At 41.1% G+C, this 60948-nt stretch overlaps 2 protein-coding genes across 4 annotated transcripts in view; one reads left to right on the forward strand and one right to left on the reverse strand.

Annotated features, from left to right (window-relative positions):
- Positions 1-24462, forward strand: part of MICAL1 (microtubule associated monooxygenase, calponin and LIM domain containing 1) — a 52228-nt gene extending 27766 nt beyond the window's left edge. Inside the window, exons 12-24 of the mRNA XM_081946675.1 lie at positions 283-430; positions 2391-2578; positions 3207-3316; positions 3485-3535; positions 5840-6014; positions 7484-7566; positions 12698-13289; positions 16012-16088; positions 19858-19959; positions 20949-21042; positions 21190-21289; positions 22489-22562; positions 24124-24462. Of these exons, the coding sequence (XP_081802801.1) occupies positions 283-430; positions 2391-2578; positions 3207-3316; positions 3485-3535; positions 5840-6014; positions 7484-7566; positions 12698-13289; positions 16012-16088; positions 19858-19959; positions 20949-21042; positions 21190-21289; positions 22489-22562; positions 24124-24278 (1949 nt within the window). The 3' untranslated portion in view covers positions 24279-24462. The remainder of the gene's footprint in view (positions 1-282; positions 431-2390; positions 2579-3206; positions 3317-3484; positions 3536-5839; positions 6015-7483; positions 7567-12697; positions 13290-16011; positions 16089-19857; positions 19960-20948; positions 21043-21189; positions 21290-22488; positions 22563-24123) is intronic.
- A 3835-nt stretch (positions 24463-28297) lies between these two features.
- On the reverse strand, positions 28298-51837 carry SMPD2 (sphingomyelin phosphodiesterase 2). Of its 3 annotated transcripts, none has more exons than XM_081947062.1 (11): positions 51658-51837; positions 47469-47517; positions 43784-43880; positions 43262-43338; positions 38344-38437; positions 38148-38237; positions 36757-36839; positions 33057-33189; positions 32702-32806; positions 30922-31072; positions 28298-29004 (listed from the first exon to the last, which is right to left on the reverse strand). In XM_081947062.1, the coding sequence occupies exons 2-11, from the start codon at positions 47513-47515 to the stop codon at positions 28661-28663; spliced, it is 1221 nt and encodes a 406-aa protein (XP_081803188.1). In that variant the 5' UTR covers positions 47516-47517; positions 51658-51837; the 3' UTR covers positions 28298-28660. The 3 variants fall into 3 exon arrangements, with proteins under 3 accessions (XP_081803188.1, XP_081803189.1, XP_081803190.1); XM_081947063.1 differs by lacking the exon at positions 51658-51837 and adding an exon at positions 51319-51631; XM_081947064.1 differs by lacking the exon at positions 47469-47517.
- Positions 51838-60948: the final 9111 nt, after the last annotated feature.

Genomic DNA, 60948 nt, shown 5'->3' on the forward strand with positions numbered 1-60948 from the left:
CTATTCTATACATTACAATAACAATAGTCATACAGTAACCTACTCAGGGGTATCAGTTACATAAACTTTGTATGATTTCTGCTAGTAACTATAGTGGTTTGCTTTTCAACAGCCACTGACAAAAGAAAAAAAATGTTGGTATACTGAGAAGCCTTTCCTTTATAAATTGGACAAATGAAGGAACGAATAAAGTTTGTGTCTGAAGACATACTGGGAACTGGACACTCTTATAAGTAAATATCAATTCTCTTTTCTCTCTGCAATACCATACTCCTACTCCAGATACCAGCAGAGCCTATGAGGAGCTTCTTAATTGGTGTCAATCAAACACTGCCAGTTACCATGGCATCAAGGTGGAAGACTTCACACACTCCTGGAAAAGTGGATTGGCTCTTTGTGCCCTCATACATCGCTTTCGCCCAGATCTTCTGTGAGTTTCCTTTGTAGGAAAGCTAAAGGGACAGAATAGCTGGTAATATTAGGAAATGCTAAAATGCTAAAATGGAATAAAGCTTTCTTTTAAATACATTCAAACATTGGAGTCAGATGACTTTATACCAGGGGTGTCCAAACTTGGGAACTTTAAGACTTGTGGACTTCAAGTCCCAGAATTCTGGGAGTTGAAGTCCACAAGTCTTAAAGTTCCCAAGTTTGGACACCCCTGCTTTATACACTTAGGTTTAGGTACGTTCATTTTCATTAGCATCTCTCTTTAATTAACTGCCAGAAGCATTTTAGGGACTTTTCTCCCCCACAAATAGATGTTGGACTAAATGATCTATAAGGATCCTTCATAGATTCTATGATTCCAAAACTTGAGTTCTCCAAGCATTAATCTAGTTAAGCATTTGGCCATTACCATAGATACGGTATGTATGAGGTGATGTGTAGTTATGAATGTGACCTCTTGTGGGGTTTCATCTATGATAGTTTTTTTTCATTTATACAATTTATGCTGCAGTCGGCAACTGCTAAATGTGTATGTAAGAATCAGGCTCGGAAGCTCTGTACATGATCCAATGAACTAGTTGCCTTAAATAATCTCCATTCCCTACTGATTTTTCTCAGTTCTGGGAAGTTTAATACGGATCTGTACCAACTTTTTGTTTTTCTTTTACATTGGATTTCTAGGTTCACAATTTCCCATTGCTACTATTCCAATCCAGATTTAGCTATTTTTAGAATATAGAATCATAGGGCTAAAAGGATTCTTGGTGGTCTTGACCTCTGCTCCAGGTCCTGGTCAAATGGTGGTCCAGTCCATTTCTGAAAACCTGAAACAATGGAGCACCCACAACTCCAGGAGGAAGCTCTTACACTGATTGTTTTCACACCATCAGGAAATTTTTCCTTAGTTCTAGGTTGGATCGCTCTTTGAAAAGCTTCTACCCTTTGCTTCTTTTTAATTTGTAAAAGGTTTTCTCCTAAAAGACTTTACAGAACCAAATTCCTTGGGTTATTTTTTTTTTTAGATAGAGATTTAGAGCTCACAAAATTTATCATACATGAGATGACTAGGCCATGTATGGACAAATTTAGACTGTGAGTAACTTTTGCTTTGATAACTAAAAGCTACTATGTCCGAGCTCCTTCCCTAGAATATAATTTATTTCATAAAATACTGCTTATTAAAGTCAAAATGGATACAAAAGTGAACTTAAGTAGAAAATGTGGACATAAACTTTAACATAGGCAATTATTTATTTGTATCGCAAAGATGTTTTTTCTCTCTGAATGTTTCTGTTGCAGGGAGATGATGGGACTAATAACTGCAGAGTCTGAGACTTCAAAGAAAACAGTCCCTTCCCAACCTGTCTGCCAGATCTTGATAGGATGACTACAGCATTTCTATCACCATATTTGGTACCCAAATGACTGTAGCCGTCAACTTTTCCTTTTCATCTGGTCATAATTCTGTTACAGGAAGGAGGGCTGGTTGGTGTTCAGTTACTGAAACTTACATATATAAGGAGAAAGAAAAAGAAAAGCAGTTTCCAAGATTCCTTGCTGGCGTGCGGCCAACTCATCACACAAGATGTTAGGAGCTAGCAATAACTGTAGAAACACTTCTAAAGAAACCTTTACAGGTTTACAACATTTGCACACTTCTTTTTCTAGTTAAAATCATTGGCTGACTTTATTTATAGCGGTATCTTGTGTTGTGTGGGTTAAAACAAAGGTTCACAGAAAGGCACATCTATTTAAAACAAAGTACTTTTTCCACCCAGGTTTATGATACAGGAGGCAATCGGGAATGAATTATGCTTCCTTTTTGTCTCTTCAGTGGAATCCGCAGAAATGGAATATCGGTGGAGAAAACATCCTGATGTTTAAATCATGCTTCACAGCTGGGCTGTGTAGTTGTTGTAATTTGTTTCTTCCAACTGTAGGGACTTCAATTCATTGGGCCCAAATGACCCTATTGGGAACAACCAACTGGCTTTATATGTGGCTGAGCAGGAGCTAGGCATTTCTCCAGTCCTCACAAGCACTGAAATGGCTTCGCTGTCTGATGATGAGCAGCTTGGCTTCATCACTTATTTGAGCCAATTTTATGATGCCTTCAGGACTGCTCCAGGTATGTCCCAAAGAATCTGATTCTGAGTGCAGCCAATGAATATTTAGCATAGGCAATTTGGTAAACTTTTGCAGAGAACTGACCTTTCTCTTAGATAATGGCTTGCAATGTGCACTAGATGGTAATGAACAGGGCTAGATCAAAATAGAAGCTTCCTTCCCCTTCCCCAATGGTCAATCAGATTTTTATGGGGGCATCACATGTTAGACATGTCATTCCCGCCTCCCCGCCTCCCGTGCTATCATAACAGCTATAATTGAAAACTGCATATCCTGATCTTGGAAATAACACCCAACTATCCTAACTGGTAGCCATTGGTGGCCTTATCCTCCATGAATTTGTCTAGTACTTTTTTTAGTTGGTGGCCTTTATCATACTGTGTGGTTGTGAATTCCATAGTAGTTGAGGGACCAGTATTATTGGAAGGTCAGATATATTAACAACAAACGTTTACAGTAGTTCATTCATTGAATCTCTGTTCCTAAGCCTGTTATCTTCATGTTCCCCCTGCAGTAGAAATAGAAACATTCTCATTCAGAGTACTCACTCCACTTTAATAGATTTAATAATGAAACTATATCCCTCAAGCTTGTTTCAGTACCAAAAAGTACCATATTCTCTCTTGTAGAATGGAAGGAAAAAACAGAGAAACCTCTTGTCCCATGTGGCACCAAAAGCGCTATCCTCTTTCTTAGCAAGCTACAGAAGACTTTATCTCTCTCACGTAAACGGAACTTGGTGAGTTTTTCTCAGCAGAGATTGCGAGATTGTAACCAAACTTTCCCAGTTTTTTCTATTCCTGCCACTTCATTAGAGATAAGGAGCATGGGGGTTTAAGTATGTTCTGGAAGAGTCCTGAACCTTCTCTTTTTATTGACATTTCAAAGATACAACTTTTGATTGTAGGAAAAGTCTAGCTGGGATGCAGAATCCAAGAAGTTAAAGCAAGAGACTGCGGTAAGTTCTCCCATCATTGTTTTAGTTTCATTTTTTTAGTATCATCCTTCCTCTTGAAAAGGGATAAGATTAATAGAACATTAAATATTCATTATGTGTCATTATGTAAACTATTTATGTGTATATTTATATCCTGCCACTCATGGGGCTATGCATAGGAGTTCCTCTTCCTCACAGAAATGTTTTTTCCTCACAACAGAAAACTTGTGAGATAATAATTATATTATGTTTGGTTACACAGTAGGCCAGATATTGGCATTTAACATTTTTAGCCCCCTTCCCAAGGCTCTGTAATTATTATATCACACTTTTGTTTTTTACAACTCAAGGAGGTATACATAATGCTCCTGACTCCTATTATCCCCACCACAACACTTCTGTGAGGTGAATTGGGCTGAGAAAGAAGGATTGGTCCCAAATAAGTGAGTCATGGAGTGGGTCTCCATGGTTGAGGGAGGGCCTGAACTTTGGTTTCTCTGGTCCTAGTTTAGAGCCACTATGCCATGCTGATTCTACCTTAAAACCAGTCAGCTAGAATAGGGATGGAGAATCTATGGGCCTGTCATGTCAGTTCACATTATTTCTAGTTGGAATGATCCAGGTTCATGGCATTGACATCCAACATGTTGAACTAAGTTTGTTATTTCATTTGTGATTATTTTTGTGTGAAAGGGATTATGCTGTCAGTTGTGCAATCACCTTTCAACAATCCTTTATAATCAGCTGTAGAATTTACCTTAGGGAAGGATATTGTGATTGCATGTAAATGTTGTTACAATCTATCCTGAAAATCCTTTGATGTTTGGTTTTAAGTAATATATCAGATCTAGAATAGAGACGGAAGGAAGGAAGGAAGGAAGGAAGGAAGGAAGGAAGGAAGGAAGGAAGGAAGGAAGGAAGGAAATAAATGATGGAATAAGTATTCCTAGTAGACAATTTATGAAAAACATGAGTCCTTGTTGTATAAATCATTGTAATAAATGGTATGAGTTTTATGACTTTGAAACACAAAGATGGAAACCCCAGTACACATGATTTATGAACTACAGCTTTTGTGTGACTAATATGTTGAATCCTGCATCCAAATTCTAATCCCAGTGGTTAAGGTCCACCTGTAAACATTGGAATTCAAATGTCATTTGACAAATTCCATCCTCCAGTTTGCTGGCCACTCAACTCTAAATGAATTTTGGCAGGGACAATAAGAGATTCATTTTCAAAACTCAACTGAGATTTGTTCAATTAATTTCCCTCCTCAAAACTATAACAGTAAATTTTTGACTTGTGGGAAATTCTTGTGGCTGAGATGTGCTTGTGTCATTGCACAGAACAGCTGCCAAAATTTTGGATGGTGCCCAAACTATTAGTTTTTCCACCAGAGGTCAAGACACTTGTTTCGCTGTTTAGCAAGAGGCTCTCTGAAACAGCTGTTGAACCAGGTGATGAGGAAGAAGCTGGATTAACCAAACAATGAATGGAGTTGCTATTATATCCCACTAGTATAGTTACATACTATCAGGAAGCTCAACAGCATTGTTCAGGTTCAGACATTTCCAGGAAAGGATTACCTTGATGGATGTTTCACAGGCTCTCTAATGGATCTGTCTCCCTAAGGATTTTGCTGCCTTATTTTGAGCTAAGTTACTGGAGTTTAACATATAACATGAAATATGTCTCTAGAAATCTAGGAAGCTACCCCATAAATCTGACCGTAGGTTCATCTAATCTGGAATTGCTATAGTGACTGATAGTAGCTTTTTAGGATTTTCAGACATTGTTATTTTTTCAATTCTTTCCATAAATGCTAGGAATTAATCATGGGACTTCCTTCAGATTTCACTCATCACATTCAAAATGAGCAAGATTATGGTTAGCCGTCAAATTAAAAAAAAATTCAAAGGACATTTCTCTCTCGTACCCACACTTCTATCAGATACCTTTTATAACTGATATCCTTTACTAAGTGTTTACTTGGAGAACAATTGTACTATGACCTCTGTTCTCTGGATAATAGAACTGGGATTTCTGGGTAGTACACAGTGCAGCTATTGTACTTTCGATATTGTTAGCACCTGAGTTGTTCCCTTTGCAATTCATTGCAATTGCTCATTTTGCACATTGCTCTGGCTTCTACCATCTCTTACACCCAATTGATTGCCAAACCCTCATTCTTTGTTGGTTTCTGACCTGGGTGATCCATGAAACCTGATAGCACAGATCAGCACTGACCCTGATCTGAGGAGGGAGTCTGCTTGAGGTTTAAGATTGCTCAGAATTCATGGAAAACTATTGATCTTCTGATAGACTCCGCCTGTCTCTCTGATGAAAAGCAGTGACGCCTGCTATTTCTGTGGAGATCACGTCTACATCCTGGAGCGTGTCAGTGCTGAAGGGCGCTTCTTCCATCGAGGCTGCTTCAAATGCCATTACTGCAAAATAACATTGCGACTAGGAGATTTTGTCTTCAATGAAGATGATGGTAAGTAGAGAGGACAGCTTAGAGCCAATACCGTATTTTTCGGAGTATAAGACGGACCTTCTTTCCCCCCAAAAGAGGGTGAAAATCTGGGTGTGTCTTATACACTGAATACAGCATTTTTGGCCTCCTGAAACCCAGCCCCCTTTACAAAAATTGACATGCAGAGGGCTTGGGAGGCCTGCAAAGTGCTCCTGGGGGCTGGGAAGGGCAAAACGAGCGAAAAACAGGCTGTCTCCTAAAGGCTATGCATGCCCTTTTGGGGGGCAAAAAACGGGCCAATTTTTGTGAAAAACGTTCCATTTTTTTGCTCGTTTTTGCCCCTTCCCCCATCCCCCATGAGGACTTTGCAGGCCTCTCAAACTCCCTGCATGCCCATTTTTCGCAAAAAAATATGGCGTGCAGAAGGTTGGGGAGGTCTGCAGAGTACAAAAACTTTTTTAAAAAATGTACCTCTTCAAAATCTTGGTGTGTCTTATACTTTGAAAAATATGGTAATTGGCAAGCCTGACAGACACACCCATACAGGGGAAGCAGAAATGGTTTGAGTTGTCTGGATTCTGACTGGTTGTCTGGTTTCCTGTTTTGTTTGTCTCCAGACAGAGTTTGAGCAGAGCTGTACAAGCAAATGTTCAGGGTATTATGCCCAGCAGCCTTAGAAGTGACACCTTGTAATGGGAATGATATTAGGAGAAAGAAGAAATCCCGCTTAGGGAACAATAAGAGAAGAGAGGTTAAGTCCGCAATTCAAAAAGGAATTTCCCTTCCTTCTCAGTCTGTGAAAAAGACCACAGCAAATTTATACTATGTATAAAATTTGCAAGATTATCTTAATCTAGCATTACAATAATGTAGAATTAGCTTAACTGGTTGTATTTCCTGTCTGGTCCATCTGGGAAGGTTGACATCAATCTTGCAAGCCAATTGCATTTTATTCTAAGGCCACAATAACATAACCTTGTTTAAGTCTGATAGTACAAATCTCCCGCCATCTTTTTTATAGCCTGAGAAATAAGGGAGGTTCCTTTTTTGAATTTCTTTGCCCGTTATGCAGCTATGGGCTGTACCTTATTATCCGATTGTTCCCTAGGCAGTATCTCTTTCATCTGCTAAGGTCATTCCCACATACCATTACATCCCCAGAGACTCCCAATAGTTGACTTGGGGGGGAGATATTAAATAATTGATTGAAAAGGGGTACTGTTGATTATGTTTCATGAATGATATATCCAATCAAATCAAAATTAGTCCTTTTCTGATGCCACACATTCTTTGGCGTGTTATCCTTGCTACCCTACTCAAAGGCCAAGTGTGGCCCTCAGGCTGGAAAACACACACCCTTGTTTCTGATTCTGCCATTGCCACATCCTCCTTTTATTTAATCCCGAAGATTAAATCTGCAGCCGCGATAGCATTTCTGGTTGGGCCCAATAAATTGCAGTCACATACTAACCTGCTTGTTTTCTTCCTAGGCAACTTCTATTGCACATTGCATTCCTCGGTCTCATCAGACATGACTACCCCCAGCAAAGCTTCCTTCGAGGAAGCATTTGAGGTAGGTAGGATGGCTGCCTTTTCAGACTCTGGCTGAGTGTTGGAGCAGAGCAAGAACAAGTGGATAATCTTGAAAAGATTGGAGTATGTGAGAAGGATCATTTATGTGGTTTTGAGTTAGGGGTGGCCAATGGTTTGTCCAGATTGCTGACAATGCTGAGGCATGTGGGTTGACAACATAAAGTGCTTTAGAACAATATCTTTAGATAATGGAATGCAATGGAAAATAAGATGTAATATAAGCAGGTGTGCGTATGTCATTTGCATCTTGGGCAACACAAAACTAATTTCTCACCTATTTTGAACAGAATCTCAGTTGGGAGTCACTGACCAGGAAATTGATTATGTGTGTGGGTAGCAAAGTAAAACTGATGATTTGGGGGTGTGGCTATGCAGGAAAAAAAAGGTAATCTGTAAGGAAAAAAATCAAAAATTAGCTGGCATTATAATCCCTTTACAGAACTCTATTATACTTCTGATCATTGTAGCTCTCCCTCCCACCCACCCAAAGAAATGATTGTGTTTGAACACTGCTGTAAGATTTGAATGTTAATTTATTGTGGCAAGCAGTTTACGGCTGATACGGCTTGTTTACCCATGCTTGGTTCCACTTTCTTGTGGGTGTGATTAAACAAACTTGGACAGCAAGCATAACATTATATAAGAACTGGGAACAGTGGCTTCATTTCCTAAACTGGAATCAATGTAAGAACAAAATGTAGCATATTACTCTCGTCTGTAAAAGCAAACCATACTTCTTTTATTTGCATGCAGAGACGAATCCTGTTTTGCAAGACATTGCTCCTACTTTCATTCAAAGCTGAGAGGAACAATTATAATACTGTTTTCTCTTCCACTGTAAAAGGTGCAAGAAAGAACAATCAGAATGATGGGAAACTGACTTCAAATTCAGAGTTTTTATATTTTAAAATAATGTTTATTTATTTTTTTGAAGAATTTTTTTAGCAAAGTAAATAGCCTAAAAGAAAATAAAGATAATAAAGAAAAATAATAGGGAGGGGGAAAAAGAAAATAGAATTGGGAATGAAAAAGATTAGTAAAGAAGCAACTTCTGATCTTGCTAGCGGTTATAAATATATTTCTATTTTCCCCCCTCTCTCTCTAAAGTTACATCGTAATACTCTTCTTTTTATAAGCCTCTCCCCTTCTAATCTGCAAACATATAAATCACAAATTCTTTTTTTTTCAGCAAAAACTGAGGAGTTCCCAATACCCATAAATCTAATTGTTAATGTTTGTCTAATCAAAACAAATTAATTTTGCTATGTTATACACACACACACACACACACACACTGTGATTCCCCGAAAATACGACATGTCCTGAAACTAAGGCCATGCCACATTTTTTCAGGTGGGCAAAAATATAAGCCCCCCCTGAAAATAAATCCCAGGGAGAACCCCCCCCCCTCTGGTCAGGCAGAGCACCACTCACCAACCTAGTGGTATCCTGAAGGCGTCAAGCCACGGGAACCAGGGGGGGCAAAGGCGCTTGTGTTGCTTGGTGCCTTCGGGATACCGCTAGGTCGGTGAGCGGCGCTGTGCCCAGTTGGAGAGGGGGTTTGCCAGATGGCTGTTCCGCTTCCCGATTGCGCGCCTCCCAGCCTCACGATGCCCTGGCCCAGCTCTCACTGCAGAGCCAGGGCACCTCTGCTGCTGCCGCCTGCCCCCGCCACCACCATCCCAGCATGGCCTTTTCTGCAGAAGTAGGCTGCCGAGTTTCCGGCAGTGGCTGCTCTGGGCGTACGCTCTATGGTTGTACCGGCCCACAATTTCTCTCTCTTTCCTCTGCCTTCGTTTCCCTCCTCCCATTCTCTCATTTGTTTGGAGTCTCACAAAGACTCATTTCTAGCAACTTTTACCGATGTAGAGGAGGGTGGCAGGTTTGGGGGGGGGAAAGTGAGGCGCACGTCCTAGCGCTACCATAGACTGACATCTCTGCTGCATTCCTTGCCCTTTCATCGAGGGAAGCCCCTTGTAAAAGAAACCTCATGAGTTCAACTTGCGAGGTTTTTTTTACAAGGGGTTTCCCTGGACGAAATGGCAAAAAACGCAGCGGAGCTGTCAGTCTCTGATAGCGCTAGGACACGGGTCTTGCTTCTCCCAACCAACCTACCACCCCTCGCTAAAGGGACGGCGGGGGAGGGAGCCAGGCAGGCTGCCTTTGCCATTGGGAGGGGGAGGTGGCAGGCCAGCAACGTGCCTCGCACCCCATTCCCTCTTGCGCAAAAATAACACCTCCCCCCCGCAATGGTAATGGCTGCCTGCCTGGTTCCCTTCCCTGCTACCCCTCGCTAAAGGGACGGCGGGGAAGGGAACCAGGCAGGTTACCTTTACCATTGGGGCGGGGTGAGAGGTCTTGGGCCACGAGGCGCACCTCTTACCTTTCCAGTTCTGTCACGTTCCTTGCTATTGTGTCCAGGGAAGCCCTTGGTAAACAAAAAAAAAAACCTTTCTCGCAAGTTCAAGAAATTTGATTGAACTCGCCAGAAGGGTTTTTTTTTTTTTTTACCAGCGGCTTCCCTGGACACAATGGCGAGGAACGCGACAGAGCTGGAAAGTTAAGAGGTGTGCCTTGCTTCTCGCCTGCCCCAGAAAATAATAACACCCCCCTCCCGATAATAAGGCTAGGGTCATATTTCGAAGGTCAAAAGGAAATAAGACCCTGTCTTATTTTCGGGGAAACATGGTATATATCCTTTATTGTCATTGTACAAAATAAATACAACGAAATTGGTTAGTTCTGCAATGTTCACAAACTCCATTTCTCCACTGTAGGTATTTCAGAGTCTTTCCAGTTTTTGCATATAATAGTCTCACAGCAATAATCATTTATCAAAATCATTACCCATGGCTATTTTCTAATTGCTTATCCATTAATCCCAGCCAAAAAAGTTCTAGTTTCAATTAAATGTTGACCTTCAAATTTCTTTGTATCATTATATGTATTTGAACCTAGAAATTTGGGACTTGAGGTTTAAGACGTTGAGGCTTAAGGTTTTATCATTCCTATCAGGGATGATAAAAATGATACTTCATGATGTCCATATTTCCAACATAAATTTAAGGTTCCTTTATACATTCAGACAATTTTTCTGGAGTCATACACCTATGAATACATCTTTTTTTATAAACAGTCACTTTTAGATTATAACATAATGTAACTTTCAATCCTTTTTACCATATAACTTCCCACTATTCCATTAGTATGTTATGTCCAAAGTTCTTAAGTCTATTTTATCGTGCATCATTAGTTTATTTTTTCATTTCTTCTTTTTGTGTTATGAATGTCAGTAAAAGTTTATACTATATATTTTGGGATATTCATCATTTGCACATAATTCAATTTCAAATTCTTTCATCTGCTGTTCAATTCCGAATGTTCTATTATCTACCATAAATCTACCATAAATCTTTCTCTTAATTGTGCACACAAAAGCCATTGAAAACTCAATTCCTCTGCAGCCAATTGCTCTCTTGATTTCATTTTATATTCTCCATGTTCCTGTTCTAACAACTCTCAATAGGTTAACCATTTTTCTTTATGTACTATTTTTTCCCTATGAAATGCTTCTAGTTCTGAGACTCATAAAGGAATTTTCGGGCACAATCTGAATTTATATCTGTTTCATATTCTCAGTATGGTATTTCTAATATAATTAATAGCCTTAGTTTTACTGTACCGTAAAAACCCATAACATCTGAACATCAGATTGTGCACTTCTTATTCTAAAATTTGTTTACCGTATTTTTCGGAGTATAAGATGCACCCTCCCTAAAAGAGAGTGGAAATATTGGTGTGTCTTATACACTGAATATAGCCATTTTTGGCCTTCCAAAGCCCTGCCCTGTATTCCATTTTTGTGAAAAACAGACCTTTTTTTTGCAAAAACAGAGGCATTTTTGCCTTTCCCCAGAAGCACTCTGCAGGCTTTAGCAGGGTTGGGTAAAGGCAAAAATGTCCATTTTTGCAAAAGATGGGGGTATTTTTGCCTTTCTCTAGCCCCGCTGAAGCCTGCAGAGTGCTACTGGGAGCTGGGGAGGACAAAAAATTTTTTTTTCTTATTTACCTCTTCAAAATTTTGGTGCGTCTTATACACCGGTGCGTCCTATAGTCGGAAAAATACGGTATTTCTCAAAAAAACCTACACTATTATCCAAACTAAGCAGCAAGTGCGAAATACAATTTCAGATCAAGCGCTTCCAATCCTTGTTTCTTTTTATCTTGAAATATTTTATGTTTGATTTTTTGGGGGGTGGGGGAGGTGCTTCTTGCCATACAAACAGATATATCTTTCTGCCGTTGTTGCCAGCACCTGTAGATTTTCAATAAATCTGATCACTGGCTCATGAAAGGTGGGAAATGCTTCGTGTAGGATATGATCAAGTCTTTGAGTGCTGTACCACAGTGGTTATAACAAAGAGATTAACAGATGCCTGGAAATTAATGTTCTCAGTGGTTTTATTTATCACGATGTATGCTGTTTATCATATTATTTATTTCTATTTATTTATTAGCTATAGTTTTGGAAGCAGTGTGTCTCTCCATATTACTTCTTTGAGTTATACGTCCCCTTTAATTCAGGAGCCCCAAACAGCATCAATAACACTTCCTCCTTCTATTTTTCCATATGGCATTAACTCTGGATCAAAAAGAATGACCAGGCATGAGACTCTCCTCAAGCCTAGGTCAACATCTAAATCTCAACATCACAGTTATTTTAGTTGCTGGAAACATGCAGTACTGTTGCATTAATGGGCAATGGTATCTTATAGGCTTTCTGCTCAGAACCTGCTTGGCTATTTTGAGAACTTGAGTATCAATTTGATAGGCTGTTTGGATGTTTTAGAATAGAATAGAATAGAATAACAGAGTTGGAAGGGACCTTGGAGGTCTTCTAGTCCAACCCCCTGCCTAGGCAGGAAACCCTACACCACTTCAGACAAATGGTTAGCCAACATCTTTTTAAAACCTCCAGTGTTGGGGCATTCACAACCTCTGGAGGCAAGTTGTTCCACTGATTAATTGTTCTGTCAGGAAATTCCTCCTTAGTTCTAAGTTTTTATATACTTGCAACTCATTTGCAAACTTGTTGTGTTTCGTTTCTGCAGGATTCATCCTATCCAGACAGTCCACCAGACAAAAACATTTTAGACTTGACTACTGAAGAAAAGAGGGTGGTAAAAAATCCACATTGGCCAAGCCTGGATGAGATTAAGTCTCCCTTTGTAGATTGGCTGCCAGAACGCCAGCCTGAATCACTTCGGAAAAAAGGTAGTGAAGGCCCCAGCCTATTTCCATCAGAAAAAGAAGGTGCCGGTATAATAAGCTCCTCACAGCGTCCACATCGACTGTCCTCTCTTGTGGGAGATGAGAAGCCGACTGACTCCGTTCCCAAGGCTGATTCAGCTTTTCAGATTGATGGAAGCAGAAAATCACTTGAGAACATGGCACAGGACCAAACAATTTGGAGTGGTCACTCTAAGGGAGAGCCTTGTCTAAATCCACTTTCACGAGGAACAGGTCTTACTATTTCTGGAGAAGGTTCAAACCCCACGCTAGAGCAAATCCAACGTGAGATCATCCAGAAGAAAAAGATTTGTCTGTCAGACTTGGAAAAGCTTGAATTATCCAGACTGAGTCCAATTTCAAACCCGCTTGATGTTTCCGATATAAGGCTGGAAGAATTCAGCAGAGAATCAGGTTATTTTCCTTCCTTATTTTCTTTTATTGTATCTCAAATGTTCCAAACAGATGATAAAAGGGAGAAGGAGTAAAGACCCAACAAAAGAGAATGAATGAAAATCAGATGTCTGTGATTTACATACTCCCCCCTCCCCCATTTTATGTGGTATTTTCCATAATACAAGGCAAATTCTGTCATGGTATTCATCCCATGGAACAGTTTTTTTTTTCTTTGTTGCCATTTAAAAAGATTGTGAATTCTTGTGTTCCTTGGAAACAAAAAGGTCCCTCATCATTAACCACAGAAAGATGTTCTCTAGTTCTTTTCCATGACCTTGGATCTCTTTGAATATTACAAAAGGCGATAATGTTTGAGGCAATTTCCAGTTTGCCCATATCAGTTCAAGCAGCTTGCCAAGCTCTTTTCTGCACTCTCTGATTTCTTTATTTTTTACTATGCCATTTTCCCATTCCCTGCATCCTGCAGCATCTCTTTACCCACTTCATTTCTTGGAGCTCCTCGGAAAACCAAGGAGCCACTTGAGAAGAAGCTGTTCAGGACCAGTCACATCATAGTGGTGTGATTGCCTCTGCATTCCAGACTGGTGAAATACTCTAGCATTGACTAGAAATTTTCCAGATCCATCAGGTGCCTAAATTAGCCATGTTAATTGGCCTTTCCTCCCTGTGAAGACTATGGGTGTAGTTAACCCTATGACAGGGGTGTCCAAACTTGGGAACTTTAAGACTTGTGGACTTCAACTCCCAGAATTCCCCAGCCAGCCATGCTAGCTGGGGAATTCTGGGAGTTGAAGTCCACAAGTCTTAAAGTTCCCAAGTTTGGACACCCCTGCCCTATGATCAGCAGGAAGAGACTTGTCCAATACTAGACGGGCTTTCATCAGTTCTGAGATACAATCCAGATCTAATGTATGACTAACACAGGTTAGTCATACATTAAGGGTTATAGGCCAGGAATGACTTGGGACAAATTAAGGGTGCCTCCAAGATTAAAATCACCCAGCACCACAATCTGGGTGAATCCACAACCATCACAGCAAATGGAGTCAAGGTGTCACACAATGGAAATGGGAAGAGGTGAAGTCAGGCAGCTGGGAAGACAGTACAACTGCATCTGTTCTTTTCAGCCCAGCCTCTCAAACATAGCCTCATGGATGGATTTCAATGGGGAAAGTGTGTGTTTACCCCCCACCTCACCCAGATGGGTCTCAATGGCACACCTTAAAGCAGCGATGGCGAACCTTTTTTGGCTCGCGTGCCACAAGTGGGGGGAGCGCAGGGGGGTCGTGTGCGGGTGTGCCGCACCCATAATGCAATGCGCGACCCCCCCAGTGCGCATGCGTGCACACCGCGTGACCCCATTTGTACATGCTTTTTTCGCCCTCCCAGGCACCAGATGCTTTATAGGAGCCTGGAGAGGGCGAAAAGAGCCTCCCCCGCCCCCCGGAGGCCCTCCGGAGGCTTCAGGGACCGTCCAGAGGCTTCCCTGAAGCCTTCGGAACGCTTAAAACCACCCTCCGAGCAAACCGGAAGTGACTTCCGGGATGCTCGGAGGGTGGTTTAAAGCGCTCCGAAGGCATCAGGGAAGCCTCCAGACGGTCCCTGAAGCCTTTGGAATGCTTAAAACGACCCTCTGAGCAACCCGGAACCGGTTTGCTCGGAGGGTGGTTTTAAGCGTTCCAAAGGCTTCAGGGAAGCCTCCAGACGGTCCCTGAAGCCTGCGGGGGGGCCTCTTTTCGCCGTCCCCAGGCTCCTATAAAGCCTCTGGAGCCTGGGGAAGGCGAAAAATAACTTTTAAAAAGGTGAACTCAGCTGGCCAGCGCGCGCATGCGCGCTGGCCAACTGACAGGGCAGCGCCTCGCGAGCCCTGACAAATGGCTCCGCGTGCCACTTGTGGGACGCATGCCATAGTTCACCATCACTGCCTTAAAGGGTCTACCTTCTCATTCTCAATGAAGCCATGAATGAGGATAGATCTGGGATTCCAAAGCAGCAGTCAAAATATGATCTATTCAGCAATCAAGCTACCTGGCTCAAGAGGTGAAACTATGGGACTAGAGAGGGAGACTGGGACCATAGTTCCAATTTCTCTTTCCCTAGGATGACTTTCCCTCATCTCCAGCCATATTTTTTCCTCTTTTTGCTGTCATTATCTGGATATGCCTCATTCATATCCCACTTCACATAATCTTTGCATTGTTCATAAACACAAGCTATGTATTATTATTATGTAGTACTTGTCTGCATATTGCTTTTTGTTAGATGAAGTACAGACATCTATGCATGTATTTCTGTATGTGATTTGTTGAATGCAGCCTATGTTGAATCTCTTTGTTACTAAAAATTCCCTCACCTCCTGCACTACTTCAACTTTAGAAAGCAGAAACGATCACTTCAGTCAATGAACCATTAAAGTTCGATGGATTTCATCCTTTGAAACTAAAGTTTGCCCCCCCCCCAAAAAAAATCTAGTGTTCCATTTACTATTGAAGAGTTTTCCCCTTTGTGGAATTAAGTTCTGATTTTGAATGGTGCAGAAATGCCAAAGCATTTGCCTCATTTAATTTTATAAAAGCAAGCCTTCTTTCAAAATGTGACAGAGAAAATAGTACCACCCTAGGTTGAAGCTTGCAAGTTTAACCTAAAGACCCCCTGTGGCTCTGTTACATGCAAAGTAAATACAGTATTTTTTGCAATCATAGCTGTTTTTCTTTGGCAGATTTTCTGGAGGTTGACAGTGACAGTGAGGAAGAGGAGGAGGAAGAAGAAGGGAACTTAGATCCTGGGCCAAACATGGTGAGTCAAGACACCTGAACATTTGGATGCTTAGTTCAAATATTTCTCAGTGTTACTTTTATGTATTAGTAATCCAGGAGAATCATATTGTCACTATATTAGTAGGCAAAAAGCATTCATCATATTTTCTTAGTGTTATTTTTCACTTTTATAAAAAAAATCTCGAATGCATGGATCTTTCTTCTGTATGCCATCAAAGGCATACCAAGGTTTTAAGTTTCAAAGGTTTTAAGTTTCTTCTTTTACTAATTATTTTCTTTTTCTGATTTTTCTATCTACAAGCTTCTTGGTCGACTTTCTTTCCTCTTTATAATGTACATCTTTTCTCAAGCTGAGTACTTTCCATGTGAGGGGACTCTGGCTTGCAGAATTCTCTGCTCCAGCAGTATTTAATTCTGGGGAACATCTGCATTGGGAGGACACATCCTTTCACTACTTTTTCTACTCAATGTTTGTGTCATTCTGTGATCCCAGAATGCTGTTTTCCCTGTATAATCACCTACTCTTTTTCTTCTTCCTTACACACAAGGTCCATTTCTATTCACTGTATCTTTTTACATATGATTGCTATTTTGTTATGGTCACTCTGGTGTTCCTTTACTGTCTTCTCTTCTCTTTACAACTGTTATCAAGACTTTGAAACGCCCAGCAACTCCTTTCAATAAAAGACTCACAAAGTGGATAAATGCAGGCTGGTACAAATCTCAACACACTTCTTTGAATCCACAAGGGATAGGAGTAATGTGAGGAGCAGTTACTCAGAGTTTGACACCCCGTTAGCTGGTGATACCAATCTTTAATTTTCCCGAACAGGGAAGTAAGGGTTAGAAAATGGCCACAGGTAATTTAGAACCCGTTTTTAGGTCTCTGAAACAAAAGCAAATGTTTCTGTACTAAAATATTGATTCATAAGACTCTTACAAAATTCACAAGGCTATCTACAGTGAAAACAGGGAATGCCTCTGTGCACGTTACAAGTTAAGACTGTGTTGGAGTTCCGGTTCCGGCGGCGGCGGCGACGGGCAGCTCTTTGCCCGCTCCGGCTCCCCGGTGGGCTTCCCCACTCCTTGGGGGGCACAGGACACCCCGCAGAGGGGTCCTGCCGGAGGGGCGGCATCGCGGAGGTCTCCTGCAGCGGCGGCAGCCGGCGGGGGCTCTCTCGCGCGCCCAAGGCACCGGGGAGCAAGCTCGGAGGGCGCATCGCGTTTCCACGCCTCGCGCCTCGCTACAAGCCGACTGGAGAATGCTACAATTGAAGGAAGCAGCTGCGGTGCGGTGAGGTTGCCTCTCTCTTCATCCCTTACTTTGCATGAAGATTTGATTCAGCTTTTAAAACTTTAAAACAACTTTCGGAGCATTTTGGAGGTGCGGCTGGAGGGAGGGGGGTTTCCCCCCCCCCTTGGACAAGCGGCAAGAAACAATTTTGCTCTCAGCCCCCGGGGAAGGAGGAGGGGGGAGAGCCAACGAATGAAGCCTCACTTAGGCTGAGATGATTTTCTTTTCAATTTAATTTTACATATTACAATGATTTGAGGACTTTTGGAACTTTCTAAAACTTTGTTACGCCTCTGTGCCCAAAACTGGCAGGGCAAGATGGCACACTTCCGTTGTCTTTATGAACTCTGAAACCTGACTCCACCTTTAAAATTCAGGCTTCCGGTCTTTGTCTCCGTGTCTCCCAGAGGAACCTCTTGTGGATTGGTATTTTTTTAACCTTCTAGGGGAAATTTTCTATCTATTGCCAGACTTATTGGAGAGATTCTCTTCTGCCTGGTTATTCTGCTCCCGGATTCACCTGGCTACCCTTCTTTTCTAATTGCTTACTTCATATTTGGACTGAACTTTTAACGTTATAAAGGATGGCATCTAAAAGACCCCCTCCTGGAAAACCTGGCTTTGCCACTTCTGCTCCAACATCCGCAACATCCAGTCCAGCCACACAGTCAAAGATAACAGAGCTGATGCACCATAAGACTACAGAGATGGACTTTCAACAAATGCTTCAACAAATTCTACAGGGCCAGGAGGAAATCAAGAAACAGTTAAGGGAAATGAAAGATGAAATTAAAGAAAATCAAGCCCAAATATATAAGAACTCACAAAGACTGAATCTTGTGGAAGGGGGGGTGGAGGAGGTGAGGGGGGGGGTGGAAGCCGTGCAGAAAGGGAACAAAGATCTTGACATCCAACAGATGAAATTAGAATTTGAGAGAATGTCCTATTATCTTAGATTTCAAAATGTTATAGAAGAAGATGGGGAAAATATAAGGGACATCATGACAAACATTCTGGCTGACTATACACACAAAGAAAAACAACAGATGGGGTGGGATATAGATCTGGTTTATAGAGTGAACTCAGCTTATGCTAGAACACACAATTTACCCAGGGAGGTTCACATTAAATTCCTTAGAAAAACCACAAGAGATGAAATTCTGGGTGTACAAAGGGGGCAAGCATTGACATATCATGATATGGAGATAACCATTCTGAAGCAGATCCCTAAGAAGATTAGAGAAAAAAGAAAAAATTATTCGCAATTAGCGAATAAATTATACCAGAAAGGGGTGTGGTTTAGATGGTTGATGCCTGAAGGTATGCTGATATTCTGGGAGGAGACAAGAATCAGAATTAATTCACCCATAGAGGCGCAGGCCTTTATGGAAAAAAATAAAACACTCCTAGAGAAACCACCAGACACTACAACGGACACGCAGGACACGGGAGGGGCCAGAGCTCTGCCAGTGGAGGGAGATGGGGCAATAGCAAGAAGACTCAGATCACAGAAATAAATATGAAAATCATATTATTATAAATTGACCGAAAGTGAAAATGGAATTATATTTGGATTTTATATTGTAATGTTTAATTTGATTGAATTTAATAATAGAACTAATATGCTGATTATAATCAATTATATACTAATGCATTATATATAAATGTACGCTATGGGTATGGAGGGAGGGGGGCCTCACACACTTTGCAACTGCCAAAATTTGTATACCTGTCCATTTACCCTTTTCCCTATAAATTTTGAAAAACCAATAAAATTTTATTACAAAAAAAAAAAAAAAAAGACTGTGTAGTTAACAGACTCTTTAAAAGGTGTAGAATGGAACTTTGTTGGTTACTCTTGAAACTTTGAGAGGCCTTTAATCTTTTGCCCCATGATCCAGACCAGGAAATCTCAAATCATGGTTTACAATTTGGGTTGTGAGCAACTTTTTGAAAAGCTGATTTTTGTGCAGGCAAAGCAAGTGGCATTGTTCCTATTACCCAGAAATTTCTGGCCTGCTGTGTAGTGTATCTGTAGTTTTTTTTTTTTTAAGTATTAGTGAAGTTCGCTATATTTATTCATTATTTTCCATTTTCGGTCTTTCAAAATAGGAAAAATGTTGTGAGGAGGTAAGAAATAAAATAAGCTTAAATCACAAAAGCGTGATGAGTTGCACCATCATATCAGTACATTTATTTCTTGTTCAAGTTCTTATTTGTGGGACTAACAGGCATTGTATCAATTCATTCATCACGGGGAGGGAGGTTGGGAACTCTACTTCAGCTTGTTCACCAGGCATCTTGCTTTTGGGGAAAATGTTGAGCGTGTCCCATAAAGAGTATTTTATATTTGGGATGCAGGAGTCCAGTTGATTTTAGCAGCCATGTAAGCAGCGATGGCAAGTCTGAGTCGATCCCTACAGATGGACAGTAGCTTTTAAGTCTTCCCGCATGACCTTCTCTTGTTTTTACCTGTGCGTGTTGTGGTTTGCAGCATTTCCTCAGCTTAACTGAAGAAACTCAGTATCCAACTTGGAAGAAGACATTGTTGCGACGAGCCAAAGAGGCCGAAATGAAGAGGTTTTGTAAAGCTCAGGTGATTTTTTTTGTCAAGAATTTATTCAAATAAGGAAATAAGAGTATAAAAGAGAAGTCCAGGCACCATGTGATCTGCAGGTTCACTTCCTGCTCTCTGCAGCTATCAAGGATACTACGTGCAATACTGCAAAAGGGTGTAGCAGCATCTTCCACAAGCGTGATACCCATTACCTTGGACAGCAACCTTGTTTGGCTGCTTTGTTTCCATGTCATTAGAACTGTGCCTGGGGAGGTGGGAAAGGAAGAAGGGGCGTGACTGGCATGTAAAACCTCTCTTACAAACATAACAATAGCACTTAAGACACATACTACTTCATACTGCTTTATAGCGCTCTCTGTGTGGTTTACAGAGTCAGCATATTGCCTCCAATAATATGAGTCCTCATTTTACCAACCTTGGAAAGATGGAAGGCTGAGTCAACCTTGAGCCGGTGAGGATTGAACTCCTGGCAGTCAGCAGAATTAGCCTGCAATACTGTTTTCTAACCACTGTGCCACCATGGCTCTTGTAATAAGTATAATAAGGAAGATATGAATGAATGTGATATTTGAATGATAATCCCATAGACCTATATCTGTGTTTGAAAACATACGTATAGGGCTGCTTCTGTATTATCTATGCTTTTTGTGTTGATTTTGCAAAAATTCTTCTGTGACATCATTAATGTCTTAGCCTTGAAGCTACCTGGGTCCTAGTAAAAACTTAAATGTGTTGTTATCACCTAAAGGCAGTGATGGGATTCACACAGTTCGCCCCACTTCGGGAGAACTGGTTGTTAAGTTTCTGAGCAGTTTGGTGGATTGGTTGTTGGAAAAGATCATTAGGGCAGAGAACCGGTTGTTAAATTATTTGAATCCCATCACTGCTTAAAGAGTTCCTTTCCCTAAAATCCCCTTCCCTGCTGTAGAATCTGGTTGCAGGTCCCACTTCTTGCATTTCAAAACCTTTGTTTTAATCAATGTTTATTTTGACCAACATTTTTGCAGGCCATCCAGAGGCGGTTAGAAGAGATTGAAGTGACTTTTCGGGAGCTTGAGAAGCAGGGCATAAAGGTGGAACAATCTCTGCGAGAAGAGGCAGGTAAGAATCTGAAGCTTCCTTGAATAGGAATGGTGTTTGGAGATGGCCACGTATGAAAAACGGGTGCCACAAAGTGGTCTAATGGTTCTTCTTTAAGCTAATGTGTCAGATTCAACTTCTCACACCTCCCTTCATCATATTCTTTAGGAACAGAGTCGGAACTGAAGAAACAGTGGATGAATCAGTTGCTCACGTTGATCCAAAAGAAGAACAGCCTGATGTCTGAAGAGTCTGACCTCATGATTGAGTAAGGAACTCTGCAAATTATGTCAGTTAAGATGTAGAACTCATTTTGACCATAGAAAATTGATCCAGCGCTGCTCTTTCATGTGCCATAGGAATTATAAGGGAGACCACAAGCCATTTGTGGTTTCTCCTCTCACTAACATAACCTTCAATCAAGCATGTGGACCAGCTTCTCAACATCTAAAAAGCGGTTAGAATGACTCCTAGTTAGCATAAAATGTATAAATACCCCAGTTGTGTCCCAGAAAAGTGTTAGAAATGTAATTTCATACTCCAAAAAGGTAATCTGACATGGAATATAAATAAAAGCATTCTGCCCAAAAGAGAAAAAATATAATTGACATCAGCTCATTGTCCTTTATTATTTGTGTTACCTTTTACCTAGTTCCAAAAAGCCTTCATAATGTTTTGCATTAATAGCTCTTATAATATTTTATAATACTGTTTCTTCTAACATTGTGAAGCAATCCAGTATCATTTTGGAGTTGGGTGACCCACAGATGTGATAAATAATAAATACCAGAACCAATGCAATTTATGATTAGAAATTATGACAATCAGAATCAAAAACAGGCAATAGCTACCAGCTTTTCATTCTATTAACTCAAAGCAAAATGAAAAAAAAGAAAGAGAAAAGCTGCACTATAATAGCACTCAAAGGCTACCACCTATAATTCAAAGAATGAATTCAAGTAAGTTCTGTCATTTGTAATGGTGACGAGATTTGCATACCATGCTAATTCATAAATGGTAACTTCCAAACCACAGTGGCTGAATATTAAGCCCAGATTTAACAACTATATGATGGGCAAGATATAACAACTACATAATGAGCTATTGCAAGATCACTCAATCACAGAATGTGACTTAGTCTAAAATGAAAATTCTGAGCATGAATCCCTGGAAACTCGTGGACAGGCAATCTATACTAGAGGATCCCTTAGGGTGAAAGATCTACAAGAAGAATATAAAATAAATATTCCACTAGTAAAATGACCAGTGGTTAGAGAAAAATAACTTGAAATACTGACAATCTTGCTAGGATAATTCTGTTTGCAAGGCAAATATGCCTCAGGTATACTGATGTCATCTACTGCATGCTCTTCCTCATTTAGCATGGAGTTTTTTGGGAAGGGAATTCCTTATGTTATCAGGAACTATTTCTTAATTGTGGATAGTAACAATGACATTTTTTTTCAGTGTGCAAGAGCTGAAGCTGGAAGAGCAGCAGTGCCAGCTGGATCAAGAGCTACGGCGCTACTATGATCTGGAAGGTAAGAAAGAACATACCGTATTTTGGGGAGTATAAGACCCGCCAAGATTTTGAAGAGGCAAATTAAAAAAAAAGTTTTTGCACTCTGCAGATCTCCCCAAAACAGCCCGTTTTTCATGAAAATGGGCCTGTTTCCTCCCCCTAAAACCTGGCATGCATAGCCTTTAGGGGGCTTGTAGAGTGCTTCTGGAGAGGGGGGGACAAAAATGAGCAAAAATGGCCCATTTTTTGCCAAAAAAAGAAGGGCATGCATAGCCTTTAGGAGGCTCATAGAGTGTTCCTGGGGGCTGGGGGGAGGGCAAAATTGAGCCCAAAATGGCCCGTTTTCTGCTCATTTCTGCCCTCCCCAGCCCCCCAGGAGCACACTGCAAGCCTCCTAAAGCTATGCACGGCACGTTTGATGAAAGGGGTGCAGTTTTGAGAGGTAAAAAATGCTGTATTCAGTGTGTAAGACACACCCAGATTTTCTCCCTCTTTTTTGAGGGAAAAAGGTGCGTCTTATACTCGAAAAAATACAGTAATAGGTTGTTGTGGGAAAAGAGGAGGAGGAAGGTGTGTTGGGTATGTTCTCCACCTTGAGTTATGTGTAAAATATTAAAGGTAGGATACCTTTACCTAATAAATAAAGAGCTGCCCAAGCTCATGATGAGAGGAACAATAATCATTTTTGCCCTGAAAATACCTGCTATTTAATCAGCTCAATTAATTTATACTCAGAATTGTTTTTGAATGGTTTTAGATAACCAAGAAATTTACTAATGTAGCAGCCCTGCTGTGATTGAGAAAAGCCAGGAATCTGGTGGTCATAAGTCACACAGCCCTGAAAGACCCAATATTGTGAAAGTGCGAAACAATGGACATGTCCATTGGGTAACAAATAGAATCCCAAAGTCGAAAGAAAAGGTTTGTCTGCCAAGAGGAGTTTCCCATTTGCCTTCTTTGGACAAATATGCACGTTTTGTCCAAGTTTAGCTTTGACAGCATATTTATTATGGTCATTTGCAGTCTGGTATTCTCCGAATAGGAAATATAAACAAAAGAAAGGTTTACCTTCTGGTCTTAATTTTTTTCTTTTTAAATAATAAAGGAATTTGGTTGAGAATAGTCAATAGCCCATTAAGCAAGAGGTTCCGTACAGCTAAAAACATCATGCATTCATTCCTTGAATGGAAAAAAAAGCATTTAGGTATGTTTGCTCTGTGTGCATGGAGTGATGTCACATTGGGGCAGAAAAACTAGGAAAGTTTATGTTCGTTCATTCATTCATTTATTCATTCGGGTTACGAAAGTATAATTCTTGGAATCCTATTCCTGATGAAGTTTTAACTCCTGGGTTTCCCCGTGATATATTTTCCCTTTAACAAAATAGTAGATAAAGGATAGGGAACTTGCAGGTCTTTGGATGTTGCCTCTTTCCAAAAATGGTTAAGACTCAGCATAACCGAAGAGGTTTGGAGATGCAATCCAGATATTTGCAGTTCCACCAGTCCTTTTTCTCTTTTATTATGTAATTGAATATTATGATGGTTTCTTATTCTGAGCATGTGATTTTTATTTTAAAGATTCTTTGAAAACTTCTGAGGACCATGAGTCGGAGAAGATAATCCTGTCCCAACTGGTTGCCATTGTGAATCAGCGCAGTGCTCTCATCGAGATGCAAGAGAGGAAGCGACTCAGTGAGCTTTCTGAGCATGCACCAGTGATGGAAAATGCCTAGAATATTTGAGGTCAGGTTTATCTGCTGGATAAATTTGCTGAATGTCCTCCGTATTTGGCATGCCTTTCCATTCTAGACTCTGACGAAGAAGCCTGATCTTTTGCAATTGATGCAACTTGATGCATCTGATGCAGCTATGTTTTTAAGTATTTCAAGAAGTAATAAGGAAAGTATGCAAAACTGCCTTTCATTGTTTGCAGATACAACTGTTGAAGGCTTTAAGAAAGCAGTCTATTTGCAGCTTTTGGAAGGAAAATAATATTCAGAAGATGTACATATTATTTAGCTATTGTTGTATATATTTGCAGTTAGCGTGCTCTACTTTGACACAGGGCCTCATCCAACAGAAAAGATTTCTTTCACCCTACTGCTGCAGACGACTGTTATTTGTGATTGAGATGTGGTAAATCAGGAGGGGCTATATTGTTTAAGTGGAGAAGTATTCTAAAAGCAAAAAAGCATTATCCTTCCATGAAATTCGGAGAAGCCTTCAAATGGTCCAGAGTTGTATTCTAGAGGAGGGCAATTAGTTAAAATCTCTTGAAGGATACGTGGAATCAACAGACTATTTCAGAGGAAAGAAATAGATGCCTTACAGAAAAATTAAAAATGCCATCATCAAAGACCTTCTGTTATAATAAATGCGCAAGGAGAAATATACATCTCTCGCACATTTTTGCATGTGCCTACAAGCATAAGAGATGCTATAGGGCAAGATCTTGAAACTGGACCAGTATGGTTTGAAAATGCATGCTCTTCCTGCAAAATAAACAATGAATATGGATGCCGATCACAATATATTGCTCCTGAAGAAAAACTTCAAGTGAACAGATGTTATTTGGTAACAATCTGAAAGTTGCTACTTCTGGATGGATATAAGCCAACTGGTTTTTCACAGACTTGCTCCAATAAACATAATGGAGTGAAAAGAAAATGCTCTTCTGTCTTTTGTCATCCAAGTTAATTTCACAATACAGGAAATATCCATCAAACCTTTTCAAAGTGTTCTTGGTCTTGGCCCAATTTCCTCTAAGAAGTGGCCAGGATTATGTTATTTGGTTTTCAGTAAGATTGCAAATGGTTGTGAAGGCAGACAATACAATTCTTAGCTAGAGTAATTAAGTAATTACTCTTGTAATTAAGCCAAGCCTGACCTTGAATTTGAACTGAGACTAGTTAAAAAATAATTTTCACTTCAAGTATTTTTGAGAAAAAGAGAAATTTAGTAGATAAAAAAAATACATGTTACAAAGATGCCTTTCTAGGTAGAACTGTGTGCCTACTTCTTTACAGACACTGGATGATTTATAACTAAATTCTATTATATTTTTAATAGTATAATCTACGTTTGGGTATCGCAGCTTTGTGTCTTTCAAAAATCACTTTTTGACTCAGCCGATCAAGTTCATCTCTTGTCTTGGTTGGTTCTGATTAACCCCACCCTAACATAGGTATAATAGGTGTTTTCAAATGTTTAAGTCATTAACTGTTCTGTGCACCAGATCCAGGTCTGATTGGTCTGTGCCCAGTCCAAAATATGCATATATCATCTGGGCAAAAATGGGGAGGGCAGCAATGACTGAAGGGAGGAAAAAACAGGAAGATCAGGCGAGGGCTCTATGCATGTGCCATAAGGAGGAGACAGGAGGGAGGGGTGAGGTATATCAGCTTTACCCTACACATCGAATAAGACTCCATCAAATTTGCCTTGGCCCAAAACCCAAATGTTTCAGATTTTGGTTTCACTGGACTCTGACGCTTTTGAGAGAAGAGGAGTTATAACCCAAGGTAACATGTATTGCTCTTCTCTGTGAACTTAAGGAAAGGTGGACTATATATGATATTCTGAATATATCCCTTCCTACAACAATTAAGCACTAGGAACTGGACAGCTCCTAAAGCTAATGCACTGTACACAAAGTGTAAAGACTTGTGTGTTCAATTCCAGTAAAATGTTTGAATCACATAGAACCGTGGTGGTGAATCTATGACACACGTGCCACAGGTGGCATGTGGAGCCCTCTCTGCGGGTACGAAAGCTGTTGCTCTGCTCAGGTCCACCGCACATGTGCATGCTCCTCCCACTGGCCAGCTGATTTTCGGGTCTCTGCCGTGCATGCGGGAGATGCATGCGCAAGGGTGTGTGTGTGTGTGTGATGTGTGGGGGTCATGTATGGGGGATGGGTGGCCCCCTAGCTCATTTGTGGTCCCAGGAGGCTTCAGGGAGGTCTGCTAGGCCCAAAATGGGGTACAGGGGGGTTGCGCGCATGTGTGTGTGTGTGTGGGACACACGGGGAACGTGCATGCATGCACAGGGGGGCAGGGCACATTGCATTATACAATACAATTCAATAGTAGAGTTGGAAGGGACCTTGGAGGTCTTCTAGTCCAACCCCCTGCCTAGGCAGGAAACCCTATACCGTTTCAGACAAATGGCTATCCAACATCTTCTTAAAGACTTCCAGTGTTGGGGCATTCACAACTTCTGGAGGCAAGCTGTTCCATTGATTAATTGTTCTGTCAGGAAATTTCTCCTCAGTTCTAAGTTGCTTCTCTCCTTGATTAGTTTCCACCCATTGCCACACCCATTATGGGCATGGACACTCATGCACACATGCTGTTGTGCGCCCATGCGATTTCGGCACACGAGGACAAAAAGGTTAGCCATCACTAACATAGAATAACATCTGACTACCTGTGAGGGGAAGAGTCACAGAAGGCCAACACTGTCATGTAATGTCTCATAGGACGCAAACTAGCCAAACACAACACTCTTGGATATAGCAGCTCTTCTTTCTCACAAGGGCAGGTGGAGCATTTTATGGCTCCTGGAGCCTGACCATTGAAATTCCCCAGGCAAGGTGACACCATGAAAAATAGAGTCAAAGAATTTCTTCCTCCCTCAAAAGAAAAAGAAAACTAGACCCACCCATTGCATTCCTTAAACTCTCCCCAAATTTTAAAGATACCACCTAATCCCTGAAGTATGCCCCCCGATCTATTCATAAGGATGACTGGTTGCAGTTTTATAAAAGACTCATATCCCAATTGCAGTGGCATTCATACATGAACTGTTAAAGACAGAACAAAACGTCATGTATAAGTTGAGATAGAATCCCTTGCCTATCTTATTCAAGTAACTCAGCTAATAGTGCTAGAGAACAGCCATTTGCTCTAGAGCAGTGGTTCTCAACCTTCCCAATGCCGCAACCTTTTAATACAGTTCCTCATGTTGTGGTGATCCCACAACCATAAAATTGGTGTCTCGGTTCCTAAGACCATCGAAAATACGTGTTTTCTGATGGACTTTGGCGACCCCTGTGAAAGGGTCGTTCGACCCCCAAAGGGGTCCAAACCCACAGGTTGAGAACCCCTGCTCTAGAATCTGGAGAGTGTGAACAAACATTAACATAAATAGACTGGTTTTTTATACAACAAATTTATATACAAGTAGTCCTTGATTTACCATTCGGTTAATGACGGTTGGAAATTACAAGAACCCTGAAAAAAGTTGTTTACGATTGGTCCTCACACTTATGACTCTCATAGCATCCCCACGACCACATGATCATAATTCAGGTACTAGGCCACGGGCACATATTTATCTGATTGCCACTTCTGACCTTCCCAGACAGCTTCCAACAAACAAATCTGAGGAAACTGGATTTGCTTAAGACCATGTGGTTCGCTTAATGACCATGGCAAAAGTAAAATTGGTTGGCCACATAGTGACTCACTTAATGACCACATTGCTTAGGGATGGAAGTCCCACTCCCAGTCGCGACTGTAATTCAAGGACTACTTGTAAAACTTGTTCAGTTGACAATTCAGCTTTCGTTTTGCTAGCCCAGTTCTTCCATTCCTGCTTCCCCGTCAATGAACGGGAGCCACAGTGGTCCAAGATAATTGTATGCTAAAGTGTTACATAGCAAGGTGCATACGAAAAACAGATTTCCATCAATAATTGGTGCTACTTACTTAGTACAGCTGAAAACATTATTGTAGGAAAAACAGCTGTGTACAATTAGAGATATTTTATTTTACGCATCTGTTCTTACCTGCTTTTTCAGTACAAATTTAACAGGCCAGTATGTGTTTAATTCTATTAAAACAGTATTTTATGATTTTAAAAAATTGTTTTTTTAAATAGCCAGGTTAGTTTCAAAATCCACCCATCAAAATCAGCACAAAAAAGATCTTTAAAAAGGTTACTGCTCAAAAATTCAGCCTATTAACACCACTACCTTTACAGTATCAAAGGCTAATTACCATTCCTTATTTAAAAACCAGGGAACTGTTAATGCTGGGAATCAGAGAGACTTGCTATTCCCACCTCTTGCCCAGTCTCTTGGTCCATACCATCCATCCAGCCATCCAATGTTTCACCTGCTATTGAATTTCTCCTGGAGCGTCTGCAGCCCCACCCGCATCTGTTCCTCGGTTCCCCGCAGCACCTTCACTTCAATGATGTGGAAGAGATACAGCACAGCTGAGATAAGCAGGACTGACACAGAGAGTAGACTGAGCAAAGAGAAAGACAGCCTGGGAAAGGGCTGCTGCAGAGTTCCACCAAACATGGAACTCATTGCCATGGTTCCTTGTATCACCAGCAGGAAAAGAGCCAGGACAGCCATGCGGCCGCAGAAGTACTGCTGCCGTTTTGCTGAATGTAACCCCACTTGCACCTCCAGACGGGCTTCGTTCAAGACATCCACCAGAACTGGCTCTAAAAGCAAAGAGAATGGTCAGCTTCAGCCACACGAAGCTGTTAATTCTACACAGTTGAGATCCAGCTATGCCGGAAATTAGCTTTATATAAGTGCCTGGGTAGAAAATTATAGATCCGTGATGGAGAACCTACGGCACGCGAGGCGTTGCCCTCTCAGCTCCAGTGCACATGCGCCGGCTGGCCAGCTGATTTTCGGCCTTGATTTTGAGCCGTTTTTCACCTTCCGGAGGCTTCAAGGGAAGCCCCCTGAAGTCTCTGGAGGGTGAAAAACCACCCAACATGCAAACAGGAAGTTCGGGAATGGACTTCCAGTTTGTGCGTTGGGCTGTTTTTCGGCCTCTGGAGGCTTCAGGGAAGCCACCTAGAAAGCCTCTGGAGCCTGGGGAGGGCGAAAAACGGATCTACTGGGCCCACTGGAAGTTGGAAAATGAGCTGTTTCTGACCTCTGGAGGGCCTCTGGGGGTGGGGGAGGCCGCTTTTGCCCTCCCCAGGGTCTTAGAAAGTCTCTGGAGCCTGGGGAGGGCGAAAAACAGACCTATCGGGCCCACTGGGGGGGGTCACACGTGCATGCACAGGGGGCATGGCACGGGTGGGGGGGATTAAATTATGGGGATGTGCACGCAAGTACGCACGATAGGACGTGCGCATGTGCTTTTGGCATCTGAGACGAAAAAGGTTCGCCATCACTGTTATAGATGATATAGGCCAGGGGTGTCCAAACTTGGGAACTTTAAGACTTGTGGACTTCAACTCCCAGAATTCCCCAGCCAGCCATGCTGGCTGGGGAATTCTGGGAGTTGAAGTCCACAAGTCTTAAAGTTCCCAAGTTTGGACACCCCTGATATAGGCTGTGACAAAGTAGAGAAGATAGTAAATAGCACCTGCTATCCTGCTACACGATCTCCTAGATTCAGGGTTGGTGGCCCAGTGTTGGGATACAGTTCATTCGCAACCAGAACCAGGGGAAGTGCTGGGCCTGGGCGTGCAAAACTGCATTTGTGAAAGTGGCGCATGCGCACACATGCAAACCATCCCCTCTCCCCGTCCAGCCACCACTGCCTCCACCGGTCTGCCGAACAGAAAGGTTGGGAGATCCCTGTCCTAGATACCGCAAACTGTAATTATGAGAGGGATCACTTCAAACTAAACACGGGATAAGGTAAGAGGCTTTTCATACACAAACTTGGATAGAGTTGAATGAGCTGAGTAAGCTGGCAGAGACTAATAGTGCTCTTGCAAGAGATTCCGAGCAAGAGAAGAAGACAATCGGCAAGCAAGCAAAGATTTAGGAGCCCTAGCCAGGCTCTGTGCTAATTGGTGATTACTGAAAGAGAGAATTATATAACAAAGCACTGATATACTCAGCAGAGACATCCAAAGGAAGAAGAAACCAGAGAGAAAATCAAGTCTGTGTTGATCGCAAGAGATCACCAGCTAAAGTTTTAATTAAAGTTGTTGATTAGTTAACAATTGCTTTTTAAAGGAGGTATAGTCAATTTTAGCAGAAGCACTGCAACGACAAGCAGGGAGCTAGTTAATCCCAGAATGTTAGAGCAATAAGGCCATAAAGCAATTCCCCTGAAGACAGAAACCGAAAGAAGGAGAGATGAAGCTGCCGAAGATAAACGTGGGTATTTGTTATGCTGCGAATTTTAAAAAGTGAATTAGCTCGCGAGGAAGTCATTGCACGCTGCCTTTTGTCTGACTAATGCTAAGAACCCTCTCGCAGAAGCATAAGGAAACTGGAGATTCCAGATGCTGCTTAATGTTACAGCTCCAAGAATCACTCAATAATAGCCTTCCTCTCTAGGAACGATGGTCATTGTGGCTCAGCATTAACCGGCAGGCCACACATTCTCTGTTCCTGCGGCTTTTGCTCCGCTTGTGGGAAACCAATGAAATCTGAACACTCACCAACTGGAAGGTTGTTTTCACTTTTATTTGATTGGACTACAGAGAGGGTCACTTTGACAGCTTCATGGTCAGAGTAAGGGAAATCCTTGCCAGGAGCGGTTCCTGTAGTAGTTTCATGAATATTGCATCTAATATCATATTGAGATGAGCCCTGTAAGGAAGGACAGTCTAGATGGCAAACTCTTTGTTACCTGCAGACAGCATGACTAAAGAAACAGCGCCCCCTCCCAAATGTTATATCTAGATTATGAGCTACAAATAACTTATTTTTTATTTTATTTGTCAACAAGTACAAGAAAACAAGCATGAAAACACATGAAAAAATGGTGCGAATAAATGGATATAAATAAGCAAAGCATAGCCATAAACCAGGGGTGTCCAAACTTGGGAACTTTAAGACTTGTGAACTTCAGCTCCCAGAATTCCCCAGCCAGCATAGCATAGCTGGCTGGGGAATTCTGGGAGTTGAAGTCCACAAGTCTTAAAGTTCCCAAGTTTGGACACCCCTGCCATAAACACATAAAAAGAGTAGATATGAATGGGACAGTAGGACAGGGAAGGTAGGCACGCTGGTGCTCTTATGCACACCATTTCTTATAATGCAGGAAAAAAATGGAATGTTATTTTCTTAGGAAAACAGATGCTGTTTGAAATGTCCAAAAGGAACTAGATTTACTGTAGGGAAAATTTCACTCTATTTGAAGCTCGCTGCCATATAATCTGTCCACAAAGGTAAGTATCACCAAGGAATGTGATTCTACAGCATCTCCTGGTAGTTTGTTCCTTTGGCTAATTTTTTTAATCTACTTTAATTAATCTTAAATGTCAACAACTGCCATTTAAAATCCCCTACCATATATCCAGATTTCAGCAATGCGTAGCTTCTTGCCTCTGAAAGGAAGACAGCTTTGATTTAAGATTTCTGCCAACCTAGCAGTTCGAAAGCACGTAAAAAATGCAAGTAGAAAAATAGGGATCACTTTTGGTTTCATGACCCAACTAGATAACATAATCAGTGCTGGAAGGGAGAGAAGCATTTGGAGAGAAGAGGATGAGGAGAGAACAGGGCTCCGTGCGCCTTCGGCGTTGAGTCATGCCGGCCAATGACTACGGAGATGTCTTCAGACAGCGCTGGCTTGTCAGCTTAGAAACGGAGATGAGCACCGCCCCCTAGAGTCGGGAACGACTAGCACGCTAGTGTAGGGGAACCTTACCTTTACCTTTATCTTGGCAAGAGGTGGGTTTCTGCCAGTTCGGCCTGGATCGGGTGAATCGGTAGTGGCGGTGGCGGGAGGCTCCACCTACCCACCTGGACGCTTCTGCACACAAAGACGGCTTTGTGGTCATGTGCCCGGCATGACTAAACGCTAAAGATGCACAGAACGCTGTTACCTTCCCATCAAAGGTGGTTCCTATTTTTCTACTTGCATTTTTACATGCTTTCGAACTACTGGGTTGGCAGAAGCTGGGACAGGTAATGGGAGATCACACCGTTACGCGGCTCTAAGGGATTCGAATTGCTGACCTTTCTGATCAACAACTCAGCATCTTAGCCATTGAGCCACCAGACCCCTATTCTCTTCTGAGAGCAATTGTCAGATGAACACATCAGTAAACAACAAGCAGCTGAACCAAAGGATAAAGATGAAAACATGCAGCAGCTGCCTTGTTCAGTGGGAAGTTTTTTTTCAAATGAGAGCTTTCATTCTCACTTGCTTCCCAAGCTCTCTCTATAACACTTTGTTCAGTCTCTGTTTTCTAGAGATTAACTTGCACGTACCTTGTAAAGAATGTAGTCAATACGAATCCCCTGGGGATAACACTCCAATTCTTTCTTGTTGATGTAGCAGTTGGCTGGCACAAGGGTATAGCCATTTTCACAGCCCTGAGAAGAAGATCAGAGACAACTGAGACTCTTAACACAACATTTAGAACAGCAGCAAGAATGCAAGAGGTGAACTGGATTTCCATCACAGAAATCTAAATTTGGGGGAACAAAAAGGGAGACAGTCAAATGGATAAAATAGGTCACTGTACATTAAGCTTTTGAATGAGGGAAATAATTGTTTCTGAGTCTCAATGACAATATCAGATGTGGAGATATTCATGTACTTAATGTGCATGCAGAGGCTCACTTTAATTTTCTCTGCGACTGTGAAGGAATCTCGCAGCCCTGTCCATCCTCTCAATAGCCGAATGCCAATATCTTCTGGGTGCATATTCAGATCCCCTCCAAGCAGCACCACATCAGCTCCTTTGGAGGTATGCCTGGGAAGGTGGAAGAGCATCACAAAACAAGAGAGAAGAGCTTTTTGAAGCGAGAGATATGAACGGTGTTATATCAAATTTATCTCTAACTAATTGGATACCCATGCTTCGCTACGAAACCATGTGATTGGGCCAGCCCGCAGGCTGGATAAGTTATGCGCTGGCCACGCCCATATAAGGCAACTGGCAGTTGGAACAGAGTTCCTTTCAGGTGGGGAGGGGGGAGTAGAACGTCTAACTCCTTAGCATCAATGCATGTTAATAAAATACTGTATAAGAAATACTGATGATCTGATGGTCCTTCTGAAAAATCCTTTCTTATCAAGCACCTAGAAGCCCAGAGGAACATACGTGCCAAGTTTCAAATTTCTGGAGTTCAAGTTTCTTTACAGTTCTGGAGATTTTGTGATGAGTGAGTGGCATTTGGCTTTTATATATACAGATAATAATAATAATAATAATAATAATAATAATAATAATAATAATAATAATAATAATAATAATAATAATAATAATAATAATAATAATAATTTATTAGATTTCTAGACCGCCCCCTCTCCCCAGAGGGACTCGGGGCGGTGTACAGGAATAAATTTTAAAAACCATATAAACAATCGTATAGATAGCTAAAAATCAGATTAAACAACCCCTGTACGAATTTATAAAAGTTAAAAACAGACCATAAAACCAATCATAAAATTTAGAAATAAAACTGAGGTGGGAAATGTGGAATTAGGCCAAGCCAGCTAGCTGGAACAGGTGGGTTTTAAGTTTCTGACGGAAGGAGCGGAGATCCGTAGTCATTCTAATGTCGGGGGGAAGGTCATTCCAGAGGGTCGGGCCCATCACAGAGAAGGCCCTTCCCCTAGGCGTCGCCCGCTGGCACAGCCTAGTGGACGGCACCCGGAGGAGTCCCTCTCTGTGTGAGCGAATCGGCCGAAGGGATGTATGGGGCAGGATACGATCCCGCAAATAACTAGGTCCTGTGCCATGGAGCGCCTTAAAGATGATGGTCAACACCTTGAAACGCACCCGAAAAGCCACAGGCAGCCAGTGTAGCCCGCGCAGGAGAGGTGTTACGTGGGAGTAGCTAAAGACTCCCGAGACTGCCCGCGCGGACGCATTCTGAACCAGCTGCAGCCTTCGGGTGCATCTCAAGGGGAGCCCCATGTAGAGAGCGTTGCAGTAGTCTAGCCGGGACGTCACAAGGGCATGAGTGACTGTGCGAAGGGCGCTCCGGTCCAATAGGGGACGCAATTGGCGCACCAGGAGGACCTGGTGGAACGCCCCCCTGGCCACGGCTGTCACATGGTCATCCATGGACAGCCGGGTATCCAGAAGGACGCCCAAATTGCGTCCCCGATCCACGGGGGCCAGACATTCGCCCCCAATGGCCAGTGATGGAGTAAGGTGGTTGAACCGGGGCGCCGGTAGCCACAGCCACTCAGTCTTGGACGGGTTGAGCTTGAGTCTGTTACTTCCCATCCAGATCCGTACGGCTTCCAGACATCGGGACATCACTTCGATAGCATCGTTGGGGTGGTTTGGGGTAGAGATGTACAGCTGGGTGTCATCCGCGTACAGATGGTAATCTACCCCGAACCCACGAATGATCTCGGCCAGCGGCTTCATATATGCATTGAACAGGAGAGGAGAGAGGACCGACCCCTGTGGCACCCCACAAGAGAGCGGCCTCGAGGTTGACCTCTGCCCCCCTGCCAATACAAATTGTACTCGGCCAGAGAGGTAGGAGGAGAACCACCGCAAAACGGTGCCCCTCACCCCCAACCCCTCCAATCGATGCAATAGGATACCATGGTCGATGGTATCGAAAGCCGCCGAGAGGTCTAATAGGACCAGGATGGAGGAGCAACCCCCATCTCTGGCCCTCCAGAGATCATCCACCAACGTGACCAATGCCGTCTCCGTGCTGTGGCTGGGCCGAAAACCGGACTGGCGCAGGTCCAGATAATCAGTTTCCTCTAAGTGGCACGGAAACTGTTGTGCCACCACACTCTCTACAACCTATGCCAGAAAGCAAAGGTTGGAGACGGGACGGTAGTTGGCTAACAGAGCTGGGTCCAGGGAAGGCTTCTTGAGGAGGGGCCTCACCACCGCCTCTTTCAGGGCGGGCGGCAGGGATCCTTCACTCAAGGAAGCGTTGACTAACTCCTGGAGCCAGCCTCGTGTGACCTCCCAGGATGCCAGTACAAGCCAGGAGGGACACGGGTCCAATAAACATGTGGTGGCTCGCAGTCGCCTACGCAGCCTGTCCATATCATCGGAAGTAACAGAGTCAAACTCCTCCCAGAATGGGACCTCACGACCCGCCTCCGACGTCCCTTCTAGACCACTAGTAGGGACCAACTCGCTTCGAATCAGAGCGATTTTGTCCTGCAGAACCCCCCCAAATTCCTCTGCTCTGCCCTGCAGAGGAGCTTCCCGCGGCCTCTGTTGGAGGAGGGAGCGGGTCACCCCAAATAGGGCGGCAGGGCGGTTATCTGCGGACGCAATAAGAGTGGCACAATACTGACGCTTGGCCACTCTTAATGCCACAAGGTAAGTCCGTAAATGGGCTCTCACCTGAGTTCGGTCAGATTCAGAGCGTGATGATCTCCATCTGCTCTCTTGTGGTGCTTCATCACCCTTAGCTCCTTGGTGAACCAAGGGGCCTGGGTGGTTCGCTGCCGCAAGAGAGGCCGCAAAGGCGCCACCGGGTCCAAGGCCCCAGCGGCCGCACTATTCCATGCAGCCACTAGGTCCTCCGACCGGGTGTGGGTCAGGGCTACAGGAAATGGACCGAGCTCCGTCTGGAACCTGTCAGGTTCCATCAGGCGCCTGGGGCGGAACCATCTTGGGCAATCTGGTTCCGCCTCCCCGCAATGGGGAGTAGCGGCTGGAAAGTCGAGCTGGAGCAGTGAGTGATCAGACCATGACAGGGGGGTGATAGCTAAATCCCCTACTCCCAGATCACTCCTCCATTGGCCAGAGACAAAAATAAGATCCAGTGTGTGTCCTCCCTCGTGTGTGGGGCCCTGAATTATTTGGGTCAGGTCCATGGCTGTCATGGAAGCCATGAACTCCCGAGCTACTTCGGATGCCTCCCCTACCGATGGCAAGTTGAAGTCACCCATGACCAACAGTCTGGGCATTTCAACTGCCATCTCGGCGATCACCCCAAGGAGCTCGGGCAGGGCTGCTGATGCATAGCGAGGAGCCAGGTATACAATTAGCAAGCCCAACTGCTTCCCTGGGCCCCACTTCACACATAGGGACTCACAACCGGTTATCTGTGGCACAGTGGTCTGTCTCGGCTCAAGACCTTCCCTCACAATGGCCGCTACCCCACCACCCCTGCCTAGTGCCCGTGACTGATAAAATGAATAAACATCCTTCTCAAGACTGGCATGAAATAAACTGAGCTTCTCCTGAGCTAAAATTTTTAATTTTTAGCTAACTAAAGTTATCTTTAAGGGGACACAGGGAGCACAACAAGTGGCACAGCACCTATCATTGGGTTCCAATACAGCACAAACATTTTTTGAATCCTACAGCTATAGTACTTACTGTATGAATTGGCCAAGTTCCCAGGCCTGAACCACTCGATGGGGCAGGTATGTATCCTTCTCTCGGCAATATTCAGCATGGAGCTGGCGGGGGGGGGGGGGAATCAATATATATAAAGCATACATGTGCATTATCTATGAAATTACACAACCATCATTCCCACATTCATTTTACCTGCTAAATATAAAATAACAAGAAAAAAAAACCTTGGTTCGTGGTTACGAGAGAAAGGTGGGAAGAATTTAAGTTACATCATGAGCTTCTTCCTGAAAGTTTTATGATAAAAATGGACTTTTTGATAGATAGAATTGTTTGATTAATCTTAGATCACTGGTAGATAATCTTAGCATTAATGACTGCTTGGTCTCCAGAATCAGAAATAATGTAAATGTTACTACTTAGACACACCAGAAATAAATATCTGATATCTTGCTTTTTGGGGGGGAGGGGAGCCTTTGAGTCATTGTTGATTCCTGGTATCCACTAGACTAGTCCCAGCAGTTTTCTTGGCAATTTTGTTTAGAAGTGATTGGCTACCAACTTCTTCATATGACAGAGACAGTGGCTGGCCCAAACCTGGCTTCATGCCTAAGGCAGGACTAGAACTCACAGTCTCCCGGTTTTTAGCTTGGTACCTTAGCCACTATACCAGGGGTCGGCAACCTTAAACACTCAAACAGCCACAAAGGTCCTAACCGGAAGTCCCCCATTCAATTCTGGAGCCAATCGGAAGTCATGTTCCCCCAGCATAGAGTCTCCTCCTAGTGTGGCGTCCTTTTTCCTCTGCCAATTGGAAGTCCAGTTCCCCCACCATAAAGTCTCCTCCTAGCGGGGCATCCTTTTTCCTCTATCTATCCTAACTGAAAGCCCTATCAATTGTGGAGCTGACCGACAACAGGGAGCCGCAGCAGAGGGATGAAAGAGCCACATGTGGCTCCAGGACCGTGGGTTGCTGATCCTTGCACTATACCAAACTGGTTCCATTCATATACATCCAAAACAGTGAACAGTACATATCTGTTCCGTCTTCCTCCTTTTCAGAAATCTTGCTCCAGTTTTCTAATAGCAGTGCAAACCCTTTGAATTGCAGCACTAAAGGCTAACCACACTTTGTCTAGGAGCACAGAATTTTGCCTACCCAGATGTCAAGATTCAAAACAGCCACTTGTGCAGAAAGATGTGGAACCCGACAGCAAGGTATTACTGAGGGTGTGAATTCATGAAGATGGCATCGTCCTAACTCAAGTCAAAAGATGGAAAGTCTAGACCCTTCATCCCTATCCACATGATTTAGTTGTTTTGATAGCTTGCTCTAAGTACTCAAAGAGGGATTTAAGAGAAGCTTTCATGATTTTAAAGTGCAACAAAATAAAATAAATAAAAATGCTCACATGAGTCACATAGACGTTGAAAATAATATCCTGGATCTTTAGCACTATGAGACCCACGGATTTGCCACCAAACCAGTCTCCATGCTGGAACTGTGAAAGAAAAACGCACACATAAAACACAAGGGCAAAACTGAAACAACGAGTTCACCTGTAGAAATAGGTGTGCCTTGGACTCTTTCCTAAGCATGTTACTCACCATATATGGGTAACCATTCACAGAATATTGATACAAAAATGTTTCCAGGATCTGATGTTTAGAGAAGATGCAGAGTCCGCTGCCGATCACTCCGCTGCAGAAGAATAGATACCAAATTATTATTTTCCCTACGGGTGGGAAGTCTTCGAGAGTTTGGGATCAGACTTTTTGTCAGTTACCAAAGTTCTGGGAGTGGCAATGTCACCGGAAGTGGTGAGGCAAGAATCCCCCAATTGCTTTCTCTCGTTTCTTGGATTTTTCAAAATTAAATGGGAGCATTAAGGCTACTGGAAGCTGTATGCGTTTAATTTATCTGGCTTTTGCAAACAACTGTAGCATTATCTGTCAGTTTGCCACCAAATCTTGGCAGGTAGAGTTGATTCTCAGGATTGAAAGTAAGAAGGGGTTTTCATATCTCTGATTGAGAATAGGACTCCATTCCTACCTGCCATATGAACCTAAAGCTGAGCTTTCTGGAATATAACTGTGGGAAACACAGGTAAAGGTTTCCAGAGAAAAATCAGCATTTAGAATATTTGGAATTATGTCTGGCTCTCTGAGAACGGGGTGACCTTTTACAAAACCACCAGAAATTGAAACTTGCCATGAAGTGCAGTTTCAACAGCTACATATACATCATATGTACAGATGTGCTTCAGTTACAACAGTGTTTGGCGACCGTTCAAAGTTACAGCGGCACTGAAACAAGGGACTTACGACCGTTTTTCAGAATTACAACCATTTCAGCATCTCCATGGTCACATGACAGTTGCAGTGTCCCTGGGTCATATGATCACCATTTGTGACTTTCTGATAAACAAAGTTAATGGGGAAGCCAGATTCACTTATCAACTGTTTTAGTAACTTAACAACTGTGTTCCTAACTTAAAAACTGCAGTGCTTCAATTCAGAGGTGGGTTCCTACCGATTCAGACTGGCTTGGCCGAACTGGTAGTGGTATGGCGGCCTGGGTCCCTGGAATCGGTTCCCTGGTCGCCGTTGTTGCCATTTTTTTTTTAGTTCTGCGCATGTGCAGAACAATTTTAATTGAACTGTGCATGTGCGCGCATGCGTAAAGCGCGCACCTCTGCAAACCGGCAGTGAAACTAGGCCAGAACACACCCCTGGATCAATTAATGATTAGCAAGAACAATGGGACAACTCTCACTTAACAACTGCCTCGCTTAGCAACAGAAATTGTGGGCTGAATTAAGGACTTCCTGTACTGTATATCTGCAATCGCAGGACAATTTATCTGATCCATGTGCCAAAATTTGTACAAAAACACTAAGTGGCTCCATGATCAGTTGCATTTAAGTTATGCAATATACATATTTATCATTTCTTTTGTTTTATACCATAGCAGATCTGGGGGTTTAGTTACTCAAGAGTGAACAGGGCTCAAAGTAGTACAGGAAATTCAACCGGTCTCCCAGTGTGATGCGAGTATGACTCAACATCCTGCTGTATTTGCATGCAAGCTATCTAAACAGACTTAGTAACCAATAATAAGTTCCTTGGTGTCATTTTCAAGAGCAAGTAGCATAACAGGTCCCAATTGAGACACATCCCATTAAAACAAATTTTCACGCTGTTCAATTAACTTGCCACACCTGGTAGGCAGGGACTACAACATTCAGTTGATAAGCAAAGGACAATGATCGTTACGAAGGTAAGTCCAATAAAGTTTAGGTATAGTTAAGAACACATATTTTTGCAGAAAATGTCTGCAAATACTTTTTAATCGCTGCGGCAACCCAACACAGATCTTTGTTTAGATGTTTTCAACCACCTACTCCCAACTGGCATCTTCCAGCTGAGAGACAGCAACTGGTGCCCAAGGTCAACCAACTGGCTTCATGCCTAAAGTGGGGCTAGAACTCAGTTTCCTGGTTTGTAGACTTCTACTTCACCTGCTACACTCAATTGATTCTATTTATATATCCTCAGTAACGATGAACTCTTTCTTTCTTTCTTTCTTTCTTTCTTTCTTTCTTTCTTTCTTTCTTTCTATCTATCATATATCTATCTATCTATCTATCTATCTATCTATCTATCTATCTATCTATCTATCTATCTATCTATCAATGCTGGTCTTGTTGTATTCAGGTCTTTTCCCGTGTAAGATTGAGATTGTCTTGCCATGGCGAGTAAGACCTCGCTGAAACGTTGACAAGACAATCTCGATCTTACACGGGAAAAGACCCGAATACAACAAGACCAGCATACCTACACCCATTTTATATATATAAACATATGTAACATATATATATTATATGTTACAACCCTTGGTATGCCCAAATATGGGAGGGAGTTCACTACTTCCCCTTTCTTGTAACACGATACATACCTATTTCCCTGGCTCAGCTGATAAGGAGGAGAGCCTGTGGCTTAGTGGCTAATACATCTGTCTAATATGTAATACAGCCCAGGTTCGAATCCCAGTAAGGGTATGGTTAGCTGATGAGAGCTAAATAGCTTGAAATATATCTTTACTAGTCTCCCTTTATTTATTTATCAGCACAAATACAACACAAATATAACAAGGCAACATTAAAAATATGGTTTTCTGCCTGGATGGTCTCCTGCAGTGAGCCGAAGGACAGAAAGGGGAAGTAGTGAGCTCCCTCCCATATTTGGGCATACCAGGGGTTGTAACACGATACATACCTATTTCCCTGGCTCAGTTGATGAGGAGAGCCTATGGCTTAGTGGCTAATACATCTGCCTAATATGTAATACGGCCCAAGTTCGAATCCCAGTAAGGGTATGGCTAGCTGATGAGAGCTAAATAGCTTGAAATAGATCTATACTAGTCTCCCTTTATTTATTTATCAGCACAAATAGAACACACACACACACAAACATATTTGAGTTCTATTTGTGCTGATAAATAAATAAAAAGGCAACATTAAAAATATGGTTTTCTGCCTGGGTGGTCTCCTGCAGTGAGCCGATAAACAGAAAGGGGGAGTAGTGAGTTCCCTCCCATATTTGGGCATACCAGAGATTGTAACACAAATATGTATACACACACACACGGGAAAGAAAAACAACTTCCTCACACATCTCAACAGCCTACACTCCAAAATACAATTCACTATGGAAATAGAAGCCAACAACCAACTTCCCTTTCTGGATGTCCTAATCTACAAAAAAAACAATGGCTCCCTAGGACACACCATCTACCGGAAAAAAACACACACCAACTGCTACTTAAACGCACAATCCCATCACCACCCTGCACAGATCAACTCTGTAGTCAAGACCCTCATCTCCAGAACCAAATGCCTAGCCGGCAAAGACCACCTGAAAACAATTACCAACCTAATCCAAAGGGAGACTTCCCCCAAAAACCGAGACACAGAACGGCATTGCCCTCCTTCCTTACGTCAAAGGCACCACAGATAAAATCAGCAAAATTCTCCACAAATACAATATCAAGACAGCCTTCAACACTGACCAAAAAATAGCCAACATCTTAAGAAACCCCAAAGACAAAATCCAGCTAGGAAACCAAGGAGTCTACGAAATACCATGCAAAATCTGCCATGCAGATAGGACAAACGAACAGGAGAATAAATGCACAAATCGCAGAACACAAGAACGCAGTAAGAAAAAAAGAAAAAACTTCCTCCCTTTTCCAGCACCTAAAAGCTACAGGACATGAAATTAACTTTGAAGGAACCAGGTTAATCTCCAAAACTGAACACTTCAACAAGAGAATAATTATGGAAGCTATCGAAATAGAGAAACACCTCCATAACATGAATAAACGTGACGATACCTCCTGCCTACCAGACATCTGGAAACCAGCCCTGGTAAATAAACGAGTCCAACCCACTACCCAGGCCGTTACAACACAAAACAACCACGGATCCACAGCCAGCACCAATCAGCACCAATTTACCAATCATGATACAGCCACACATCCAATCAATTCACTTGCTGAAATGGGGCCAGCACTCCACCCCCCCAAGGTTTGTAGAGGGACGGCAGCTCCGATCACGCTTTAAGCCCAAAACACCAGCCTGAAGATGGCGAGTGAGACCTCGCTGAAACGTTGCCAAGACAATCTCAATCTTACATGGGAAAAGACCTGAATACAACAAGACCAGCATACGTACACCCGTGAAAATCTACGAATATACATATATATTTGTGTTGTATTTGTGCTGATAAATAAATAAAGGGATACTAGTATAGATCCATTTCAAGCTATTTAGCTCTCATCAGCTAGCCATACCCTTACTGGGATTCGAACCTGGGCTGTATTACATATTAGGCAGGAGTCTTAGCCACTAAGCCACAGGCTCTCCTCCTTTATCAGCTGAGCCAGGAAAATAGGTATGTATTTGTGTTACAACCCCTGGTATGCCCAAATATGGGAGGAAGCTCACTACTCCCTCTTTCTGTCCTTCGGCTCATTACAGAAAACCATCCAGGCAGAAAACCATATTTTTTTATTTTTAATGTTGCCTTTTTATATTTGTGTTGTATTTGTGCTGATAAATAAATAAAGGGAGACTAGTATAGATCTATTTCAAGCTATTTAGCTCTCATCAGCTAGCCATACCCTTACTAGGATTCAGTACATACAGCCCAGGTTCGAATCCATATAGATAGATAGATAGATAGATAGATAGATAGATAGATAGAGAGGGACACCGCTTCATAGTGCCTTACAGCTCTTTCTAAGAAGTTTACAATGTCAGCATATTGCCCCCAACAATCTGGCTCAGTCAACCTTGAGCCGGTCAGGATTGAACTCCTAGCAGTGGGCAGAATTTGCACCATCAGGTCTCCTGATTCTGAATGAGGAAGATTTTTTTCTGCTTTATTAAGTTGTATTAACTGGATATCTATGCCATTCTGAAGTTAAGCAAAAGAAAACTTATTCCCTGAACTCCATTTTTACCTTTTGAAGTAGTGGGAAGAAGGGTAGTGGATACACAGTTTCTTTTGCAGCATGAGGTAATCTTTTTCACTCCACACCTGAAAAGCAAAATGCTATCATCACAGTGACTGTGAAAAAAGTAACAAAATGGCATGTTGATCTAGGGACTAAGGTCTCTAAGCTTATATTCAATTAATTGCCGGTCCCAAATAACTCCCTTTCACTTGTTATGTTTTTCTGGAACTGTGTATAATCCTTTAAGATTTCTCCAGAGCATAGCAAGGACGCCTCTGCTGATCTGTATCACAAAAATTGGCACATCTTTCCAGTCACTGCATTTACCCATTACACTAAGCCATGATATCATTTGTTGAGTTTGACCTTGTGGCTAGATATTGTATGAAACAGGCCATGATGGTTTCTTCAACAAAAGAAACCCTGCCTTTAACATAATGTATGAAAATGTAATGTCATCAGTTGAAGTAGGATTAAAACCCCACTTTTTGTTCCAACCAGTTCCATTCTAGCATGTGAAATCTTCACCTCCTGTAAGAGTGCCAGGTCAAATCCCTCCTGGTTGAGGACATCCCCAATCAATGCAACACGCTCTCGCCGCAATTTGCTCAGGTAACGGATAGCCCTAGACAAAGTGAAAAGGAAAGGGAAAGGAGTGAGGATCGCCATTGAGGTGGATTGGAATACGACTTCTCATTGAATCAATTTGTATGTTTACTTATATAAGATTAGTATTACTGAGTGTTCCTTTAACTTCATATGTGTCTTGCTCTGTTCAACTCAAGTAACATCCTTGATCATCTGTGTCTGTCAGAGACTACCTGGTCACAGAACACGTGCCTGTTGGGACACAGGACTCAAGAGACAGGGGCTACCAAAGATACGTATTCCTTCCTGCTGTAAAATGCAGGTTGGCTTGTTATTAAAGCCTTGATTGAACATATCAAAGCTACTATACTGCATTTTTAGAAGTGTCCCTATAATGTATTCACAGCTAAGGAATATATGCTTGTGGTTATCATCTACTAGTATGTGTACATGCTCAAATTATTTTTAGTCATCTTACTAAATAAGATTAATGTAACCTTATGGCTCTTGTTCTTGTCACTTCTGGGCACAATAGAAGTGACTCACTATACCCCCCAACCTAGTAATAATATTACTAATGTGTGAGTCTTCTCCAGTTTGTTGGTTTTTAAGCGATTTTTACCATGACGCAGCTTATTCCAAATACTTTACAAATGGTGAAGAAAGAAGCATCATTTTAAGGGCCAATATTAGCCCCAAAGAATTTTGTTTGTTTGTTTGTGGCATTTGTTACCAGAACATTTTTGTGAGTGCCTATGAAGGTATAACCTACTTTTATCCTACCAATGAGGTAAATTGAACTGAAACTAACAGATGGCCCAAAGCCATCTCAGTTCACTCCCAACACCTCAGGCATTAGATGGAGTTATTTTTGCCTGGACCATTGTAAAGGAGATAATTAAACCCATTATCCATTGTAATGCCTTTAAATATAAATATATGGCTATACGCCACCGGTGTCACCAATTTATGCACATACACTTAAGATCAATTCTTATTAAAATGCATTCAAATGTCTAGAAGCATTGAATAAAAAAAGCCCAGGGAACCTTACTTCAGGATTAAGTCCCAACATCAAAACAGAGAAAATGTGGGTCCTTTCAGAAACTAAAGGATAGCTCCTAGAAATAGATAATTAAAACCCGAGTGGCCAAACCAAAAACACGAACACTCAATTAGGCTGACAATGTAGAATGATATCTAATTCCTTTGTGTCCCGAAGGTGCTTTCTTTCAAAGGGCAACTGTATTTTCTTGTTTTGCTATAAGACGTCTCGATCCGTGCAGAAGTATGAAAGGATTTCCAGAAAAAAAATTCATACAGGGTTCAGGTGACTCTGAGGGCACCTCTAAGTGGCCTCAACGATTATCAGAAAGAGAGCTAATGACCAGGTGACTGCAAGAATATAAATCCTTCCATTGTCCACCATTCAGTCAGAACTGAAGAAACTTCTTGGATGAGAAGTGAAATGTCTTCTAGCAAAACAAGAAAGTCCAGTTGCCTTTTGAAAGAAAGCAGCTTTGGGACAATCATGACCTGGATGAATCTCTCTATGGAGGTTCTCTATGTGTCTTCTCACAGATTCAGTGTGTCTTCTCAAAATTATGAAACACAGAGACATACCTAAAACTGGAGCTGTTTTGTCAAATATACAGTCTCCCTAAACTCAAGTTCAAGGGATTGATCTTGGTATGGCCAAAACCTTGGCTCACCTAAAGCAACCAAATCATTTTGACGAAACAAAAATTTTAAAGCATAAAATATATATTGGGCTCCCAGAAAATCCTTGATACTTTGCTAAGCAGCCATGATCAAAGAGGACCATCGTTTATATACCCTTGGCCTACAATACTGCACAGGCAAGATAAAGAAAAAAAGGCAGGCACAATGGAAATTGCAGCAGGATGTTAGAATGTTTTTGATAAAACTCATCCATGTGACCTTAGTATTCTCTATCTATTCCTATTACAGAACGCTAGCTATATAATCTTTGAGAGATCGCCAATTTGGTTTATTGGGTCACAGGTTCCTGGCTGGATCTTCCTCTTCTGGCCATTCAGGTTGATGTAAATGCAGTTGAAGCAGTTAGCGTGTGTAGGAGGAAGGAGTATCTTATAGGTTTGATAGTGAATGCAGCTCAATTTTTGGGGGAGGGGTGTTAACTTTTACCACCACAATCTATAGATGTGCTTTTTGTGCTAAAGATGCATTTTCTAAAAGCACACTTCTATCCTTCAATCCAAACGCTATACGTTTAAATGCATAATAGCAAATAAAATCTCCCAAATATTAGAAAGCCAGCATGTTGAACAAGTTTGGTGTAATGGTTATGGTGCTGGCTTAAAACCAGGAGATTGTGAGTTCTAGTGACTTTGGACCAGTCCTCTCTCAGGCCAACTCACCTCCCAGGGTTATTGTGAAGAAAATGGAAGGAGGGAGGCATATTATGTATGTTCCCCTTCTTATAAAGTAATAATGGTAGGATTAAAAGAAAATCTTTACAAAAAGCAACTCATAGGGTGAAATGGAACAACAAACTGAAGAAGGAGACCTGGTCTGTACTTGCTTTAGAAGGAAGATCAAGAATCCTGCTATGGTAAAAGAGATTTTGAACTTTTGACGTACAGCTAGGAAACTGATAACTTTTTAAAACACAGTGTTTTATGAAAAAAATACTTTAGAAACCAGAGAACTAACACTGAAAATAATTGATTGGAATAAGAATTGTTCTCTGTAAAACACAAGCATATTTTTGTACTACAGGGAACAGGAACAAAAACAGAATCCTGCCCCAACCCCATGATGAGGAATTAAATTTTTACCACTCAGCTATATTTGCAAGCTAGACCTAGGTCAGCACTGGAATTTAAACTTTCCCCAACAGAAGGAATTCTTTTTTTAAAAGCCTCTCTGAATATTTTGTTTTGTTTTGCAAATAGTAGAACTGGGATTCAGAGGCTGGAGCTACTAATACAACATGGATCAGTTACCCCATCTCATTTTGGAAAGTGTAATAATCATTTCCAAACAAGTGACTTGTGCACCTAGCACAGAAATGATGTCAGCTGATAGAATGTACACTACTTAAAGGGTAAAGAAGAATAAAAGTAGGAAAAACTTATGAGAATTATATTATTTAAAGCAGTTTAGATGCTTAATGGGGAAATAAAGTTGAACTATCACAGGTACACTACAGGTAATAATCAATGTGAGGAAAATTGTGTTTGAAGAACTTTTCAGATATGCATTATCGTAGCTAAATTTTAATCCACACTTCCTCCATCATTTTGGCAAAGCTGCCCATATAACCAAAACTCTATTGTAACTATTGTAAAATTGTAACTAAGATCTTGTGGTCCAAAGACCAGGACAGGAAGGAAAGAGAAACCAACAGCATTCAGGGAATAATTAATACCTACATCACACACTAAAATCCCAAAGCACAAAAACAGGGCACCTGATTTGGGATAACAACTATAAACCCCAAGGGGGGAGGGGGACCACAGTTTTTAAAGTAATGAATACAATTCAGAACTCTTGATAATATCTTAGAAATAAGTCACAATGAAAAAAAAAAGCTGTTCAGATCAAAGCTGCCTCAAACAAATAAAAAAGATAAACTCACCAGCAATTGAGATCAAAGATACGAAGCTGGACTAGAGAATCCTCCATTGCTGTGGATGCAAGACAATGTACAGGTGAATTCCAATGAACACTTAACACAATGAGAAGTTCTGTTTCAACTTTTTGAGCAAGCTGGGCCTTTTTTTTCGCTTCTGCCAGAACAGGAATTGTAACTAAGAACTATGGATTTGGGACTTTCAAGCCAGGTAAAATTGGGGTGGAGCACTTGGAGGAACTGATTCAGCCAGCTTTTGTGTACAAAGGCAGAGGAAGCCTCTGTGGTAAACCCCTTCTCATCACTTGAATATTTCTGTCTCTTTAGTTAGTAAAAGCAATCATAAAAGCTTTTGAAATCCACAGCTGAGCAATACATTTTAAAACACCAACGAAAATGTAAATTTTCAAGTTCTCCAGGACTCTCACTGTGGAAGAAAACTCGAAAGCTTGCACACTGTTGTGACATCTTAGTTGGTCCAGATAAAGGAAATGCCCAACTATGGCACAACTATCAAAATGAAGGAGATCAAAGTCATCCTCCCTTTGACTTGATGCCACTTAGATATGATAGATATAAATTCCCATAACTCCTAGATAGATAGCCAATATCAGCCAGCAGATTATGGAAAGTTGTTCTAGGTATTATATCTGCTCGCTGTGCTCAGATTTTTTTTCTGACTTTTGAGGTTAGCATTTTTGAGTTCACTGCCAGAGCCACAGAAAATGGGAGTGGTAAATGTTATACTGTGTTGAGTTTTAAACAAGAAATAGCAATTACATTTTGAATATGTGCATTTCATTTTTGTATAATTTCTGATAGTTCTGCAGTTTTAGCCTTCATGTGTTTCCTACTACTAGCCTTGTTTTTTTTTTAATTGGCATTTTGCATCCTAGTTGTTTTGTGTCAGAAATGTCTGAACTTTAACCTTTAAATCTACTATAATGACCATTTCTATGTTTGGAAGGCTTTCTCCCACTGATTGGTAGTAAGACATTTATTCCAATTTTCTTAGAAAGCACATAAATATGTAAACATGTGCATCAGCTTGGGTGACAAATGTTCTGAGCCTTGGGTTGCGTTTAGATACTGCACAAACCTATAACAGGATATACTTGTTTATGGCAAACACAGTGCACAATACTAAAAACATCTGAAATGACTCTAACATGAAAACATTATGATTTGACAGCTTCCTATACAACTAATGAACAAATCTGTCAGTCACTGTCTTGTCTCTTTCCAACCAAGACTTACAATTTAACCTTAACATTACTCTTTATTTCGTGACCTTAAAAAATTACATATTTTATGGAGCTTGGCTTTGCTACCTGAATATTATTATTTTATTATTTATTAATCCATTTTATATGCCGCACCCTTTCCACCAAGGGACTCGGGGCGGCGTACAATTTACTACACAACAATAAATAACAATAAATAACAAGGAGGAGATATACAAAAAGTGTTATACAACACATAATAAATAAATAATCAATTAATTAAAAACAGCAAAAAGCAATTAAAAAACAATTAAAACACCCAAAGTCAAACCTAATTTAAAATTTTATCCAGAAGGATTAGAATAGCTATAATTCAGGCCAGGCCGGCTAGTTGGAACAGGTGGGTCTTGAGTTTCGTGCGGAAGGAGCGGAGATCGGTTGTTGTTCTAATGTCGGGGGGGAGGTCATTCCAGAGGGCTGGGCCCATCACAGAGAAGGCCCTGCCCCTCGGCGCCGCCCTCTGGCATTGCTTGGTGGACGGCACCCGGAGAAGTCCCTCCCTGTGAGAGCGAATTGGTCGCAGGGATGTATGGGGCAGGATACGATCCCGCAAGTAGCTAGGAATAAATTTTATTATGTTGATCTCTTCATTATATAGCAACAAGATTGAAATTTACTACATAGTGATATTAATATACCATTGAAGGATTATAATATCGCTAAAATACAATTTCAATATTTAGTGAGTATTGAATAAGAAATCAGAAAGTGATCAAACACAATTCTACAACATGTGCACCAGGGGTGGGTTGTGGCAGGCACTACTGCCAGTTTGCTCGTGCGTGCATGCACAGTGCAATAAAAATTATTCTGTGCATGTGCAGAAGCGAAAAACAAGATGGCGGCGCCAGAGAACCAGTTCAGGGGCATGGCAGGCATGGGCTGCCAAACCATTACCAGTTCGGCTGAACCGGTCCGAACTGTTAGGAACCCACCACTGATATGCACTGATGTGTGAAGTTAGTTTAGCTGCTGTTTAGCATACTCCATTTTTACACACAGATTACTGTGGTATGCTTGGTATAAGCTATTTACGCAATCCCCTACATGGTTTAAAGTTAATTAGCCTTGCAGCACAAAAATAAATGGAACATAAATAAAAAATAAATGGAACATTAAGAAAGCAAATTATGAAATAATCAAATGCTTACTGTAAAATTATCACTGTTTTTATAGCAGTTGCTTTTTCTGAAAGTGGGAGAGACATTCTTTGAGAACCATGGTGTTTATAGATTCAGTATTAGCTTTTCTTAAATTTACTCTCAGGTTAAAAAAAAAGCAGCATGAGATGGAATTGACAACTCTTCCTTCCTTCCAATATTTTGGTATTATGGTGTCATGACAATGCCAGCAAAATACAAGAATTCAAATCTATGACTGCCAATCTGTCTGACTGCCAATAGACTTGGGGTCAAGTTTTACAGACACAACAAAGAACTATATAGCAATAATACATTCATTAAATACAGGAAGTAAATGTCATTCCTTTTCACAGTATTGGGCAGAGACAGTACACATTCTATTATATAAAATAAACTTCTTGAGGTAGAGGGAGTACTCTCTTATCCTAAATCAAGTTCCAAAGAATATTATACTAAGAACAATTAAGAGTCTTATACATCCCAAAATATTATGAATGTGTCATAATGCAGATTTTCACAGTATTTAACAATGTCACCTAATTTCATGAGTTCCCAACATTTTTATCCTCAAATGTTAGATATCTCATTAATGCCAGAAATCAAATATCAGAAGAAGCAACATTCCAAAATCACTGGGAGGGGTGGGGGGTATTTTAGCCAGCCAAGAGAATTTTGCCAATGACCCTAAAGTGACCATTCTGAAGCAAAACTTTAAAAACAGATTGCAAAATGAAGACCCTTAATTACAATTCAAGAATAGAACTATACAGCTTCACTTTAGAAAATGTTGCTGAACAACAGACTCCCAGCATCAACCATTCTGGTTGATGATTTTAGTTCAACATTTAGAATTTATCTTCCCCATCCCTGATGGAGACATTTTGCCTGTTTTGACCTGAAGGGAGATCACAGATTTAAAAATGCACTCTACAAGCTCACCAAGGTTTGCTCCTCTGTTTAATAAGCGTCATTTGCACAGACAGAACAAGAACGAAGTTTACTATGGTTGTTTTGCTTTTTGCTGTCCAGATCTAATGGACCTTTATATTCTGTATCATGATGGCATTTTGTGCACCAGTTAAACTATTGTCTCAAATAACTTTTTGGAACTCTTGAGGCAAAAATCCAATGTCTTTTGTTCTGCATTGTGTAGGGAGCTTCAACATCCACTCTGAGCAAATTTGGGAAGGGGGGGGGGGTTGGGAACAGTGCAGAACAAGGCAGCTCATTTCCCACACCTCTCGAGGCACTGAACATTTCCAAAGACATTAACAAAACAGTTACCAGGAAGGAAGTCGCGTGTGTCCTCTTTTTGGTGGAAGAGAATGCTTAGTCGCTAAATCAGATTAAACAAATTATCCCACACTGAATTCACTTTAAGCCTCTTTTTTCCATCTGACGTTCAAGGCACGACAATATTAGCACGCTCACCATTCTCAGCGCTGTATTTTGCCCAAGAGACGTTTTAAAGAGTGCTAGAGCCTGTCTTCGTCTTCAGCCCTGACCGATTTTAAAACAGAAAGGCTGCCAAGCATTCTATCTTAACAGGCATCAATCTCCTATTTCAACATATCGAGGGGAGGGAAATCATCCGGGGGTGCAAAAGCAAGAAATATCCCAGCTTCGGAGCAGCTTTCCGGCAAATACTACAATTGCTGCTTGTGACAGCAAGAGAAAGAGAAAGAGGAAGGAACAGAGCAAAGGTACCGTAGAACAAACGATTTAGGTTGCAAGCGGGACTCCGAAAGAGCTTGCAGAGCCGATGCATACCTGGGAGTTTCTATCACCGGCCAGCCGAGCCCACCTCAAAGTTTCACTCCTTGCCCTCCATTATTCGCGCTAAGACCGTCCGGGCACCAGCAAAGCAGAGACAACTAAAGCGGGGAAGCAGCGCCTAACTGTGCGGCGCGCAATGCATCTCGGGTCTTGTAGGCGTTCGTCCATGTCACCATAACTTGTGTTTAAACCCACTTCCCTCTCCTCGCGGGCTGGAAGACGCCGCTGGGTGGAGAAGGAGGAAGCGGAACTCCGAAGAGGGGAGATGGGTGGCAAAGTAACCTTTCAAACTTGTGTCCGCTTTCCTGCGAGGAAGCTCAATGAAACGCAACAAGTTTTTGTTTTCCCCCTTTCCAAAAAGGGAAGGTTCTTGCAGTGCGAATTAGAAGTGCTGAAGGGTTTTGGCATTGTTAATGATTTAAGGGCTGTTGCAGCATAGAAAAATTAAACTTTGAAAGGCAGGTTTTTGCCTTTCTCATGAACACAATCCCTGAGTTAACCCAACTTAAAATCTAAATGCTGTGTTAGATTTTTTTCTAAAAAATCATTTAGATTTTTGCTTTTGTTTTTGACCCTAGAACACTGACTTTGGATGTTACTGATTAGATGGATAGATCTTTATAGAAATGGCTTGTTCATAGTATTATGAAAAAGCAAAAAGCTGTGATTTGATGTTAATGCCTTACTTTACTGTAACAGAGAGTCCGAAGTCAATGTTTCTTTTTCTTTCTTACCTTTCCTCACTTCTCTTCCACCCGCCTTTTCTATTTACTTTGTATTTTATATTTTATAATACTTTATAACTCAATAAAAATATTAGTGATAAAAAGAAATTATCCTTACTTTAATCACATTCATACAATAATTCCACTAGATTCTGCTCTTTAACCATCTCATCATAAAAAAGTCAATAAAGAAGTAAATAAATAAATAAATAAAGTGGGTAATTAAACAATAATGACATATACAGTATAGTGATAGATGCTGTAGGCAAATAATAATTTAGCACTAGTTTGCAATTATTCATTGGATCGCTCGTAATAGAAGCTTTGCTTTTTTGATGTTCTAGAGCTCAGATAAACAAAATAGCACTTTGATGCAACTGTATTTTTGATCAAAGAAGATAGCATGAAAAGCCTAGGGTTAACAGTTATTTGGAAATCCTGGCTTTCATCCAGTTCTCAAGGTATCTTCAGATAAACCAAGGTATTATTTTCTATACCATGGGAAGATAACACTTAAATTTCAAGATAACTCTGATATAAAAACAATCATAAAATACAACCAAGTAATATTTGGAATGATTACATTCATCACTCATTGCAATTCATGACACACCCAGGGAAGCTGTAAGTGGTAGAGCTTACCTAAATAACTTTTGATTCCCAGCTATTTTCATGTTATGTTCTTTGTTTTAGTTTTTGTTTTATGATGCCAGGATCATAAATGCAATTAATGATATAAAGCAAATAGAAACTGGTTGTCATTGATGACTTTTCTGATCTGTGGGCCAACAAAAATGCTTTCCTTAAACTTAGCATCAGTTATTCTTGAAAACATCTATCTCGAATAACAAAAACCTCCACCTTTCTTGTTCATCATTTTCATTAAAAAAAAAATCCATCAGTCTGAGTTTGATGTGAAGTGGAGACAAAAGATACCTTTGTTGGGTCAACAAGTGGTTCATGGTCAGATTTTCTTTCCTGGAACCAAATTCAGAGTGGTCAATTCTTTTTAATATAATGCAGCTCTCTTGCACTGTGGATCCTTTTGCAAGAACAGTAATAGGTATATCTATCTACATTCCACGCAGCAGAGCTGCTCCACAGATATTCCAGTCGTACTTGGTGTACTGGATGTGCTTCAGCAACAGTTAGATGCTTTTGTATGTTTCATGTGTACAGCATAGCCAACAGATACCGAAATGTGTACATTGCAAGAATATTTTTTAATGAAATGGTATGTGATAGGTTAAATTATTTTCATGATAAGCAGTCAAAATCAATAAGGTACACCCATAAGTGTTCAGGAATCAAAACCCAGTGATATTAGTGCTAAAGTATTTTTCTAGTTGTCTAATGTTTTTCAACTTCTGTAACTTTATGATGTGTGGACTTCAACTCAGTATCTGAAAGTTACTACGCCTGAGAAAATACTTTGCCTAATTCTATAAATGAACTAAACTACACACTTAGCTTTCTAGTGGCTCTTGTTTAAAGCATCAATGAAGCCAAAAGAAATTTCTTTGGGTGCCACCTCAGCTGCTCCTGAGTTAGGCATGAACATGTCCAGATAGCCATAGATGGCATTGCTTTGTCACATCCCCAGCCCAGAGCTGAAACCTCTTGAAGTCATCTGTGATTGTCCCAGTCTTCCAGTCCCATGTCACCATACGAAAAAGGGCTTTTGGTGTTCAGGGAGATATGCAGGGAAGGTAGAAAACTATTAAGAATCATCACAAGCCCACAACTGAAGCCTATTTCTTTTTCCATATGTTGCACAAGCAAATCAAGTAAAAAGGAGTAGGTCTTCTTTTTGGCGGTGTCCTTGACTCGTGGCTGTCTTCTTGACTTAGTTCTGATGCTTATTGCAGATGCACCTCCTGGGAGAGAAATGGAGTCAGGAGAATCCATGGATTGTTTTGCTTAACTTGGCTTGCATTAAAATAGAAAGGACATTATTCATTAGCTTGTGACTGGGACAGAGAAGGACTCAGTAGTGGAGTTATGCCAGTGTACATTTCTATCAGTATAAAGATTGCTAGGTAGCACTTTAACATGGCTGCTTAAGCTATTCCTATGCTAATTTAGTGGTAGAGAAGTAACAAGAATCCATTTGGGTCATTGCTTTATTTATATGAATCAGACATATTTTTCTTACCATACTTCAGAAACAATCCTACATATTCTTATCACCATTTTTTCTCTTCTTTCTCTTTCTCTTACAAGTACTATATGCTGTACACTTACCGTATACAGTTTCTTTCACTAAAATTATATTACTTACATTTATCTCATTCCACAAAAATTACAACTTTCAAAAGTGGCCTATTATTTCATAATAAAATTATAATACTGTACTTACATAATACTTATGAAATATACTGGAATATTTCATAATAGGATCAAAATGAATAAAATTTCAAGATAAACATTTTAAAGAGCCATTTTATTGCAATGATTTTATTGTTTATGTCATTAATTGCATTTATGATCCTGGCATCATAAAATAAAAACTAAAACCAAGAACATAACATGAAAATAGCTGGGAATCAAGTTATTTAGGTGAACTCTACCACTTACAGTTTCCCTGGGTGTGCCATGAATTGCAATGAGTGATGAATGTAATCAATCCAAATATCACTCGTATTTCATGATTGTTTTTTCCATCAGGATTATCTTGAGATTTAAGTGTTATCTTCCCACAGCATAGAAAAGAATACCCTAATTTATCTGGAGATATCTTGACAACTGGATGAAAGCTAGGATTTCCAAATAATTGTTGACTGTAGGCTTTTCATGCTATCTTCTTTTATCAAAGAAACAGTTGTACCAAATTGCTATTTTGTTTATCTGAGCTCTAGAACATCAAAAAAGCAGAGCTTCTATTATGAGCAATCCAATGAATAGTTGCAAGCTATTGGTAAATTATTATTTGCCTAAAATGTCTGTTGGAGGCTTTATCACTATATTATATACGTCATTATGACATTTTTAAATTACCTAGTTTATTTATTTATTTACTTATTTATTTATTTATGATGAGATGATGTAAGAGCAGAATCTACTAGAATTATTGTATGAATGTGATTGAAGCAAGGATGATTTCTTTTTTATCATTAACATTTAATAACAATAAAAATTATTTAACAATAAAATCTAACATTTTTATTGAGTTATGAAGTATTATAAATTATAAAATACAAAGTAATAGAAAAGCAGTTGGGGCGGGGCAGGGGAAAGAGAAGTGAGAAAAGATAAGAAAGAAAAATATTTATACCCTCTTCATTCACTGTGCTCTTCTGTCAAGCACAACTCCCTTGGTCTTAATAGGTTATATTTAAAATTCATCATACGCATCATAGAGTAGTTGGACTGATGTAGGATTTAAATTGGGATGAGGGGGAAAGGGGAAGAGAGATAGGATGGTAATGTAGATGCAGGCTATTTGTGAGATAGGTTACAATTATGTTCCTATTTAATAATTGCTGTATTTGAAAAACCCTTCTTGTCTGTTAAGACCTTTGCACCTGAGCTTGTTGATCAGAATGGTCGGCAGTTTGGTGGTTCAAATCCCTAGTACAGGTCTCCTGCGTGAGCAGGGAGTTGGACTAGATGACCTCCAGGGTCCCTTCCAACTTTGTTACTGTTTATCTACTGCAGATGGACTCTCATTCCCTGGTGCTGTTAAAAGTTTCCCATTTTATTGAGCTCTGCAATAGATTGTCTCAGAAAACTGAAGTAGCCTGATGTTACTTTCTCCTTCTGTTGATTAATTCCTTTGGGTGAAGCTTGTCTCATTTGTCTTAGGTGGAATCCAGAAGGGTATTTCTTGCAAAGGAATCCTATCATGGTAGGGAAAGAACTTTTGAAGGCACCTTGAATCTTGAGTGAATACTTGTTGAGGCTTGGAATGAGTACTACTTAATACAATAATACAATAATACAATAGTAGAGTTGGAAGGGACCTTGGAGGTCTTCTAGTCCAACCCCCTGCCTAGGCAGGAAACCCTATACCGTTCCAAACAAATGATTATCCAACATCTTCTTAAAGACTTCCAGTGTTGGGGCATTCACAACTTCTGGAGGCAAGCTGTTCCACTGATTAATTGTTCTAACTGTCAGGAAGTTTCTCCTCAGTTCTAAGTTGCTTCTCTCCTTGATTAGTTTCCACCCATTGCTTCTTGTTCTGTCCTCAGGTGCCTTGGAGAATAGCTTGACTCCCTCTTCTTTGTGGCAACCCCTGAGATATTGGAACACTGCTATCATGTCTCCCCTAGTCCTTCTTTCTCTTAAGCTAGACATACCTAGTTCCTGCAACCGTTCTTCATATGTTTTAGTCTCCAGTCCCCTAATCATCTTTGTTGCTCTTCTCTGCACTCTTTCTAGAGTCTCCACATCTTTTTTACATCGTGGCGACCAGAACTGAATGCAGTATTCCAAGTGTGGTCTTACCAAGGCGTTATAAAGTGGTATTAACACTTCACGTGATCTTGATTCTATCCCTCTGTTGATGCAGCCTAGAACTGTGTTGGCTTTTTTGGCAGCTGCTGCACACTGCTGGCTCATATTTAAATGGTTGTCCACTAGAACTCCAAGATCCCTCTCACAGTTACTACTATTTAGCACGGTACCACCTATACTGTACCTGTGCATTCCGTTTTTGTTGCCTAAATGTAGAACCTTACTCTTTCCACCATTGAATTTCATTTTATTAGATAGTGCCCAATGTTCAAGTTTGTCAAGATCCTTCTGTATCTTAAGCCTATCTTCTGGAGTGTTGGCTATTCCTGCCAGCTTGGTGTCATCTGCAAATTTGATGAGTTCCCCATTTATTCCCTCATCCAAATCATTGATGAAGATGTTGAAGAGTACTGGGCCTAAAACAGAGCCTTGGGGTACTCCACTGCATACTTCCCTCCATGTAGATGCAGTTCCATTGAGGACTACACGTTGAGTGCGGTTGGTCAGCCAGTTACGAATCCATCTGGTGGTGATGCTGTCTAACCCACATTCTTCTATTTTATCTAGTAGTAGGTTATGGTCTACCTTATCAAAAGCCTTACTGAAGTCCAAGTAAACTATATCAACGGCATTCTTCTGGTCCACTAATTTTGTCACATTATCAAAGAATGCAATAAGATTAGTCTGGCATGATCTGTTTTTGACAAATCCATGTTGACTTTTGGCTATTACTTTGTTTGCTTCTAGGTGTTCGCAAATTCGTTGCTTGATTATTTTTTCCAGAATCTTTCCTGGTATTGAGGTCAGGCTGATAGGTCTGTAGTTTCCTGGATCTATTTTTTTCCCTTTTTTGAAGATGGGAACCACATCAGCTCTTTTCCAGTCCTCTGGTAGTTCCCCGGTGTTCCAGGATCTCTGAAAGATATAATTCAGTGGTTCTGAGATCTCGTTTGCTAGTTCCTTCAGAACCCTGGGGTGTAATCCATCCGGTCCTGGTGATTTGAACTCATCTAGGGTAGACAGGTGCTCACTTACCATTTTCTTCCCTATTTCAATTTGTGTTCCTAATCTGATTTTTGTGGTGCTGCTTTTGACAGGTTGGACTGTTTTATCCCTTTGTGTAAAGACAGATGCAAAACATGTGTTAAATAGTTCTGCTTTCTCCCTGTTGCTTGTCACCTTCTTGCCACTTTCTCCTAGCAATGGACCAATTGTTTCCTTAACTTTTTTCTTGTTTTTAACATGTTGGAAGAAGCTTTTTTTGTTAATTTTTACTTTTGTGGCAAGCCTTTCTTCATTGTGAGCCTTAGCTTTCCTCACTTCATCTTTACATGCTCGGGCTGTTTGCTGATATTCTGCCTTAGTTATGTCCCCCTCCTTCCACTTTTTATACTTACCTTTTTTGTCTTTCAGTTTGTCAGATAGTTCTTTATGCAGCCATGCTGGTTTCTTTTGGGAGCTGATATTTTTCTTCTTCATTGGTATTGTGCTAGACTGGGCTTTTGTAATCTCATTTTTCAAAATTTCCCAAGCTTCTTGAGTTGTTTTCCCCTTGAGGATTCTCATCCATGGAATTTTTCCCAAGCTCTCTCTAAGTTTATTGAAATTAGCTTTCTTAAAGTCCAAGACTCTAGTTTGGCTTTGTTCTACTACTTGTGTTTGGATAATGTTGAATTCCAATATTGCAAGGTCACTTGCCCCCAGGGTTCCTATGGCTTCAACACCTTCTATCATTTCAATACAATACAATACAATAGTAGAGTTGGAAGGGACCTTGGAGGTCTTCTAGTCCAACCCCCTGCCTAGGCAGGAAACCCTATACCGTTTCAGACAAATAGCTATCCAACATCTTCTTAAAGACTTCCAGTGTTGGGGCATTCACAACTTCTGGAGGCAAGCTGTTCCACTGATTAATTGTTCTCACTGTCAGGAAATTTCTCCTCAGTTCTAAGTTGCTTCTCTCCTTGATTAGTTTCCACCCATTGCTTCTTGTTCTACCCTCAGGTGCTTTGGAGAATAGTTTGACTCCCTCTTCTTTGTGGCAACCTCTGAGATATTGGAATAATGCTATCATGTCTCCCCTAGTCCTTCTTTCTCTTAAGCTAAACATACCCAGTTCCTGCAACCGTTCTTCATATGTTTTAGTCTCCAGTCCCCTAATCATCTTTGTTGCTCTTCTCTGCACTCTTTCTAGAGTCTCCACATCTTTTTTACATCGTGGCGACCAGAACTGAATGCAGTATTCCAAGTGTGGCCTTACCAAGGCATTATAAAGTGGTATTAACACTTCACGTGATCTTGATTCTATCCCTCTGTTGATGCAGCCTAGAACTGTGTTGGCTTTTTTGGCAGCTGCTGCACACTGCTGGCTCATATTTAAATGGTTGTCCACTAGGACTCCAAGATCCCTTTCACAGTTACTACTACTGAGTAAGGTATCACCTATACTGTACCTGTGCATTCCGTTTTTGTTGCCTAAATGTAGAACCTTACTCTTTTCACCATTGAATTTCATTTTATTAGATAGTGCCCAATGTTCAAGTTTGTCAAGATCCTTCTGTATCTTAAGCCTATCTTCTGGAGTGTTGGCTATTCCTGCCAGCTTGGTATCATCTGCAAATTTGATGAGTTCCCCATTTATTCCCTCATCCAAATCATTGATGAAGATGTTGAAGAGTACTGGGCCTAAAACAGAGCCTTGGGGTACTCCACTGCATACTTCCCTCCATGTAGATGCAGTTCCATTGAGAACTACACGTTGAGTGCGGTTGGTCAGCCAGTTACCAATCCATCTGGTGGTGATGCTGTCTAACCCACATTCTTCTACTTTATCTAGTAGTAGGTTATGGTCTACCTTATCAAAAGCCTTACTGAAGTCCAAGTAAACTATATCAACGGCATTCCTCTGGTCCACTAATTTTGTCACATTATCAAAGAATGCAATAAGATTAGTCTGGCATGATCTGTTTTTGACAAATCCATGTTGGCTTTTGGCTATTACTTTGTTTGCTTCTAGGTGTTCGCAAATTCGTTGCTTGATTATTTTTTCCAGAATCTTTCCTGGTATTGAGGTTAGGCTGATAGGTCTGTAGTTTCCTGGATCTAATTTTTTCCCTTTTTTGAAGATGGGAACCACATCAGCTCTTTTCCAGTCCTCTGGTAGTTCCCCGGTGTTCCAGGATCTCTGAAAGATATAATTCAGTGGTTCTGAGATCTCGTCTGCTAGTTCCTTCAGAACTCTGGGGTGTAATCCATCCGGTCCTGGTGATTTGAACTCATCTAGGGTAGACAGGTGCTCACTTACCATTTTCTTCCCTATTTCAATTTGTGTTCCTAATTTTGTGGTGCTGCTTTTGATAGGTTGGACTGTTTTATCCCTTTGTGTAAAGACAGATGCAAAACATGAGTTAAATAGTTCTGCTTTCTCCCTGTTGCTTGTCACCTTCTTGCCACTTTCTCCTAGCAATGGACCAATTGTTTCCTTAACTTTTTTCTTGTTTTTAACATGTTGGAAGAAGCTTTTTTTGTTAATTTTTACTTTTGTGGCAAGCCTTTCTTCATTGTGAGCCTTAGCTTTCCTCACTTCATCTTTACAGGCTCGGGCTATTTGCTGATATTCTGCCTTAGTTATTTCCTCTCTGTTAGTGAGGATTAAGTCCAATATGGCTGATCCCCTTGTTCCCTTCTCTACTTTTTGGAAAACAAAGTTATCTGCTAGGTTTCTTAAGAACCTGTTGGATCTTCCACTTGGTGCAGAGTTTGTTTCCCAGTTGATGTCAGGGTAGTTAAAATCTCCCATTACTATTGTGGTGTGCTTCCTACATACCTTAGTTAGCTGACTAGCAAAAAGTTCATCTACTTCCTCTGCTTGGTTGGGTGGCCTGTAGTATAGACCTATGGCAGTGTCATTTCCCCCACAACCTTTAATATTGACCCAAATGCATTCAAGATAGTTCTCATCATTGTTGTGTTCTATTTCTGTAGAGATGTAGTTATTTCTTATATATAGTGCAACTCCACCTCCTCTTTTATTTGGTCTATTTCTTTTAAATAATTTAAATCCTTCTAGCTGTATGTTCCATTTGTCGGTTTCATTCCACCA

The sequence above is a fragment of the Natrix helvetica genome, assembly GCF_964273705.1.
Source record: "Natrix helvetica genome assembly, chromosome: 3".
Lineage (NCBI taxonomy): Eukaryota > Metazoa > Chordata > Lepidosauria > Squamata > Natricidae > Natrix > Natrix helvetica.

Bases quoted from the DNA above. Each gene is read 5' to 3' on its own strand.
- SMPD2 (XM_081947062.1), bottom strand. From the start codon at position 47,515: ATGGAGGATTCTCTAGTCCAGCTTCGTATCTTTGATCTCAATTGCTG. The intron at 43,881-47,468 runs GTGAGTTTATCT...CACTTTGTCTAG, and splicing joins ATCTTTGATCTCAATTGCTG to GGCTATCCGTTACCTGAGCA. The intron at 36,840-38,147 runs GTGAGCATTTTT...CCCCCCCGCCAG, and splicing joins TCAACGTCTATGTGACTCAT to CTCCATGCTGAATATTGCCG.